This window comes from Pteropus medius, unplaced genomic scaffold (genome assembly GCF_902729225.1).
Source record: "Pteropus medius unplaced genomic scaffold, Ma_sr-lr_union100, whole genome shotgun sequence".
Lineage (NCBI taxonomy): Eukaryota > Metazoa > Chordata > Mammalia > Chiroptera > Pteropodidae > Pteropus > Pteropus medius.
Window position 1 is genome coordinate 1,411,685 of NW_024351730.1, and position 72,089 is coordinate 1,483,773.

Consider the following 72,089-nt stretch of genomic DNA (forward strand, 5'->3'; position numbering starts at 1 on the left):
ATTAAACTGTCACTATTTGTGGATGACATGAAAACCTTAAAGACTTCACAAGAACACTACTAGAAACAATAAGCAAATACAGTAAAGTCTCTGCATACAAAATCAATGTTCAAAAAGTGTTCCTATACTCTAATAATGGAGCGTCAGAAAAAGAAGTGAAAGAAAAAATTCCTTTTGCAATTGCAACAAAAAGAATACAATGCCTAGGAATAAATTTAATGAAACAAGTGAATGACTTATGTAATGAAAACAATAAGACCCTATTAAAAGAAATCGAAGAAGATACAAAGAAATGGAAAGATATTCCACATTATTGGATTGGAAGAATCAACATGGCTAAAATGACCTTATTACCTAAAGCATTATACAGATTTAATGCAATCCCCATCAAAATCCCATTGGCATTTTTTAAAGAAGTGGAACAAAAAATCATCAGATTTATATGGAAGCACAAAAGACCCCAAATTGCCAAAGCCATTCTGAGAAAAAAGAACGAGGCTGGAGGCATCACTCTGCCCGACCTTAAATTATACTACAAAGCGACAGTAATCAAAACAGCATGGTATTGACTGCAAAACAGACACACGGACTTGTGGAACAGAGTCGAGAGTCCAGAATTAAATCCACATTTATATGAGCAAATAATTTTTGACAAAAAAGCAAAAAACATACAGTGGAGAGAGGAAAGCCTCTTCAATAAATGGTGCTGGGAAAACTGGAAAGCCACTTGCAAAAGAATGAAACTAGACTGTTATGTATCACCACACACCAAAATTAACCTAAAATGGATTGAGGACCTACATATAAGACCTGAAACAATAAAATGCATAGAAGAAAATATAGGAACTAAACTCAAGGACCTTGGACTTAAAGAGGATTTTATGAATTTGACCTCAAAGGCAAGGAAACTAAAAGCTAAAATAAATGAATTGGACTATATCAAACTAAAAATCTTCTGCCCAGCAAAAGAAATCATCAACAAGGTAAAGAGACAACTATCCGAATGGGAAAATATATTTGCAAGCACTGCTTCCGATAAGGGCTTAATATCCAAAATATACAAAGAACTCATATAACAACAGAAAAACAAATGATCTAATCAAAAACTGGGCAGAGGACTTGAACAGACTCTTCTCCCTAGAGGACATACAAATGGCCAAGAAATATATGAAAAGATGCTCAATATTGCTAGCTATTAGAGAAATACAAATCAAAACCACAATGAGATAGCATCTCACACCTGTTAAAATAGCTATAATCAACAGGACAAGTAATAACAAATGTTGGAGAGGATACGGAGTGCTGGTGGGATTGCAAATTGGTACAGCCACTGTGGAAAACAGTATGGAGGTTCCTCAAAAAACTAAGAATTGATCTACCATATGATCCAGCAATCCCGCTACTGGGTATTTACCCAAAAGACTTGAAAACTCATATCCGAAAAGATATTTGCATATCGACGTTCATAGCAGCATTATTCACAGTGACCAGGACATAGAAGCAATTAAAATGTCCTATGATAGATGATTGGCTAAAGAAGCAGTGGTACATATATACAATGGAATATTACTCAGCCATAAGAAGAAATGAAATAGTTCCATTTGTGACAACATGGATGGTCCTCGAGATAATTATGCTAAGTGAAATAAGCCAGACAGAAAAAGTTGAAAATCACATATCACTTATATGTGGGATACAAACCTAAAAGCAAGAAACTAACAGCTCAAACAAACGAGACTCATAGACATGGACTATAAGCTAGCGGTTACCAGAGGACTATAGAGTAGTGGTTAGTAGTGGGGTAGCGGAGGTTGGGGGAGATAGACGGGGTAAAGGGGGTCAAATATAGGAGGATATGAGGAGGACGAAGTAGGTAAAGGGTATCAAATATATGGTAGCTTAAAGAAACTGGACTTTGAGTGGTAAACACATAGTAGAATATACAGATGTCACATGACAATGTACACCTGAAAATTATATAATTGTATTAACCAATGTTATTCCAATAAACTTAAAATAAGAGTAAATTAAACACATAAAAATAAAATATAAAATGTATATGTAATTATGTTCCCAGTTTACATCCTTAATATTGCCTATTTTTGTCTCTTTTTCCTCCATAAATCCTGAGATGATTGTCCATTTTATTAAACTTTTTTAAAAACCAACTTTTGTTTGTTGATCATCTCTATTGTATTTTACTGTATTATCTATTTCTCCTCATTATTATCTTTCTTCTATTTGCATTTTGTTTTGTTGTCCTTTTTCTAAATTAAGTTGGATACTTAGCTCACTAAATTTCCACATTTCTTCTTTTCCAATATAAGTATTTTCTTTTGTAAATTTTATCAAATATTACTTTAATTGAATCTCATAAATTTTGATATTTAAACTTTTATTATTGTTTAGTTCTAAATATTTTCAAATTTCAATTAGGATTTCTACTTTGACCCATGATTTACTAAAGATTATGCATTTTAATTTCCAAAGTTTATTTTATAAATCTCATTTGTCACTTTATTTTTATTTGAACTAATTGTATTCAATTAGAAAACATGGTCTGCTTAATACTGGTTCTGTAAAATTTGTTGAGTCATGCTTCATTACTAGATACTTAATTAATGTTAATAAATGTTCCATGAATGCTTGAGAAGAATGCACATTTTTAAATTGCTGGGTACAGATTTTTATATATGTCATTAGATTAAAATTGTTAATTGTGGTGTTCAATTTTTTATTTAAATCTACATGTCAGGAGTTCAGCCAGCTGAGCCAGGGGAGAGGGAAATAGATAGAGGGAGAAAGGGAAAGAGGGAGAGAGGGAGAGAGAAATTGAATTGCCAGGTGTCAAGAGTAGTTAATTAAAGCAACAAACCAAAAATGAAAGAGGTAAGCCTTTAATCACTTAATGCTATGGTATAAGCAAGAGGCTAAACAGGAGAAAGTACAGGCTCTCTTCTATTTTCCCCCATGTAATGGTGCACTAGTCAAGTTCAGATAGTAGATGTGAATGTCATCTGACTGTTCAGGAAGCCCAGGAACAAAAGACTCCAATAGTTTTCGGGACGTTGAGATCAGGGTGAAGGCAAGGGGGAAGGTCTAGGAGTGGAAAGGTACTGAGGCAGCCTGAGTAAAAGTGCCTTCAAGGTTTCCCCTTCACTTCCATTAGGCCTCAGCAGAGGCACCTGAAGAAGACCTCTGCCTAAGTCTAAGATAAAGAGACCTAGAAATAAAGGCTCAGGGACTAGGAATGTAAATATTCAAAGGAGCATGAGTGGCCAGAGGGGCCTGAGCCCTTGACTGCAACTCCCCTGAGAGGCTGCAAGGCATTGGTGTGCCCCAACTCTGATGGGATGGGCACCTTTCCATTAGGAGGCCGGCCAGATAAAGCCGTTGTAATTGCTTATGGTCAGACCTGAAAAATCACACAAAGGGTTTAACTGGGAACCTTACTCCTTACTGTATTGTTGGTTTTATTTATAAATGAGACAGGTGGGTTCATGGTGATGGTGGATTTATCTATTTTCCCTTGTGGTCCTATCAATTTTTGTTTTACACATTTGAGGCTACACTTTACTAGGAGCATACAATTTTAGAATTGTTATATCTTCCTGGTGAATTAAATAATCATATTGATGTCCCCTATCTCTAATAATGCTTTGCTTAACAATCTATTATGCTGATATCAATATAATTATACTAGGTTTCTTTAGTTAACATTTTTTCTGGAAAGATTTCACCTTTCCTCTTACTTTCAGAATTGCCATATCCTTATGCTTTGGGCATATCTCTTAAAAATAGCACATATCTAGATTTTAAAAATCTAATTTGATAAAACATCTTAGTCCATTTACAAATACACAGTATGATTTTTTTATTCAGACTTTTGTCTGGTTTTCCCTGTTTTACCTTGTTATTCCTATTTGTCCTAGATTTTCTATGCTTTTTCCCCTCTCTTATCTTGCCGTTTGGGGAGTTTAATAGTGTTTTTTTCCCTTATTCTATTGCTAATTGTTTGGAATTATATACTTTTTCTTTTCTTCATTAATTTCTCTTGAGATGTTACCATGACTAACTTAATAAAGCCTAAAGTTAAATAATTTCTTAACCTCTGCCAGAACAGTAAAGAATCTTGAATACTTTTACTCACATTGATTTTCTCCCATTATACTTATTATTATGCAGAACAGTATTTTGGTACTATTATTCTCTTTATTAATACTATAAACTAGATATTATTATACATAAATATTTATTTGGATTTACATACATGCTTCCACTGAATATTATTTTAATCCTTTTTCTCAGACCATCTACTAAATCATTTTCTTCTCTGCATCCTTTAGTTTATTTTGTACAGGTCTCTAGGCAGTTTACTCAGCTTCTATTTATATATAAATTTGTTTCATCTTTGTTTTTGAAAGATAGTTTTGCTGAATATGAAATTCAAGGATGACTGTTATTTTCTCTCAAGACGTGGAGGTATTCCACTATCATTTATTTTCCTTTGTTGCCATTGAGGAGACTGATGTAATTTTCATTTATTTTTTAATGGCTGATTCTAAAATCTTTCCTGGTTCTCTGTGTTCTACAGTTCCACTGCTTATATCTAAACATGAATTTTTTTTTTCCTTTAAGAGATACAATGTGTTTAATTTGTCTTTTTCGAGATACAATGCAATTTCTTTTTATTTTTGCTTCTTGAGATACAATGTGCTTCTCACTCTCCTTAAGGGATCAGAGTTCCCTTACTGAGGTAGCAATGAGGCTCAGTTCTGGTTAGTTTTCACAAGGGCAGTTTTTAAGGAGTAGGGGCTGCCAGTGAAACTGGTAGCTGATAAAAAGAAACAACAAGATATTTGCTTCTGGCATTATGGCTTACCCAGTGCTCGGAAGGTCTACTAATACACTACACAGGACACACTATTTGAAACACTGCTGGTCTCACAAGAGGCAAAGGTGATCTCCAGGGACAACCTGCCTTTCTCCTCCTCCTCCCTTCATCCCCCAAAAGAAAATAGATTTGATCTGGGGTCTGAAAAAGTGGTATGGAGTTGGAGATAGAATAGTGGGCAGCCAGATTAGGAAGGAGGAAAAGAATAAATTTTAATTTGGAACCCAAAAGAGTTTGCTACAGAAATGATGAAGTATTGGATTGAATTTGTGGAGAAATTAAACTGTAAATTTCTTAGGGTCGTGGATTTATGGGTTATGAGTTTGGGTTTTTTTTTTTTTCAATTTAACTTGTTCAGATGTTCCTTTTCTTTTCTTTTCTTTTCTTTTCTTTTCTTTTCTTTTCTTTTCTTTTCTTTTTAAATTGCTTCATATTCTTAGCTAAGTGTCCAGGTAAGACCAAGGCACTAGACATCTATATATTGATTTATTCACTCTAAAGATTCTGGGTAAAAAAAATGCTTGGTTAGAACTCAACAGTGTTCTCAAAAAATGTTTCTTCCTGTATATCTATAGATTTAAATTTTTTCTGCTTGTCATATTCTTCATTTGCTCATCTCCTGGTAAAAATAAATATGTAACAAATAGCTCTGAAGCACACCAATTTTAACTGATAAATCTTGTTTGTTATGTCTTAATTAAATTTAAAGGGCCTATTGGTAAAAGTAAGGAATTAGAGATAAAAGTAGACTTAACCCAAATTTGTATATGATTGAATCTATATATCTTTTAAATTCCACTGCCCAGTGTCCTTAGTATTCTAGAATTGGAAGAAATCTTAGTGTTCATGTAATCTGAGATGCAGATAAATTAATTAACCTGCCTATGTTCATGCCATTAGTGGCTGATCTAGGCCCACCAAAGTCCTCTGATTTCCAATTTTACAACTTCACAAGAATAATAACTGAGGGACACTAGGGCAGGATCTCTCTATCACTTGTACCGAGTGCACCTCTCATTTACCATCAGTTATGTCATCTTTTTCCTATGTCTTCAGCCCTTCTCTACTTTTGGAACATAAGACATTTATCTTTCATTGTGGACAGTGTGTGCTGCTAGCTGTCCTGAACACTGTGAAGAGCTTGATGAAAAAGGACAGTGTTTCCTTGTTTCTAAGATGCACATGTTGTTCATGTTTAAACATTTTGTAAACAAATGCCTTCCAATTCATAAATACAGCTCTTAAATTGATGATATATCTGAAAACTGATAACATTTAAAAAGCTAGGAACCATAATCTATGCCTTACGTTTGTCATCTGCTAACCCCACCCCCAAACCAGGACAACCTATCGTGGTGTCTGGCACACAGTAGGTACTCAAAAATATTTGTTGAGTGAATACATGAATATATGAAGTAAGGTATAATTCAATGAAAACATGTATTCTGCTTCAGAGTACTTGGAATTTTTATCTTTTTTCCTTCAGGTGTACTTGTGACTACCCAGTTAAGGAACCGCTTTTAGGAAACAGGAGAAAAATTGACTTTATCATAGGAACTAAGTGTGGTAATTCCTATGCATTATATATCATTTTTATTGTGTTATTTTTAACTTCAAAAATATCTGATGTCAGAACTTCACTTCTGGGGATACATTATTGACAGAGACATTGCCAAGGAAGTTTAAAAATGTTGAGGAAGTATGCTGTCAATAATTAATGTCATGCTAATTATAAATTCAAACTAGACCCTTAGATCTCAAAGTGATCCATGCTTATCAGAGAGCTAGGTGAACTGCTCTGGCCCTGGACATTGCAGAAATCATTTAAGTTCTTTCTTCGCAGTGGCTAAGCTTAACACTTATTTCTAGTGGTAATGACTAAGGCTGTAGAGCTGGGCTTTATTTAGCTGGTAGTAGGCAGGAGAGTTGAACAGGCACAAGTTTTGAAATCAGATGAGGTTGGGTTGAAACCTGGACTTGTACACTTAATAGCCATGTGAACTTTAGCAAATTAAATAGCCTCTCTGAGGCCTCAGTTTACTCACCTGCAAAATTAAGGTAGAAATATGGATCTTAGAGGATTAGTATGAGAATTCAATGGGGATAAAAGATACAATGTCCTTTGTATAACAAAAAGAAGCTAGCCTTCTTTCTTTCCTCATCTCCCTCTTTGGGTAACTTCTGACTTCAGGCAGAAATCTCACTCCTCAAAATATTTGGGGAGCATTGTTTCAGTCCTTGAGTATCATGCCTTCATAAATACACTGTATATTCTGCCTCTTTAACTCGTAAGAGTCTTTTGTCACTGGAACAGTATTTTCCTATCTTTGAGATTTGTGAATGACTTCTAGGATTTTTGCAATTTCCTTATAGACCAATAAGACTATTTGCTTAGTATATGTTAGACTTGCCTAGATCTAACATCTGTAAAATCACAAACTTGATGTCCTAATTATATACATATACAAGAACATATAGCTTTTATGATATACATTAAAATAAATAACTCTTACATGTTTGTGATTCACCTAAAATCATCTCATGCACCATTATTGGTATGCATGCAGTATACCAATACAGGAGTCCAAAACTACTCTCGATATTTTAAATAGAAAGGGATTTAATACAAAATTAGTGCTTATAAAACCACTGGGCACAAACCTTCAGGATCGACTCTCACAATACTGTAGAACTGACCAGCCAAGAATAGTCTAATCTCTGTCTTATTAGTTGTCAGAATCCTAAAAAGGTAGTTTCTAAAGGGTCTATCCTAAATTTTCATTATTACTAGAAAAATAATACTTATGATTAAAAATCCTACTGCTGGTGATCAGAAATAACATCTGCATTTATGAAAGACAACTTATTCATTGATTTTGTTTCTCCATCTATAACAGGTCTGCACGTGTTTACCCTAAATGTTTGATTTTTAAAAATGTTTTTCCTTCTGATCTTTGTGTATTCATTTTAAATGGTTATAATCAAAATGTTATGACTTGTTTTTCACTTGATATATTTCATATTCATACTATATAATCCATTTTACATTATTATAATCTATCATATATAAAGTAATATAAACTATCTTTCATAACCATAGAATCAAGAAAAAAGTGAATATAAAGATCAACTTTACCATGATAATTTATGTGCTGAGCTTCACATAGATCCCTATTGAATTTTTAACAGCTTTATTGAGATACATTCACCCATTTAAAGTTTTTTGGTATATTCATAGGAGTGTACAACTATCACTAAAATCTCTATTAAATTTCATTGTTTGATTTTTAATTCATTTTTCTAAATAGCATAATTCTGCCATTTAATTGCTTATGCTCACTTGCAATGCATGCACGCTCTATCTCTCTGCTCTAATAAAACTGCTCAAGACAGGGTTAAAACCATGACCAGGTAGCTGCAGGTTGAGATTATTCTGTTCAGCAGTGCTTTTTTTTTTTAAGGTAGAATAATTTAAATAAGCTTTAAAATCACTTCAACTTCACTATCAGTTAACACCAACCGAGGAAGCATGAAGAATACAATGAGAAGCGTAACCCCAAAAGAAAAGGAGATAAGCACTGGCTGACATAACTGTCCTAAATACAAACATTCTATTTTTTCCAAGAGTTCACAAATTCTGAGTCCTAGAATTTGGTTAATGACTGATATCAAATTTCCTGGCCTGTAGTTTCAGCAGTACATTCCCCCCACACATCTTTTTTTTTTTTCTTTTTTTTCTTTTTTAAGATCAGGATAATGTTTGTTCATGGCCAATCTCTGGCATCTCTTCACAAGCAGGGAGTTGCTCTGATATTTCCTGGCTCATAGTAGGCACTTAATTTATATACATATTTGTTGAGTGAATGAATTAATGCCTTTAACAAAGAGTTCTCATAGTGTTTTCATAACCACTTTTACTATTTATTTTGGTAATAACTGTCACTTGCTAACTTCTACCTATTCATCAGCCCTTATCTTAAATGTCATTTCCGGAAGTCTTCCTGATTCTCTGCGATAGGTCAGGTGCTCCACAGCTCTGCACCCTTTCACACCACTCTTCTTACTGATAAAAGCTCTATGAGGGAAATTTCCATGTTTATTTACTGTGTTTACCTTTGTATCCCCAATTCTAAGCTCAGTGCCCAGCACGCAGTCGGTGCTTAGTCAGTATTTGTTGAATAATTGAAGTAGATTGGGATGTAATTTGTCTCTAAAGGCAAGAACTCATTCAACATAGGTAGATATTCTTCTACTACCCATTTAACTTTCTTGATTTTTAAATCATTGTCTTTAAAAAAAACACCTTTTTTTTAGGTATAATTTACATATCATAAAACTCTTTCATTAAATTCTTATTAATGGTTTTTATCTCTCATTTTCTCTGTGAAGGTCATTTTTCTGATGAGTAAAATGGGAAGAAAATAGAAGTGGAATTTAGTGAAACCTTGGATACAGAATACACTCCTACAGTCCAATTTACTAGGGTTTACATCCGTTTTACTTTTCTATTGTGACTATAAGCAAATTAACCTCTCTAAGCCTTGGATTCTGATCTGTAAAATCGCACTTATGAGAGTTTCTTCATTGGATAAGCTGAGGATTAAATGTGATGACATGCAGAAGACCTGATGCATTGATCCAATGCAGAGGTAATAACTTCAAAAGTGTAGGTTCCCTCCCTTTTCTCTGTCATCTGTTAACTTGGACTCCTAAATAGTACATCTTCTCCTTCGCCATCATTATTTTGTTCTGAGCATGTTTTAAAAAATACTCAACCTTCCTGTTTCCTTAGTATTTGTGTAAGCCCCACTGCATTCAGAGGTTTAGCTTTCCTGTCAACACTATTCTTACATATTTCTGTCCCTCTTTTTATTCATCCTTCCTCATATACTTTCTCTCTCAATCTTTTAAATATACTGGTATAGAAAACAAACCGCACCTGAGATCATTAGAGAGCAGAGTGGTTTCTTGAATTGCCATTCTTTCTTTTTCACAGTATTTTTTTTTTAACTCAATTTTCTTTCTCAAGGCTTCTATTCTTTTACAAATGCTTTTCCTTTTACATCCTTTAGTCTCGAAATCATACCTGTCTTTTCCCTGGATCTGTTTCCTAAAGCCTCCTACCGCCTGCCTTTCTCTGTCTTTTATGCTCACATCCTCCAGCTTCTACAGCTTCTCCATGACCAACCAAGTCTTCCCCTGGGAGTCATATTACATCAGCATTGGTAATGCAATATCTGTTATATTTCAGACTATGTTTTATTCTAGGCAGTCAATTAAAAACGAACCTCGCTACCGGTGTAATTTAACATGGAGGATGCATTCACTAAGGTCCAATGCAAACTGCGGCGAGATTTGGGAGACGTCTATTTATATTTATATTAAATATATACCTGTTGAATTTGGGATTTTCTTAACGCTTCAGAAACCTTGAACTTCGGGTAATTGGGATAGTAGAAAGAAAGGGTTTCCAAAAACTTCGCAAAAAAAATTAGACTCCACCAAAAGGACTGCTCCACACAATCAAGGAACACCCACCAACAAAACCCATCTCCACAACCACCAGATTATCTCACCAGCAAGTGAGACTGCAAGGTTTGGGGGTCCGGCCGTACCACTCTGCGCTGCGCATAGGGGGGATTCGTGCCCATTTGGCTGCGACTGACCATTTCCCCCCTCGTTGGTTTTGCCCCGATCCCCCTGCGCAGGCACCCACAGTGCGTCAGGCCGGCGCTTTATAGCGGCAGCCTGGGCGGCTCCACTTGCTGTTTTCGCTCTTTTCTGTGCTTAGGTTTCTTCTTCGGTTCGCGAAGATGCAGCTCAAACCGATGGAGATTAACCCCGAGGTGAGCGTCAGGTGCACCGTGGCTTGGGGAACACAGGACTGAGGGTCAGCCCTCGCCAGGCAGCCATATCGCTGACTGGTTTTATTTTTCTATTTTTTGCATTTGCCTTTCAGATGCTGAACAAAGTGAGTGGCGACTCGTGCGGCCTCTGTCCCCCTCCCCGGAAGCGCCAAGGCGGAGGCGCCCACCGGCTCCGGCCGTTTCGCAGGGACGTAGCGACGCCCTGTGCGGTCCAGCAGCGGCGGGCGGGGGCGCGGTCGGGACAACCCCCCTCTGCCCCTACATCGGGGGCGGAGGTGAAGCTGCGAAACTGGTGGGGGATGGATGGATGGAGGAGGAGGAGGAGGAGGAGGAGACTGCGCCCAGATTCGAGCGCCCGGCCGAGCTCCTGAGGGCGTGGAGAGGGCCGAGCCGACTCGTGCGCCAGGGCTTCGCGAGAGCCACGTGTGGGCCGCGCTTTGTGCTGTGTCATCGCTCCGGCGGGGTGTGGGTCGGGGACTCCTCCCAGGCTCGCGTGGGGGCGCACATTGTGCCGAGCCGGCCCCGCCCCCACCACTTGACTGTCTCCGCGGGCCTGGCCGTCTTGTCTCCTCTCCGCAGGTGCTGGCCCGGCTGGGGGTCGCCGGCCAGTGGCGCTTTGTGGACGTGCTGGGGCTGGAGGATGAGGCTCTGAGCTCGGTGCCTGCGCCTGCCTGCGCGCTGTTGTTGCTGTTTCCCCTCACGGCCCAGGTAGGGCGCGGGGCCCGGGCCTCGCAGCCCATGAGCGCCTTTCTCTATCCTGAGTGAGGCGTTGAGAACATTGTTGACTCCCGACTCCCCTCCGCACCTGGCCTTGGCGTCCAGACTTGGCAAACTGCCCCCTCCCCGTGGAGAATAGAGGGAGGAGCCCGCACTTTGGAAGTACCTACTCATTGGGGCTCTTGTTATAATAGAGCTTACTGCCTCCTTGCTCATGCATCCAGCATTGTCTTAAATTTAGAAGAGAAAGAGCATCTGTTTTATCATCCCGGTTATCCAGGGAAATAATTTATCCTACTCATGAGTTCACTTGAACCTAGGCATTTCTGAGCCTTCCATGCCAAGACATGGGCTGGCTGGTCGTTTCCCTTTAAGGGCTGTCACCTGTCAGATTATTATTTGGTTCTCAGACTCCCGCCTTGCTATTGAATGGAGGGGCACAGGCTTGCCTAAATTTCCGCAAAAAAACCAAGTTCTTTAATTTTTCCACCTTAACTGCCCGGGTCTCCGGTGGACTCGGGAGTCTTCCTACTCCTCCATTTCCTACAACATGCACACTTGGATTTTAGTCTCTCCAGTGTGCTTTAAAAAAATCTTAATCATTTGTGTATTGCTCCTGTGTGAGAACCTTCTTCCACCTCTTTTATCCTCTTTCCTCTCCGACCTTGTAGCTAAATGAAATAGGTTGGCAGTAAAGTAGTCTTGGAAAGACCTTTTCATTTCCTTTTAGATGGTCTTCCTATAAGTGTACGTGGATATTTGTACCTCAGAGACTGAGCATCAGATATAAAAAGGTCGCTGGAATAATTGTGATGTGTAGAATTCCACTAATTAGCATGATATTGTCTGTCTCCTATTGCTGTCACTTGACCCCTGATTTGGGAGTGGTTGAAACTTCCTTTAGAAAGCTTGAGGCATGAGACATTAGCATTTTGGGCATCATTACAAACACAGCTTAACTGAAGGACCATCTTATGGCTGGGTGTTCTAGAAGCATCCTCAACATAAATTAAGCCCTATGGGGAGTTCCAAGTGTTCCCCCTGTAAATGGGCTAAGTATTGTGGGTTAAAAAAAACCTTATTAAAGCTAATTAGGATAATCTCACGGACATATTTTTTATTGCCAAAGTCTTAGATAAAAACGGAGCTGCCAAATAATTGCAGGTCAAATTTGCTTCTCTATTGACCAAATCAAACGCCATCTCCTCTGTCTCATTTGAGCCCCTCTCAGAGCGTTCTTCTTAGAGGAACCATGATGACTCAGAGGTTTTGAGCAGCTTTCAGAGGCACAGCCTCTGGGAGACAGTGGTGCAGCGAGTTTGTCTTTCAAAAGCCCACTGGTCTCCTTTTGCTGGATTAAGCGGTTCTTGTTAGAGAACATTCTGGTTTGAATATTTTATATGTCTGAAAGAGTTTGATACTTAATCCTTTAAGTCCAGTTCAGTCTATCAGATTTATTGAGCACCTATTCTGTGATACAAAACACCTACTGGGCTAAGCATGGAAGCAAATTTAAAGAAATTGAAGTTTTTTGCTTGACATCCAAACTGATGTCAGTTTAGAAAGCATCCACTTTTGTCTAAGAATATTATGAAATCCTAAATGGACCACTTCTAAAACATTAATTTTAAGTAATAATGAAATATTTATAGAAGTATGTCCATGCAAGTGTTCAAACAACCCTAAAGGATGGTGCTATCCCGATTATTATTTTTTTTTAATTAACGTAGAAAAGTGAAAAGCTTTAATAGTCAATAAGTAACTCAGTTCAAGGGTCTGGTAGATACAGAATGCTAGAACTGCCTATTAGTTGGAGTTTAAGTTAATCTTGTAGGACAAGAGATCACATTCCTCTCATGGTGCCACAGACAAGGCTTTAACTTTAGTCTCATATAATAGAAACCTACTAGAATTGGAAATCTGCTTCTCGTGTTCTGTCCAAATTATACTCGTTATGGGAAATTAATATTTCTATTACATTAGCACCCTGCTTTTTCTGAGAAGTCATACCTGTATGGTCTTTAAAACTCATTAGTGAAAAGTTCAGACAAGCCTACTAAGTTACTGTACAAAGGACTGATGGATGCTTTGAGGAAAACTACCTCTAGTCTCATTCATTTACTGGGGTCTTTCCTCCCCTCCATCGCTAATCTGTCCTCAAATTATAGTTGGCAAGGACAAACAATGTCACATCATCCTCTTGTAGGATGAGGAAGAGTTTTTGTGAGATCACAGCCAGCACCTTAGACCAGTTGTCTTTCCTTCCTAAAAAAGGGAATAATTTTTAAGAATTGCTCTTTTTAACAGTTAAGGCTTGCTTTGTTTTGAAAAGTATACTTGGATAGAATAGATAAAACTTTAAAGAATAGTGGGACATAATCTGGCTGGTGTTCTTTTTGGGTGTTAAATTGACCAAAGCTTGATTGGGATGCCCATGTGACGTACAGCCATAGTTGACCTTAAAAGAAGAAAATTATGTGGCTCTTTATATTTCTGTTTGAGATTCCTATGTTATATAATGAACTTGTCTGTTTTTCTGACTTTGTGATACCATCCATTTCTAGCTAAAATGTTGCAGTGGTGTCTAGACAAAGCCTTGGGCAATATCCAAGGCTGTTACTGCACTGCAGCATCTGGGTGGAGCCTCAGAACCTCTCAGAACCCCATGGGCTGGTATGGGTGTGGGAGGCAGACAGGCCATTCTCTGGGCATTGGCCTGCATCTAGAGTCAAGGCTCCTGGTCATACATCCTACTTGTGTTTCCATTTAAGTGGTAGAACTTGCTGTGCTGCCATCTGTTCTCTACATTTTCATTTTGAGATATTAACATGTTTTTTACGTCCACAGCATGAGAACTTCAGGAAAAAACAGATTGAAGAACTGAAGGGACAAGAAGTCAGTCCCAAAGTATACTTCATGAAGCAGACCATTGGGAACTCCTGTGGTACCATCGGACTTATACACGCAGTGGCCAATAATCAAGACAAACTAGAATTTGGTAAGTGTGAGTTTTGAGGCCAGTCATCCTCTAGTTGACTTCTAGTTAAATGTAACTCTTCATTCCAAACAAATCCCATAAGGGTCTATTCAGCAATATCATTGCCTTCAAAATTTTTGAAACTTACTTATCCAGAGATAATCAGTGGGTGAATTCTTGTTTCTCTCTTTTAAAGGAAGGAAACTCATTTTCTAAGCATGGTTTGGCTTCTTAGAGGAAGAATGAGTGTGATCCTTAGTTTTATACTGCCTTTCTGCATGTGCTCTTCCATCTGCAGACAGCTTAGTTGTGTCTGAGGTGAAGAATAAAGAACATTCTTTTGGACCGATTACTGTCATCATTCTCATGTGTTCCTGTTCAATTCGCAACAGTTCTGAAAAGTTAGAGATGGTGTTAAGCCATAAAACATCAACAGTTAGGACCTGTCTTTAATGGTGCTGTGTCTCATAAGCAACAGGAGAACCAAAACAGTTTAGAGCAGCCAGACGCATACAGTGTGCAAGTTCTTGCAGGGAGGCATAGCAACAGGTTGAAACCTTGAAAGATCTAACTGTGAACAAAGTCAGGTTAGGGACTTTAACCCACTTTCAGTGGATGTTGTGGATGATGTAAAAGAAATGAATGAGTCTTAATTTTATCATACGCACAATTAATAGCTCTAAAATATGTTAAAATACATGGTCCTTTTGTCTGACTTAGGTCAGGGGTCAGCAAACTTTCTTAAAAGGCCAGAGTAAATCTTGCAAACTTGAGGGCCATATGGTCTCTGCCCTTGTAGTGCAAAAGCAGCCATAGACATTATGTAAACCAATGAACATGGCTGTGTTCCAATAAAAATTTATTTACTGAAATAGGTGGCAGTAATCTGATTTAAACAATGGGTGAGGTGGCTAAGGATTAAATAATTTCAACTAATAGTCCACACTCTTCCTTATAGCAGGTCAGATACATTTTGCTTTTTTTTTTTTTGCTCTGGAAAATGTGGCTTAGGAATTGTATCTACTACTATGTTGTTGGCTACTTTTTGAAATTAAAAAAAAAAAAAGTTTTCTTGGCCATAAATATCCAGATCTTCTAAAAGTTACTTTTTCAAATATTAACTTGACTTGGCCATGTTAAAAAGTTGTAGCTTGATTCCTTCTATTTTTCTGCAGTAATTCTCACTTAAGAGTACTATGTTCTTGAGGTCAGCAGAGATACAGTAATTCTTTTGTAACCAGGGACATGATAGTGCCAAAGGCTTAATCTGAATCACAGCCGTCATAAAGTTAAATGGATTCCTGTCACTTCTAAATTTTGAATGGTCCCAGTTTAACAAATTTACTTTAAGTTGAGAGCTGAAAGTCCAAATCGAGGTCTTCTGAAATACAAGTCACTCTTGCTCTAGCTGTGTAGTCGGTGTCTCCTAGACTTATCCACACTGAGCAACAGCAAAACGCTTATACTAATTGTCAGCCAGTCAGTTGTCTCTAGGCCACACTATTTGGCTCTTAACATTTCTGTTAAAATCCTTAGGCTAATGTCTGTCTGGATACCTGTATTGATAAGCTTGCATTTTCTACCTTGAAATAAAAATCTTGGTTTGAGACCATTATTAGATTAGAATGTTATTGTGTATGTCTGCAATACACATTAACTGTTCATTGCTAGGTGCTGTAGGTATAGTAATAGGTACGACAGTTCCTGTCTTTATGACACTAAAAATCTCACAAATATGTGTTACAAAAGGATAAGTTCTATACCAAAGTGATGATAAGAGATTTGAGAGATAAGTGTGAGGTGGGAATGGTTAGGAGCAGAGGCAAGAAAGCTTTGCACATGGGAGGAATGGTGAGATCTCTAGCTTGAATGCACTGAGTAGGGAGTGGTGGGAAAAAGAAGCTGGGGAAGATGGGACAATTTATCCACATCCTTGGGGGTCATTGTAAAGATTCAGGTCGCTAAACATGACCAGCTTATACAACAACTTAAATCAGTAGTAACATGCATCGTTTGCATTATTTTATGTATACTAATATGTGCATTTTTTTTTTAAAGATGATGGGTCAGTCCTGAGACAGTTTCTTTCTGAAACGGAGAAGTTGTCTCCTGAAGACAGAGCAAAATGCTTTGAAAAGAATGAGGTAGGAAAAGAACTTTAGGAGCATCACTTTTCAATAACTCTGGGAGGTTTTTGCATTAAGGATTTTCTCTTCTGCAGGCCATTCAGGCAGCCCATGATGCTGTGGCTCAGGAAGGCCAGTGTCGGGTAAGCGCAAATGCAAATCAGCCAGACCACCCAGGAGTCACCTGTGTTTTCCCAGAAGTATATGCAGGAACCTCTTACTGGAACCCATTAAATGTTTTCCACCCAAGGCCAATTAACATCAGAAAACTACTGAAATAACACATTGACCAGACTGGTTCATAAAAAAGGCTCTCATATCTAATTGAGATTTGACATAGTCTTGAGTAAATTCAAACTGATAGTATTTTGTTTAGATCCAGATGAGTCTAGTAGAGTGAGTAACACCCTTCTTAGTAGTTGAGCATTTCGGATATTTTCTCAGACTGTTGGGGATAGTAAGGTATACCAACAAGGACTGACAGTTTTTAGGCTTATATGTACCATTAATCTGAACAGAACCTTCTAGTCAACTGTTCCATTAGATGTAAATCAGTTGCAGTACCTCTATGACGGTTGGCTCTGCCACTTTCTAGTCTTGAATTTGGATGAGATACTTATCCTCCCTAAGCCTTAGTTCCCTCCTCGGTAAAAAACAAGTTACAGAGTTCTGACAGTTACAGTCTATCTACTTTAATGAGATTAGATTAGGGCCTAGTATATAGATAATACATAACTATTAGCTATAATAACTTAAAAAATATACAGGCAAGTCAGTTCATATACTTATTACATTTCTAACAAATTAAGTTCTTATAAAACAATCATTTTCAAAGAAATTTCTTCTTTCAGGTCGATGACAAAGTGAATTTTCATTTTATTCTCTTTAATAACGTGGATGGCCACCTCTATGAACTTGGTATGTTTTACTCCATTTTTGGAATCTAACATAGTTTAATGAATGCTTTCACACTTAGTTCCTCTTACAGTATTGGCATGTAACTTATGGCACTTAATATATTATTTTTGAAGCCAAAACAACTGGGTATTTTTCTGGGGGCACTTAACCCTTTATCCTACCATGAGCATCCCCCTTCAGGCAGCTGACCTGCTAAATGAATGGCTTACTGGCTTTAGTCACAGGAGAATAAAGCTTCTAGGTCAGCACCAGTCGGATGCATGTGTATTCAGTTTTTCTGTTCCCACCTTCCACTACAGCACTATCAGTACAGGATTATCTTCTAGCATCATTCTTTTCAGATAAGGAATACTTTGGAAAAGATAAATGCCGAAATATGACCTTGTTTATGTAAAAATGGTTTGGACATGTTGGAGTCATTTTTGGTATTCATCTTGTAAGAGAGTCATCTATTAATGGAGAAAGACTTGCATCTGTTGTCTCAAGTCAGGACACTGCCTATGGGCATAGAAGGGTAAAGGAGACTTAGGGCTAACTGGCAGTCATTGAGGGGCAGATGCAATCTCAAGGGTCCCTTCTTGCCTCCACCTTCCCTGCACCTCAGACTATATTTGACTTTTGTTCTGTGGTCCTTCCCAGGAGATGGGGCACAAGCCCTTCACAAGCTGAGTTGAGCTTGTGTGATCTTGTTACTTACAGATGAGGATTGCCTGGAATAGAAATCTAGGGACACTGGAACCTCCTTTCTATCCTGTTGCTTCATAACCGGGCTTCCCTTTGTGGGAGTGGCAGTGGTATTCGGGAGAATTTAAAACTTCCCTTTAGGCTGGACAGGCACAGGAGCCAGAAATCATGCAGAGAAAATTGACATGCCTAGCGTCTTTGTTACAGATGGACGGATGCCATTTCCGGTGAATCATGGCAGCAGTTCAGAGGACTTGCTGCTGCAGGTAAGCTTTGGAATCCATCTTCAGTAGGGCCCATGTTTCTTTAGCCAAGTTGTTTATTCTAAGGACAGCCAGCACCAAGCATCTGGATTAATCACATTCTTTGGGGCTTACAGGTCATCTTAGTAATTTTATCTTATTTTACAGCAAACGGTTTTAAATAGGATCTTTCAGAGCAGCCCTGACTGATCTGTATTGTACGCTGTCTTCAGCCCATAGTTAGAATTAGCCTGAAAGCCATTGCTTTGTTTCTTTGTGGAAGTAAGGTGACCATCACCCCCTTGTCTGGTTACGTCATAGCTGATGACTAATGGAGCAGCAGCCTGAACCTTCCCTTATCCCTCCCAGGCTACTGAATTTGGGTCAGTTTTGTAGGTGGTGTATTAAGGATTCTGATTAGGCAGGTAACTTCAGGAACACTTTCTTTCCACATGGTCCACTCTTACAGGATGAGAGAAGTAGATTCAAAACATGCCTGACAAGAACTTGAAGATCACTATAACCATCTTGGTACAAGTGACTACAGAAACTTCTTAATTCTGGACTGGGGCTCTTAGGCTACCCTAGGCTTCTTCACACTCAAACAAGTCTCTACAGTTGAATCAGTTTGCTGTTATAAAGGAAAATTGCATAATCGTGATAAAATAAAAAAATGCTGTTAAGGTATAACTACTTCATTTATAGCACTAACAGCTGATCTTTCTTCAGCACATGTTGTGTGCAGACTGGCAGACAACAAACTTTTTCTGTAAAGAACCAGATAGAAGAAGATGGTTTAGGCTGTGTGTGGCATATGGCCTCACTGCAAGTATTCAGTTCTGCTTTTTCAGCTCCAAAGCAGCCCATAGAGAAGGGTTAAATGAATGTGTGTGGCGGTTCCACTGAAACTCTAGTCACAAACACAGGCAGCAGGCCGGATTTGGCCCACAGGCTGCAATTTGCTGTCCCTGTGCTAGATGCTCTTCTAAGTGACCTATAGCTTATATAGAATCCTTCTAAGGATACTGTTAGGTGTTATTTACATTTTACAGATGAGGAAACCAGAGTGCAGAAGTTAAGTGATGCCTAAGGTCAGTGACTTAAATGGAAGAATCATGGCTCACATCTAGACAGCTGTCTCTGGAGTCTGTGCTCCTAGTCACTATATAACATTGACTTTCTATATAATAGGCTTGTCTTTGGAATGTCATGGACCTGACGACTCAAGGTGCTAGTGGGCCAAATATGCCACTCTAGGAAGGAGGGTCACTTTCTCCAGTTTGCTGTCATACACACCTGTGATCACTTAGAGCTAAATCTGGATGTTCAAAGGATATATGAGAATAGTAATATAGAATGAGAACTAGACCTAGAGAAAGAGAATGGGGGCAATTTGCAAGAAAGAGTCAGAATTTACTTATGGGGGAGAGTAAGAACAGAAGCAAAATTTCTGGTTGTGACCCATTTGGGAGAAGATTCTGGTTCTTCTAATAAAGCTCTAATGTAACTCATATCTAACACTAATAACACAAAATGCGCCCCACATAGGATACCTAAAACTTAATGTGAGTAGAATTTATGAGGTGTGAGGAAGGTAAATCTTTTTTTTTTTTTAAACTAATTAGAATTTCATTTAAAATTAAATGAATATAAACCAGCATCTTAATTCATGAAAATTATTAAATCAGCTTGGTTCTGTATGGTTAAAGATGTTTTAGGTTGCCTAAACTATAAACGAAATTGTTAAGCCAATGAGAAAATACATAAATTTAACCCAAATATCCTCACCGTGAATGAATTTAGGTTACCACTCATTGTGCAGGAAATGGCTTTCTCTCTTCACAAGCACACACTGAATACTAGCACCAGTGGGGGTCCTATTGGAAAGTAAAGTGGGGGAAGGAAGGCCTGGAATATCAATATATTAAAAATTCTGATAGAGAATAAAATGTAAGTGTCAGTCTAGATCCCCGTTAGTTTTTATATGTGGTTCCAAAGCAGGAATGAAACTGTGGTATGGTTGATGCTTTAAGGGCCACACTCATTATCGAGTTGGTGATTTGTAGACTTTGGGAGCATGACAGTTGTGTCATAGAGTACTACCTGTCCTCTTAAAGGCCTTATAATTATTGTGGTTTGTGGAGCTATCTTTCCACTGGACTTTTTGCAAATTGAACAGAGTGATTTTTATGATACCAAGGCTTTTAAACCTAGAATTTGGTAAATAACTAATGCAGATATACCTTGGAGATATTGCAGGTTTGGTTCCAGACCTTTTCAATAAAGAGTATTGCAGTAAAGCAAGTTGCAATCTTTTTGCTGGTGGAGAATCTTGCCTTTAATTTATAAAAAATGCAAAATCTGTGCAGTGCAATGAAATGAAATGCAATAAAAAAGAGGTATGCCTGTATTGGAATCAGTTTTCTGTTACCAGTCTTTGTAATCTCGGTCTTAGAATTAGTTAACACATGTCACTTCAAAAATATCTACGAAACCATCACTTGTCTGTACCTGTAATACCAAATATTTAAATTTTTAAGGCTGTTTTGTGAAATGTTTCCTTAAAAGAAATTTGTCTCTTCTCTGAGAATTTGAGTTTAGAGAACTTTTGCCCTGTGGAAGAGAGATCAGTTTTCATTTTGTTTCAATTTGAGGAAAAGAGCATTGATGATATAGTTTTGTCAAAACCAAGCACAAGGCAGGAGAAGCACAGGACATTTGGAGTCAAAGCTTCTGGAGTCAAATCTGTGATGTGGGTCCATGTCTTTCCCATCACATGATTGTTTTCTCTCTCACCTTAAGCCCTGGTTTTCAAGTTTAATGGGAACTTTAAAGTTGATCCGGGGTGGACTTTGAGCATTAATAAGCCTTACTGGTACTTTTCCTTTGAAACTTTCATTTTGAGCTTTTGCCTTTTGGATATTAATGACCTTCCTCCTTTTCAGGATGCCGCCAAGGTCTGCAGAGAATTCACTGAGCGTGAGCAAGGGGAAGTTCGCTTTTCTGCTGTGGCTCTCTGTAAGGCTGCCTAATGTTATGTGGGAAGGGATTAAGCTTTGTTCCCCTCTTCCCTTCACCATGAAAATATATCCCTACCAATGCAGTCTTAAAATGCTTCAGTACTTGTAGAACACAGCTGTTCTTTGGTTCTGCAGATACGCTCTTACCCCCGGCCACACCCAAGCGCAAGCAGATAGCAGAGCTCAGCTGTCAATTGAGCAAAGTTCAGTGTATGCTTCAGATGGCGAAGCATTTCCCCCATTGTATGTCTTGTACTTCAATAGCTAATGGCTACTTTGGTTTGTGTCTGTAACTTAAGGCCTTGGATGTGGTGTCAGTTGTCCTTAGAAGGAATAAAACTTTTCTGCTGATAAAAGTTAAGCCTAAACTGGTTTTTATTTTCAATTTTACCTTCTCTCCAATGTATCTTCAGTTATTTTGATAGTAATATGTCTTCCATATAAGTAACTCATACAGCAAAGATAAAATTACCATAAAAATATTTAGTGTCTCTAGATTTTTTCTATACATTCATGTGTACCTGTAGACTTTTAAAAAAATTTGTGGAACAATTTTAGATTTATAGAAAAATCGAGAAGATACTAGAGTTCCCATATACCCTTCATCCATTTCTCCTATTGTTACATTAGTGTGATGTGTTTGTTATAATTAATGAAAAATATATTACTATTGACAAGTCCATAACTTATTCAAATTCCCTTAATTTGATGTCCTCTTCTACCATATTACATTTATTTGTCATGTCTCAGTTTCCTCTTGACTGAGATAATTTCTCAGGCTTTCCATGTTTTGGATGACCTCAACAGTTTTGAGGGGTACTGATCAAATAATTGCATCAAGTAGAATGCCCCTCTATTGGGATTTGTCTAATGCTTTTCTCATAATTAGTCTAGGGTTATGGGTTTTGGAGGAGGAAGACCACAGAGGTAAAGTGCCATTTTCATCATATATAAAGGGTACATATTAGTGACATGATTGACCTTGATCACATGGCTGAGGGGATGTTTGTTAAATTTCTCTACTATAAAGCTGCTTTTCCCACCACACCTTTGCTCATTGGGAGGTTGTCTATGCACAGCCCACACTCCAGGGAGTTGAATTTTGCTCTATTTCTTTGTGAGTAGAGTATCTCTGAATTATTTGCAATTCTTTTGCAAGGGAGATTTGTCTCATTTGCTGTTTATTCAATCATTTATATTAGCATGAACTCATGGATATTTTATATCCTGGGTTATAATCCAATACAACATTTTGTTGCTCAAATTGTTCCTTTCAGTAGCTCCTGTGTCCATTCGACATACCCCAATCAATGCAGGTTTTGTTTTGTTTTGTTTCCAGCAATTCTTTGCTTTATGGAAATTTAAAAAAAATATATCTTTTCCATTTGTTGTTAAGCCTTTCTATTTTATGGATAAGTACACATATAATGTATAGGCTTGCATTAAAAATTACCATTCGTTCTCAACATTTGATATTTTAACAGGTCCTTTCTAGTTAACAGGAATTAAGAGCAGTGAGAAAGGGACCCCATGTTTCTCCCTGCTCTTACTGTGATTGTCATGGAAGAGCTTTATCATCCTGTTGTCAGCAATCCAGATAACTTTGGTTTCAGCCGTCTTAAAGTTTTGAGCTCAGATTAGGTGATAGTACCTGTGATTCCAGCTTCTAGGTGAAGGATATATTGGATCCTAGGAGGAAAGTAATAACTACTGTTAACATTCTTTTTATTTGGAAAACTAAATACATGGTGATTCAGTTGATTCTAATTGCTTAGAGTTGAAGCTAGAGGAGTGCATTCTCAGTTCTAACTTGGTGTATAACTTCTATACAATTACTTTGAAGATTGACTTTGGGGAAAGGAAATAAAACAAGGCCTCTTTCTTCTAATAGGAGCTGGTAAAACGATTGATTTTGGCATCAGAAATACAGTGACATTTAGGGGTTTAGTTTATAAGACTATACTTTATGTGTAAGAAGCATATTTATTAAAATGCTTCCAAACTCATACTGTAGCTTGCCACACCATGGAAGGTTACACAATAGCCGATGTCTGTGGGTGATCATCAGCGAGAGGTGCGGAGAAATTTCAGTTTTACTGAGGAAATGGGCACAGAGTTTTGGGTAACATGCCCAAGTTCTCACTGTTAATAACTAGGAAACCAGGACATAGATCATGGACTGACTTCCTAAAGGTAGCTAGCCTAGGTTGGGATTAAACCTGTCTTTGACCTCCACTTCTGCCTCTCAGTAACTGAGCAAAGGAATAACCCTCTCCCACATCTTCATTTATGTTAAAATAGACACAACAGGCGAAGATGTCTGGGAAGGGCCTGGCTTCTAGAAGGTTAGATCTAGTACCAATATCTTTCCCACTGTTCTTGTAAGGCCTCAGCCATGTACAGTCCAGCACTCCCTGGACTTGTGCAACTCAGAGGTCCTTGTTTCCCCAACAAGCCCTCTTCACTGACATCTTGGATTTATCAAAGATCTACGTCCAGTTGCTTATTCTTTAAAATGTTACTCGTCTTTTGCAGTGAAGGTGATTTTGCAGTGCTTTGAACAGGCAAAGCCACCTGATGCTAAGGACCCTCCCTTTTTAACCACAGTGTCCAATTGAGAAGTCTAGTTTTACATCTATTTAGTATAATACTTGGTCTGTCCTATAGACTCAAGAACATGGGAAAATGTTCACGCATGAAACTAGTGAGATAGTTTTGTAAAATGTGTATACATATGTGTCTAGAAAAGACAGGGCCATAATAGCTAAATGTTTACTATATTCTAAGCTGAACTTAACATATGAAACTGATATTCCCATTTTTCAGATAGAAAACTAAGGCACAATGAAGCTCAAGCAACTTGCCTATGGTTATGGTTAGTTAAGGATGTTGCTGAGTTTCAAACCCAAATGGACTGGCTGTAAGAGCCCACAATAATGATTATTGCTGGGCAGAGGTGGACCTAACTTATGTTGAACAAAGTTTAAGCTTTAAGGCCCCACACTTTAATGGCCCCTTCCAACATCCTGACTTGTGTGTCCTTTTGAAATTTGCTATTTCTCGAAAAAATGGGTCTGCTCTTGTCTCTGAGCATTGAGATTATAGGTGATTTTAATTTTATATATTCTCATTTTCTAAGCTTTCCAAAATTACTGTATTACTTTTATAATAAAGTATAAGTTTTTCACCTAGGACTGAGAATTCTATAATTAGCTCCTGCTGGTTGATTCTAGCTTACTTTTGAAGTTTCTTCAATTTATAACAGAAGTCAGTGCAACTTCTATCTTTTATGGGTTTCATTCTCTTTCAACAGACTCCATTGTAAGGCTATTTTAGAACTTTAAATAATCATCTTTATGTTCTCTTAAGCCTCAACTTATTTGGAACATGTTCTTTTTCCTGCACACCCTACCATGTTAAATAATGATGTGCTAATTTGGCAGTTACTTCTTTTGTCCCTTGAATGATGTGATCTTATGAATTTATTTGTATAATAGCATTAAGTTGTTCACCTGTTTGATTTTTTGGCTTGAAATTCACTAAGGAACAAGGTGTGGTTTGGCATAGCAGTTGAGAGGGCTGCTCTGAATGGCCTGTGTAGTCAGGCTGTCTGGTACAATCCTGCGGAATGAGAATGATGAGGCCTCTCCTACAGGATTATGAGGATCAAGCTAAGATAAGGCACACAGAGCTTAGGATATAGTGAGCTCACCTTGAGTAATGTAAGTGTAAGTAGAGTTGAGGAATGTATGTGTGTCTGAATCTTAATGAACAATGGAGGAGAAATAGAGAAGTCTCAGCAGAAGAAATAGTTTGGATAAAGTTCCTTCCTAGTACAAAACATCTGGATATGGACAATCAAAGTCACTTGATGTTTTCCTTTTCCCGGTCATGTTTGCAGTCAATATTCTTAACCTTATTCACAAACATGTTAGTGAATGTGTCTCCTAACTTACTTAGGAATCAGATACTTTCCATAGTGTTAATCATTCTCTAAAAGGCAGGATTTTAAAAAATATCTTATCTTAGCATGGTACATTTATCAAATCAATGAACTAACTTTGAATACATTATTATTAACAAAAGTTTATACTTTTTCATATTTCTTTAGTTTTTACCTAATCTCCTTTTTCTGTTCCAGAATCCCATTTAGGATACCACATTACATGTGGTCATCATGTCTTATTAGACTCCTGTTGGCTGTGATTTATTAACTAACACCAATGATGTTAACCCAGCCTGCAGCTTTGGCTCCAGCTCCTGACAGCTCTGCTTGTCTGTGCTTTCCTGGGGCTATGCCTATCAGCTCCACGCCTTACCAGCTGGGTGCCTCAACCAACATAACTCTCTAAAGCCTGATTTCTTCATCTGTAAGTGGATTGAGTATCTGCCTTAAAGAGTTATTGTGAGACCCACATGAGAATATTTGTGAAGTTCTTAGGGATGTGCCTGAAACATAATATATGCTATTGTTTTTGTTTTTATCATCATCTATCTTCTTTGCATTTCAAGGTACTTATGTGTCCTTTCCTGCTCACTGCAAAACCAGGCCTCATTTTCTGAGATAAGGTCCCATTTCCAAAATAACTTTTCCTAAAAGTTACCCTAATCCGTGGCTCCCAGTCCATCAGTGCCTCTTTCTTTGTGAGAGGGGTACATTCTGATTCATATCAAGACATGAACAATATAAGTGTATTTACCTTGTTGGGGCCTGATTTTTAAGAAGCAAATCATGGCTTTAAAGTATAACTTTCTAAGGACAGAGAGGTGATTTGAAAATGGAGAGTCATAGGGCTGTTTGCTTTGGTTGACATTAAGATATTTCTAGTCATTAGAGGCAACAACATTTAAATATCCAATATTTGGATATTTAAGTCCAAATTGAGTGACTAACACCTGAATTCTCTATTTCACATCAAACAATAATAGAAGACGAAAGCTTTATTCAAAACTATACTCATTGTGTCCATTAGGTGGCAGCATAGGAAAGCTTATGGCAATTTTGTAGCTAAGTAGATTTGAACGAAGTTGAACCAGAAAAGAAAAACCAGTAGTTATTGGGCGACTGTGGCCTTTTCTGGGCAAGATGGAAAAGTGTGATAGTACCTGGGCCTTCATTTTGACTCAGTGTTTTGGACTGGACTAACCAGTCCCAACATAGATTGACCAAAGTCAGACTTGTGAATTCTTTGTTAGCCTGTTTATAATTTTGCCCTGGTTCTATTTTATCATAAAAATAGAAATAAACAGTAATAATTTCACATCACAAGTTTGTTAAATGAATGCTTCCTCTGCTGATGCTGAATTAGATATTGTCCCAAATATAATCGATTTAATACAATCAATTCTATATCCAGTAACACCTTGTTTTCAAATCCATTGTAACGTTAGAAAATAGTGGAATTAATTGTATAATATTAAATTAGTATATCAGCTCTTCAGGAAGACATTTTTCTCAACACTTCTGTTAAACAATGTTCATTTTATTTTTATGTAGTTTCATATAGACTTACTTGGTCTTTCCCTTAAAAGAACTGGGTCTGATCCCAACACTGACATTAAAAACCTTTATGACATTGAAAAATTAATGACATTAAAATGATATTAGTTGGGTGATATTAGCCACTTTCACTTTTTTTTTTTTTGTCACAGTTTCCTCATCTTAGTTTTCTAATAAAAATCAAATAGACTCGAAGCTCACTAAAGTCCCTTCCATCCTTACGAGTTTATATACCACGAGGTCCACCAATCCTCTTCTTGGTCTTGGCTCTTGGTTCTTCAGGCCCCTTATTATAACCACGATGTGGCAATGTTCTCTCTACTACCCTGAAAGAGAGTTCATAGCCAATATAACCTACCTACAAATACACTTTTTAAAAATCAACTTAAGGAAAATGTTTCAACATGTAAGTACAGGTGTTACTACAGTAGAAGACATAAAGTAGGGTGAGGCTTGTACTTAAATATAAAATAACTGAGACAGTGACAACTCTACCTGCAGATGGATATGGGCGATGCATTGACAACTCAGATTCCGTGAGCAGCCTTGTTATCGGTCATGTGATATTCCCCAAATGGTGAAAAATCTTGATAAAGTCCCAAACAAAATAATTACATTCTTTCCCTTTGTTGCAGGAAGCTACACACGACAGGGGAAATTGGACGCTCAGACAACTTTATTGGGGGAGAATTTATTAGCCAGCAGAGCGTATAGAGCTTAACAACACCAAAGCACAAGCTCCCCTTGGTTAGATTTCTTACAGCTTATATATACTTGCAGTGTCCATGCAAGGGGTGTGTGATTCCTTTGTCTGAGGTTTCATGTACACCTCATGACTCAGGAAGGAGAGGGGGAGTTTCAGGTGGAGGCTGCAAGGGGGAAGGACCACTGGTCCTATCTATTTACAGATCATTTATCTTGTAGATGTTGCAAGAGTTTCTAGAAGGCCATTTAAAGATCTATAGGGTATGGTTAATCTATAACCAGCTGAGTTGGTCATTTCTGCAAGCCCTTTCCTTTGCATTTTTCAGATGCCTCCTCTCCTCTCTTACCTTGATTTACCCACTTAGTACATTTATGGAAACTTCAGTGCAAAAACTGCAAAAATATATAGAAGTTCAGAAAGGTATACATAGATTTTTCATTGGCATGCTTACAGGGACATCAAAAGCTGTATAACATGCAGCATAATTCCTCATTGTGTGAGGCTATGGTCTCACAACCCAGCTCTGAACACTAAATGCCAGTGAAACCTACACCCCATCATTACAACAACAAAATATTTGCCACGAATTTCCAAAAATCCGTTAGGGATTGGTATCACCATCCTTGGCGATCACTTAGCTAGACTAGAGAAACTTTCCTAAGTAATTTGTCTCAGGCAGAATTCCAAACTGTCCCCAAGACTCTCAGCCCCTGGAATATGAACACTTTCCCCCATGCATTCAGTCCAATTCTAATCTAGATGCTGCTTTGAAGAGATTGTGCAGATGTAATTAAGGTCTCAAATAAAGTAGCGTTAAGATAGAGATTATTCCCAGTCAGCCTGACCTAGTCCTTAAAAAGTACTAGGAATGTAGGCAGCCCCAGGAGCCAAGAGTGGGCTCAGCTGACAGTCAGCAAAGACATGAGGATCTGAGTTCTAGAGCCACAGGGACCAAATTTGGCCAACAACCTGAAGGAACTTGGAAGCAGACTCTTCCTCAAGAGCCTCTAGAAAGAAACATGGCCAACACCTTAATTTCTGCTTTGTAAGACCCCTTGTAATACAACCCAGTCGTGCCATGTTGGACTTCTGACCTACAAAACTACATGCAAAGAAATGGGTGTTGATATAAGCCTTTAAATTTGTGGTAAGTTTGTTATGCGGCAATAGAAAATTTACACATAATTTAATAAGGCAATGCACCATGTTTACTTAGTCACTGAATTTCTCATCATCTTCCATGAACCACCCATTTGCAGTCCCCATCACTGACCTCCGGTGGCTGCACCAGGAAGAAATCACATTGATCCTTCTCAGTTCCTTGCCCTCCCCACCTCCCTGTGTAGGAGGGTGTGAAGACCATACTGAAATTCCAGGAATGGACAACCCTTCCTTATTCTGCATCCTCCCTGGGATGTTTAAGGTCACTCTGGTTCCCTGGCCCAGACCTCAGCCTACATTTCCCTCAAGAACACATTCATAACTTTGCTTATGCTTTTCATCACAAGGCACCATGCTGGTGAAACATAAACAGGAAGGGTGATGTGTAACCTAAATCACTTACTAAAATCTGACCTACACATTTTACTCATTGCTGCAGAAGGTCTCATAAATCTCATTCGTATGAATGTGATTTTAAAAATAATGTTCTTAAAATGCATGGTACTGAAAATTTATGTTTTGTGTGTAGTGAAGAATTCCAGGGCTTCAGGTATGATCTGCTGCCTATTTTTCTCTTCTCTGTTGGGTCTATTTTTTCTGTAGCTCCTTCCTCCCCCAATTCTGCTCAGAAATGTCAGCAACAGAGCCACTTTATTCTGGAAGATTCCCTTTTTTATTCTTTTCAAAAACATGGAAGCCACATTTGAGAGCTTTATAAATATTTTAACATTGAAAACCCATAAAGTCTTCTTTGGAATAAATAGAAAATAACAGTTAGTTCAGAAACCAGGCCTGGTTTTTCCACTTCATGTGCCTTTGCTTCTGTGGGTTGCCACAGGCCCATGTCCCTCCTTTAAAGACACGTGGTGGCAGTATAGAGCCATAGTTCATCATCATTTATGCAAAGTTGACTCATTTTAGGAATTTACCCTTGGGGTCTCTTCTGATAGTCTTGAGCCATCACAAAAAGGGCCCTCAAATATACATAACCCTCCATTCTTCCCTCCCTCCATCATTCCTGGTTCCCTCCCTCTTTTTTTCTTTCCTTATGCTATATTCTTCCTTTCTAAAACTTTAAAATTGCAGCATGCATATTATATTAATTTTCTTCCTAATCTTTCCCTCTGATTACATTTCTTCCCCATTTTCTTAATAGCTTTACCAAGTAAGATATAATCTACACACCACAAAATTCATCTATTGTAAGTATACAATTCAACTATTTTAATATATATAGCTGTAAAACCATCCCCACAAATCTAGTTTTAAAACATGTCTTTCATTCCCAAATTTTCTTTTGTCTGTTAACAATTAATTAGTGCTTCCATCCCCAGTCCTAGGTAACTACCGATTAGCTTTCTGTCTCTACCAATTTGCCTTTTCTGGATATTTTATATAAATGAAATGATATAAATGTGTTCTTTTGCATCTGGCTTCTTTCACTTAGCACGAGTTCATTCATATTGTAGCATGCACTATAATTCTGTCCTTTTTATTGCTGAATAGTATTCCACTGTATGAAAATACCTCAGCTTATTTATTCATTCATCGTTGGGCACCTGGGTTATTTTCCATTTGGAACTATTATGAAGAATGCTGCTTTATATACATGTGCTTGTGTAGATGTGTTTTCATTTCTTTTGGGTAGACTCCTAGGAGGGCAATTGCTGGGGCGCATAATACATTTGAGTTTATAAACTGCTCCAACACAGGGTAACATACCCTTCTCAACAAGTACATACTACTCAAAAAGTATGACAAGAAATCAACTTCGGAATATGTATCCAAAGTCTCAAATATGTATCATCTGAACAAGTAACACTTCTTTTTTTTCTTTTTAAGTTTACTGGGATACCACAGCCTCTTTTTTTTAAGTTTATTGGGGCAATATTGGTTGATACAATTATATAAGTTTTAGGTGCACATTATCATTTGACATCTGTATATTCTATTGTGTGATTACCTCCCAAAGTCCAGTTGCCTTCAGCTACCATATATTAAATCCCCTTTACCCACTTCACTCTACCCCTAGACCCCTATATTTGACCACCTTTAACCATCTACCTGACCCCTCCGCCCCCACCGCCTACCCTCTGGAAACCGCTAGTCTATAGTTCAAGTCCATGAGTCTCCATTTGTTTGTCCTGTTCATTTGTTGCTTTTAAGTTTATATCCCACATGTAAGTGATATCATGTGGATTTCAACTTTTTCTGTCTGGCTTATTTCGCTTAGCATGATTATCGAGAGATCCATCCACGTTGTCGCAAATAGCAGTATTTCATCTCTTCTTATGGCCGAGTAATATTCCATTGTATATCTGTACCACAGCTTCTTTAGCCAGTCATCTATCATAAGACCTTTTGGTTGCTTCCATGTCCTGGCCACAGTGAATAATGCTGCTATGAACATTGGTGTGCAAATATCATTTCGGATATGGATTTTCAAATCTTTGGGGTAAATACCCAGTAGAGGAATTGCTGGATCATATGGTAGATCAAGTCTTAGTTTTTTGAGGAACCTCCATACTGTTTTCCATAGTGGCTGTACAAATTTGCAGTCCCACCAGCAGTATATGAGGGTTCCTTTATCTCCACATCCTCTCCAACATTTGTTATTACTTGTCCTGTTGATTATAGCTATTTTAACAGGTGTGAGATGCTATCTCATTGTGGTTTTGATTTGCATTTCCCTAATAGCTAGCGATGTTGAGCATCTTTTCATATATTTCTTGGCCATTTGTATGTCCTCTAGGGAGAAGAGTCTATTCAAATCCTCTGCCCATTTTTTAAATGGATCATTTGTTTTTTTGTTGTTATTGAGTCATATGAGTTCTTTGTATATTTTGGATATTAGGCCCTTATCAGAGGCATTGCTTGCAAATATATTTTCCCATTCAGATGGTTGTCTCTTTACCTCATTGATGATTTCTTTTGCCGAGCTGAAGCTTTTTAGTTTGATGTAGTCCCATTCATTTATTTCAGCTTTTATTTCCCTAGCTTTTGAGGTCAAATTCATAAAATCTTCTTTAAGTCCAAGGTCCTTGAGTTTAGTTCCTATGTTTTCTTCTATGCATTTTATTGTTTCAGGTCTTATATTTGGGTTCTTACTCTACTTTGAGTTAATTTTGGTGTGTTGCGATAGGCAATAGTCTAGTTTCATTCTTTTGCAGGTGGCTTTACAGTTTTCCCAGCACCATTTATTGAAGAGGCTTTTCTTTCTCCACTGTGTGTTTTTGGCTTCTTTGTCAAAAATTATTTGCACATATGAATGTGAGTTTACTTCTGGACTCTCGATTCTGTTCCACTGGTCTGTGTATCTGTTTTGCTGCCAATATCATGCTGTTTTGGTTACTGTCACTTTGTAGTATAATTTGAAGTCAGGCAGAGTGATGCCTCCAGCCTTATTCTTTTTTCTCAGGATGGCTTTGGCAATTCAGGGTCTTTTGTGCTCCATACAAATCTGATGATTTTTTTTGTTCTATTTCTTTAAAAAATGCCAATGGGATTTTGATGGGGATTGCATCAAATCTGTATAATGCTTTAGGTAATAAGGTCATTTTAACTATGTTGATTCTTCCAATCTAAGAACATGGAATAACTTTCCATTTTTTTGTATCTTCTTCAATTTCTTTGAACAAGGTCTTGTAGTTTTCATTATGTAGGTCCTTCACGTGTTTTGTTAGATTTATTCCTAGGTACTTTATTCTTTTTGTTGCAATTGTAAAAGGAATTATTTTTTCCCCTTCTTTTTATGACACTTCATTATTAGAGTATAGGAAAGCTATGGATTTTCTAACGTTGATTTTGTATCCAGAGACTTTACTGTATTTGCTTATTGTTTCTAGTAGTGTTCTTGTGGAGTCTTTAGGGTTTTCTATGTCGAGAATCATGTCATCCGCAAATAGTGACAGTTTGACTTCTTTGTTTCCTATTTGGATGCCTTTTAAATCTTTCTCTTGTCTGATTGCACTTGCTAGGACCTCCAGTGTTATATAGAATAAGAGTGGCGATAGTGAACATCCTTGCCTTGTTCCTGATCTTAGAGGGAAGGTTCTTAGTTTTTCAACATGAAGTATAATGTTGGCCTATGTTTCTCATAGATGGCCTTTATTATTTAAGGTACTTTCCTTCTATACCGATTTTGTTAAGTGTTTTGATCATAAATGGATGCTGTATCTTGTCAAAGGCTTTTTCAGCATCTATTGATATGATCATATGATTCTTATTTTTTAATTTGTTTATGTGGTGTATCGCATTAATCAATTTGTGTATGTTGAAGCACCCCTGTGCCCCTGAGATGAAGCCCACTTGATTGTGGTGTATAATTCTTTTAATATGTTGCTGTATTTGGTTCACTAATATCTTATTTAGGATTTTGCATCTGGGTTCATGAGAGATATTGGTGCATAGTTTTCTTTTTTTGTGTTATCTTTACCAGGTTTTGGTATCAGAGTAATATTGGCCTCATAAAATGAGTTGGGAAATATTGTCTCCTTTTCGATTTTTTGGAAGAGCTTGAGGAGAATAGGTATTAAATCTTCTTTGAATGTTTGGTAGAATTCACTGGCGAAGCCATCTGGTCCTGGACTTTTACTTTTTGGTAGGTTTTTGATGATTGTTTCAATTTCCATACTGCTGATCAGTTTATTTAGATTTTCCAGTTCTTCTTGATTCTGTCTAGGAAGGTTGTATTTTTCTAAGTACTGGTCCATTTTTTCTAGGTTATTAAATTTGGTGCTATATCCTTTTTCATAGTATTCTTGTATGATCCTTTGTATTTCTGCAATGTCAGTCATAATTTCCTCTCTTTCATCCCTGATTTTGTTTATTTGTGTTCTTTCTCTTTTTTCTTTAGTGAATCTAGCCATTATTAACCTTCTCAAAGAAACAGCTCTTTGTTGCATTTATTTTTTCTATTTTTTTTTTGTCTTCACTTTCATTTATTTCTCCTCTAATTTTGATTATTTCTTTCCTTCTGCTAACTTTAGGCTTCATTTGTTCTTCCTTTTCTAGGTTTTTAAGATGAAGCGTTAGGTTGTTTTTTTGGGCTTATTCATGATTTTGGAGATAGGCCCGAATGATATGGACTTTCCTCTTATGCCCGCTTTTGCCGTGTCCCAAAGTTTTGAAATGTTGTCCTATCATTATCATTTGTTTCTATGTATCTCTTGATCTCTCTTTTTATTTCTTCCCTGACCCAGTTATTCTTCAGTAGCATGCAGTTTAGTCTGCATGTATTTGTGATTCTTCCTGATTTCTTTTTGCAGTTGATCTTTAGTTTCAAAGCATTATGATCAGAGAATATGGTTGGTATGATTTCAAACCTCTCAGATTTGTTGAGGTTATATCTGTGTCCCAGTATGTGGTTGATTCTTGAGAATTTTCCATGTGCACTAGAGAAGAATGTGTATGCAGCTGTTTTGGGATGGAAGGCTCTGTATATGTCAATTATGTCCTGTTGGTCTATTGTGTCATTTAAAGATATTATTTCCTTATTGATTTTCTGTTTGGATGATCTGTCCATATCTGACAGTGGGTATTTAGGTCACCCACTACGATAGTGTTTCGGTCTGTTTCTCCCTGTAGTTCTGTTAGTAATTGCTTTACACATTTTGGTACTCCCTGATTGGGAGCATAGATATTAATAAGTGTTATGTCTTCTTGGTGCATGATTCCCTTTATCATTATGAAGTGTCCCTCAGTACCTTTCTTTACCTTTTTTATTTCAAAGTCTATTTCATCTGATATTAGTGCCACTATTCCTGCTTTTCTCTGAATGTCATTTGCTTGAAATATTATTTCCACCCTTTCACTTTGAGTCTGTATTTGTCTTTGGAACTGAGATGTGTCTTCTGGAGGCAGCATATGTTTGAGTTTTGTTTTTTGATCCATTTTGCAACTCTGCCTTTTTATTGGTGAGTTCAGTCCATTTACATTTAGGGTGATTATTGAAATATGAGGTCTTTTTATAGCTATTTTACCTTTTGCTTTCTGGGAGTTCAGTGTTTCCATTGCTTCCTTGTCCTTGTGGTTCTGTGTTCTTTATTTTGGTTTACTTTTGTGGGTTTTCCCTCTGATCCTTCTTGTTTTACGTTATGCTTCGGTTCTGAATCTTTGGCGTGTGGTTACCATTATGAATATGTAAAGGATAGTTATATATATCAGTCATCCATTTTCTTCTACGCATGCCTTTTCTCCATTCCCCTTTGCAAATTTGGTTCTTCGAACCTCCCCTTTTTAGTCATTGTTATCTCAATTTGTCCCTATGTATGCTGAACATTTATTACTATCTTGCTATAGTGATTCTTTTCTTATTTTTTAAGGTTATAATGCCTGTTCTCAGTAAGGGTTGCACTCTTCTGCTTCTATTTGCCTGATAGTCACTTTACTCGTATTTATGTATTTTTTTTTCTTCATTTTGTTATAGGTGAGCTGACACCTCTCAGTATTTCCTGTAGTATTTCCTGTATGTCTGGAAAGTTCTAAATTTCTCCTTCATATCTAAAGGAGAGCTTAGCAGGATACATTATTCTAGGCTGGTAGTTCCTTTAACTTAATAGTTGAAATATTTGATGTCATTCCTTTCTGGCTTGTAAGGTTTGCGCTGAGAAGTCTGAGAATAATTTAATGGGTTTTCTTTTATAAGTTACCATTTTTTTCTTCCTGACTGCTCTGAGAATCCTGTCTTTGTCATTGATTTTTGTTAATTTTAATACAATGTTTGTGGTGAAGCCCTTATTGTGTTGAGATAATTGAGTGTTCTGTTGACTTCTTGAATTCCAAGCTCCAGCTCATTCCTTAGATTTGGGAAATTCTCGTCCACTATTTCTCTGAAAATACTTTCTAGTCCCTGCTTCTTTTCTTTGCCTTTGATAATGCCCATTGTTCTTATGTTTCCTCTCCTGATGGTATTAGCTAGTTCTTGAATTTCTCTTTCATTATTTTTCATTCTTCAGTTTCTCTCTTCTTTTTTCTGATTTATTTCTAGATTTCTGTCTTCGATATCGCTGATTCTTTCCTCCATTCGGTCAACTCTATTTCCCAAGCATGCTATTTCATTTTCGACTCTTGCACTGTGTTCTTTATGTCCAGAAGTACTATTTTATTTTATTTTATTTTGCTCTGCACATCTAGTTGTTTTTTCAGTTCCTGAAATTGTTGATATGACTCATTTTGGAATTCACTGAGTTTTTTAAGAAGGAGCATCCTGAATTCTCTGTCATTTAAATTGCATATTTCTATGTCTGTAAGGTTATTTTCTGGAGATTTTCTCTTGAAAATCTGGAGATTGTCACCTTGGTTGTTCATGGTTTTTAATGGACTATTTCTCTGCTTGCACATTAGTGATAGTGTATTCTACTGTTTTTCCAGGAAGAAGGTTGATTATATAAAGGTCTCTCTTTATCCTGTTGCAAAGAAGGTGCTTTTCTTTTGGTTTGCAGTAGGTGGTGTCTAAGCCTCTTGGATCCTTGCTTTATATAAAGCCTTAAAAATGCCTTTTTATTTTATGATAGATATTTAATCACTCCCGCTCCCCTCAGTTTCCGTCCCTGTCAGTGTTAGCAACAGTTACGGTAGCGTTTCCCAGATTCTCCTAGGGCTCTGCGGTGTTTGGTCTCGGAGGGTATGAGGGGCAGGGGCCCTCTGGGTTGGGGGTTGGGGGATGCGGCTCAGCCTCGGTTTTGCAACTGCAGCCCATTAAAATCAACTGTTACTTCTCTGCAGTCTGTCCCACTTCTCTGTTTTCTGCCCTGATAACTGAGCCCTGCTACTGGCTGCATTGAACTGACGGCACTTCCAGGCAAGGCTGTTCAGGGAAGTTGCCACATCTTCCCCCTCTTCCCCTCCTCCTGCAGGGAGCTCTGGAGGCTTGAGAGGCAGCTTCTTTATTTCTAACAGTCCACCGCCCAACACCCGGGGTTCTGACCTGTGGTAGCTCTTATGCACAGATCCCATGTTCAGATGTGCTGGTGTGCAGTTTGGGTATTTTTTGTTCAGTTTTAGATGTTCATCTTATTGTCGTTTCAAGGGGAGAGATCTGGGGATGTCTCTCCCACTCCGCCATTTTCCAAAGATCTCAAGTAACTCCAATTCTTGGAAATAATCAAAGGTCAGGAGCGTATGCAATCTTGCTCCCCAGCATATATCATCAGGTTAGCTCAAATAAACTCATAAAAATTCGAAAAGAAAAGAAGGAATCAAAGGTCTATGTAAAGATTTACTGCATACTAAGGTATAGTTCTTAATATTATAATAGTGAAAAAAGGAAACAGTGTAACTGACTAACAGCAGGGGCATGGCTACACACTTATGAAGTGGTAACTTCATCTGAAAAAAGGGCAAGGCCAACAGTCTTTTGCCTTTTGTCTGCTAGACTCCCTGCTGGAGAGCAGGAATACAGTGTCATGTATTTATATTGGTATTCCCAGCACCAAGGATTGTGCCTGCAGGTTAGTGGACATTCAAGAAATGGTTTTAGAAAAAAAAATTTAAGGGGTGGAAGGGCCAAATTCATGTTAATCGGAGAAATGTCCTTTGCTCTATATGACAGCATGTCGTGTTGTTCTGTGCTTACTTCTTAGGTGCCCATGAGAAATCATGTATAACATTCTCTGGTGGGAAGATTGAACAATATCTATATCCACCCTTGTTCATGGGATGGGGTATCCCAAGCCCCAACCCCAGCCCCAATGCTGACACTGAGAATAAGACCCTCAGCACCCTCAGCACCTAGCCTGTAGGATGTTCTCAATGAATATTTATGTGCTGATTGAGCAGAGGAGAGTATTAACAAGTATCTGGTTAAATTCAAAGCATTGCTCATGTTTACGAAATGCAGGAGGAGACCGATAACCTGAAACTCTGTTTCCTGAGTTTTATGATGGGGGCTGAGGGATTCGAGATGTGGCTCAAAAAGGATAAAGCACCTTGAACAGTTCTTCATTAGATATAATGCATTACGGATCCAGACAGAGAAATCTAGCCAAAGCAGTGACCTGTAAGTGTGCTCCTTACCTGGCTTTCCCTGTTCTGGCATCTATAGATGGATAGGGTTCAACAATCTAGAGCTAATTCCAGATGTGGAAATAATTAAATTATAAGTATTAGTAATCTCCTTTTAAATTACTTATTTACATGTCTGTCTCCTGGCTAGATGCAGAACTTCTAGGGGACAGGAGCCTGACTTTATCGTTATATCTCCAGTAATTGTCTCAGGGTCTGGCACAGAATGGAGAGTTTTAATTGTTGGTAAAATTAATGAATGAGATAGAGATGCTGTTTTTTTGGAAATAACAACATAATGGTAAGTCTAAATATATAAGAGAGTATAAGCTGCTGCACAGATAATAATCCATTCACTTTGATGTACTCTGCAAATGAAGCCCCAGTGGTCCAGCATTCTTCAAATAAGTCCTTTCTACTTCTGATTCTGTTCTTACTTAGTAGCATCTGGTTTGTATGGCTCAATTAGCCTTTTATTTTTTGTGCCACTTTCAATTGTATGATTTGACGAAAATGTTCACACTTTTGTAATGTCCTTTATTTTTTCGGTTGTCTTTTTTCCTAATTTTTCAAATTTTATTTATCCTTAGTTTGATTTCTCATCAAATGCAACAAATTTTGAACTCTACCTGCTGGATTGACTACCTTCCACAATAATAGAGCATGAAAGTGGAGGATATAGAAAAGTAAACATTAATTCTCAGTCTAAAACCATATTAAAAACCCCAGTAAATTTTGCCCTAATGCCACACACAAAGGAAAACCACCACAACAATTGCCAGCTGAAAATGTTAATGTCCATTAGAATCAGCATTGGTGACCTACTTTGGCAGAGGCCAACCATTGTGTTACCGCATCCCCCCAACATAGCACTGGAGTCAGCACTTTGAGCTAAAAAAATACTCATTTTCACAGTAAACTTGAACTTGGGCAACTTGTATTTCGTGAGCTTGCTTAATGGTAGCACGATAGCGTTTGCTACAACTTAATTTTTTTTTCCGAAGAATCCCTGTCCCTAAACTACAGCTGACATTATAGTATTTAAAATGCGAAACATTCAGAACTGAAAGAGTAAAAGGAATGGGATGATTTTCAAATATGTCTAAAGGATAATGGATACCATTGATTATCATTTTATTCGGAATTTTGCCTCACATGCTAGGATTTTTCTACATGAAAACTCAGGTTTAAGTTTGTTCCTGACTTTGGTTCAATGTGGAGGTGGAACAGAAAAACCTTCTCTGGCAAAGATTTAGGAAAGCCATGATGACATCCTTGAAAACACCATTTGCTAGTGAATAAGATCTAATGTCGATTCAGAGAAATTCTGTCTTGCATTTCATAACCCCCCTTATTTGATGGTATGGTTTATAGAAGCACCAAGCTGTAATATGGTAGCACGATAGCGTTTGCTACAACTTAATTTTTTGATGGTATGGTTTATAGAAGCACCAAGCTGTAATATGGTAGCACGATAGCTGCTTGGAGTAGTTCTCAAGGACATCTCAATTTCCATGCTGGTCTTCCCTCTGGGTTGGAGGCAGCACCTGTTCTCCAGTGACCCGTTGGTATTTGCATTTCACTGTTGTTACATCGGTCTTGTACAGAAGTTGTAGAAGAATGTTTACTAAAAGAGATTTAGTGTTCATTGACACTTATATAGGTTTTCATTGGCCAAAACATCAGTGGCTGATGTCTCTAATACCCACTCCCATGGGACCTGTGCCTTCCTCATGCTCATGGGCACTGTAGGAGATGCCATTTTCTTATTTGACCCCACCCTCTAATCTAAGTTGAGCTGGGTCTCTTCTTTGAATTATTGTAATATGCAGAAAGCTAGTCTACAGTGACAGATGATAGAGCCAGATGGAGAGAGAGGCTGAGAAGAGTGACTGAAAGGGAAGCACTGACTGGTTTTATGACCTGGTTCCAGTTATTCCTTGAGTTCAGCAACATCCCTACTCGATTTGGTTGTTCTAACTCTCCTTGGGTTCTGCAAACCAGTAAATTCTGCTTTCTAAGTTGCTCAGAGAAGTGTTTCTATCACTTGAAACCAAATAAATACAACTTCAAGTATAATTTATGGTCACCTCCAGGCAAAGTTCTTTTCCTGGAACTTACTTGAATGATTTGTATCGCTAGACTCTCTTTGGTTGCTAGAAACAGTATTATCTGAGTTGCTCTCTTCATTAGAATTTACTGGAGGAGATTAAATGGAAGAACTAAGCTTCATAAAGATTTTTTTTTTCTTTAATACAAAATGATACTATCATTGACACATGATAGATGTTTTTTGAATGACTTTTCTAACAATGATAATTAACTTTAATGTTATTCAAATTTTAAAATGCATGCATTGAACACCTGTATGCTCAGCAATGAGCATACAGAGATAAAAGGCCAGTTCCTTCTCCACAAGAAGTTTGTGGTCCAGGGCAGTGGTGTTCAAAGTGTGGTCTTTGAGCTGGCTGCTTCGGCATCCCCTGGAAACTTGTTAGGAAAGCAAATAATACAAACTCTGGAGGCTAGCCCAGCAATCTATTTTAACAAGCCCTCTAGATGATTTTGATGTATCTAAAGCTCGAGAACTACTAGTCTAGGGACTTATTTATACATACCTGTCTACCTAGTCGTCCTTCTCACTAGTGGCACAATTTGTGATTCACCTGAACTATAATGCAAACCCATGCCTCACCCCCAAATTGAAATGGTTGAAAATGGAAAAATAAAACCAAGTGTGAAAAGCCTGGGAAAATCTCTCACCACCTTGCCCCAGGGCCAACAAGAAAGGAAGGTGTGCGCTCCAGGCCTGTCTGAAGTGGCTCCAGTTTATCAGGGCAGATAAGACAATATGTGGAAATAACTGGGAAGGGTTAGTCGCTGCAGGCCTGGACTCCATCCTGGCACTGCCTCTCTCAGACACAATCTATGAGCAGGGAGTCTATGCCAGAGACTCTGTGGGGAGGTGTCTGAGAAAAGTCAGTGATATCGGCCCTCAGACCACATCAGAGGGCCCTTCTTCCTTTATTAAAACTTACCACTTGATGCGAAAAGAGATCATGGGATAAATTGAGAACCAAAATCAAATGTTTAGAGAACTTCTACCCTGAGTTCTAATTGGCATTGTCTTTCTGAAGACTACCTCCTACCTCCTCGCTGCCTTCTCTCATAGAACTTTCTAACTTGTTCTGTTCTACCCTTTTGCTTTCTCACTTCTTAACTTTTCTATTTACCTTCATTTAATTTAGTTAAATATTGGGTGAGTCCCTAGCACATTCCAAGCTCTGAACCAAGTGCATCAAGGTGAATAAGATTAATGCCTGCTCTCAAGGAGCACATAGTCAGCAATGCCACACAATCAGTCAGTCACCATTTGATATCTGAACTGCATGCCAGGCATTGAGTTAGGTTCTGGGCATTCACAAATGAATGTGGCATGGTCCTGCACTAAAGGGTTTGCTGTCTGTAGGAGGAGACAGGCTCAAGCCAAACACGAGAGGGGCTGTAATGGAGGTAAGAAGGTGCACAGAGACAAGAGTGGTTGACTCTACCTGAAGGAGGAAGGCTGGAAGGAAAATCTGCCCTTGGAGTCAGGTTGGCCATGTGAAGGGTGGTGTACAGGGACAGAATGTGACAATATGGTATGTCCAGAAAAGGAGAAGCTCATGGTGGCTAGAGTACAGTTTTCACGGTTGAAGACTAGATTGGAAAAGTAAGCTAAGGTTAGGTTGTGAAGAACTGCTTATGGCATATGCCAGGCTAAGGAGCTGAGACCTGAATCTGTAAAGAGTAGAGGTTTACCAGGGTTTTCTGAAGCCGAGAAGAGATATGGTCAGACCCAGGCTTTAGACATAATTGAGAATTGCATAGAAAATGCATCAAGGAAGATAAAAGCAAGAAGTGAGTGTTTTAGTTATCAATCACTGTGCAACAAATAACCTCAAACTTAGTGACCTACAGCAATGATGATCTATTATTTCTCAAAATTTTGTGAATTAGTTGGGTGGCTCTTCTGCCGGTCTCACCTTACATGACAGCATTCAGTTGGTGGGTCGTCTGAGGGCTAGACCCAGCTGGGACACTGGAATAGCTGGGCTTCTTTATCCATGTGGTCTCAAGGCTTTCCTCTCTGCTCATCACTCAATGTCTAGGCCACATTTTCTTAAATAGTGTGACAGCACTCCGAGAAGGTGAAAGTTAAACCTTTAAGTTTTGTCAAGGCCCACCGTGGAAGTCACAAAATGCTATTTCTGCAGCAGCTTATTGGTCAAAGCATTGTGGGAGGAGGAGGCTACACGAAGATGTAAGTACAGGGAAGCACGGTTTATTGGGGGCCTGACACAACTAGTGGCTTATTTTCAGAGAATAAGCAATAGACAATGAGGGAGTGAACTAAGTTAGCAGTTGTTTGAATGGAAAGAAACAGATATTTAGGAGATGTAAGAGGTAACCATACAATAGGACATTGCATTAAAGCTCAGATGAGAGTTATGGGCAAAGTGCTAGTGAAGAACAGATTGTAGGAGTAGTAGATGCTATTCGTACTCCTTCCCTCATCCCTTTCATCTGCCAATCCCCTGTCCCCTAGCTGTTGTGAGTGCTGGCTGATAACAAGTTACAGCTGTCCTTTTCTTTGGGAAATTGCATTTGGCTGAACAGCAGCTATTTGCCAGGGAGGTTATGTACACTATCCCCATGACTGATTGGCATAAGATACAAAAGCCTGGTCCCGTGCCTTCTGGTGGGATTGACTCAATGATACAATTTATGTTCCAGAGCTTTCCTGTGGGATTGGCCTCCAGGTGAGCTGACATCTTTGCTTAGTGCTTCCCCTGCCCTATGCTGCTTCCTTTGCTTCCTTCTCCAGCTCTGCTTCTAGGGAACCCAACCTAAGAAGTGAGGAGAAGAAACATTCAGATAGGTGCTGGAATTTCTGACGGGCTCTGCACCTCTATGCTTTCTTAGTTATGCCCTTCTCTTCATCTATTTTCAGTTCATGTTTCTCTATTTTCTGTCTTCTCTATAACTTAGTTTCTGTTCTTGCATAATTTTCTACATGACTGAGCAGTTATTTAAGGATGCTTAAATGATTCTTTCTGTGAGCCTGCATAGATCTAACTGCAAAAGATATAGCCTTTATAGAAGTGAAGCCAGCAAGATCAGTTTAGCCCCCTGCAAAAATGACCTGAGCCTTATAAAGTAATAGTGGTCTTATGGGCAAAGAACATGGACTATGAGTTTTAAGACCAAGCACAGTAGACATTTGTTGTTTTTGTTCTTCAGCACCATTCACCCTCTGGCAAATACCTGATTCCTCCCTCGGGACCAATCTTCTCCCCCTCACTTAGCCCATGTTCTTCAGGTGGGGCTGCATTTCTGATTCAGAAGAGAGCATGTAACCTAGATGTAAATTAATCTGAACATGATATTACCCTGGCATCAAATATATATATATATGATATATACTTTGAATAAGGTGAATCAGAGACAATCAGACTCAATTTATGGCTTTTTTTGCTTGTGTTCTCAGCAGGGTTTCCTGCCTTTTCCCTGTGGGTGTGAAGCAGGAAGCAGGTAATGAGCCTCTGGAGACCATTGTTTGTCAGTGGGGAGACTAAGGAAGTCAACACTGAGGAAACAGAGCTAAGAAATAGACAAGCTGGTCCCAATTCAATCACATGAGCTCCCGTGACTGTCATTCTTGGACTCTGCAGTTACATGAGCCACTAAGTACTTTAAAAAACAACAACAACAACAACTCAAGCTGGTTTCAGTTGGGTCCTGCCACTTGCAACCAAAAGAGACACAACTAAAACACAAGAAACTTTTTTCCTTAATGAAGCACTTGGTTTATTATATTCAGACATTCGATTTCTTTTTGTGGAATATATGTAGTAGATATGAAGGATTTATATGAACATTTAAGCAAGTCTGCAGCTTCTTCATTAAAAAAATCTATTTTTTAAAAAAAGGAGACAAGACAAGTGTTGGCTGAAATGAAGGAAGAGTGACTGGTAGGGGAGTAAGCACATGGACTCTTATTCTGACCTTGCCATAAAATCACCCTAAGATGCCTGGTCCAGCTTCTGCTTCATATTGTCCCATGGCCAATCAATTCCAAAGCACCTCTATGCTTCTGCTTTACTTGCTCTCTTGTTACCACTGAGTCTTCGAATATTTTTCTTTCCCTTCTGTCCTTTTTATCTCTATTCAGAAGACGGAGCTACAGATTTGCGGCATCCCTTGCAAACAGTTAAAGCCCTTTGCAAATAGAAAACCCCTGGCTTCCATGTTGCTAGCGTTCTTTCAGCTATTTAACCTTTAAGTGCTTCCCCAAATTTATCAAGATACAGCCATGCATACAGAACGCTTCATCAGTAATTTTCCAAATGCTTACATAAGTGACCATCGCATATATCAATGCCTCCAATTCTCAGAGGAATCTTGCAAGGTAAGTATTCCTATATCCATCTCATAAATGAGAATATTTAAGGTCAGAGTAAGTAATTTGCCAAGAAAAAAAATCTCAAAAAGAGTTTTGACTCCATATACCTTGTTCTTTCCATTCCTTTCTAGGAGAATACAAAGCTTCCAACAACTACGCTGAGGAAGACAGGTACTTTTGCACATCCCTTCCCTTACCATGAAACCTCTTTAAAGATTACTCATGGGATTAAAACTGCACATTCATTCATCAGTAATTTTAGAAAAAATTTCTGAGTGCCTACCATGTGTTAAGCATAGTTCTAAATGCTGAGAACACAACAGTAAACAAGATAAAGTGTTCCTGATCCTCAGAGTGCTTACATCTCAATTGGGAGAACAGACAATAAACATGATATGTATCTTGTCATGCGGCACTAAGTCCTATGAAGAAAAAGCAAAGCAGGATAAGTGTGTTAAAGAGTGATGAAAAGTTATTTTAGATGGAGTCAAAGACGACATCTTTGAGGAAGGACATTTGAACAGAGACCCAAATAGAGTGACAAAGTGAAGTATGCAGTTTTTTGGCAGAGGAGTTTTCTGTGCAGAAACCCTTTCCCCACCATGGTGTATCATCAGCTGTAACTTCTCATCTGTCCACTAGATAGACTCCCTGAATGTGGGAAGTTCTAAAGAAGACAGGTAGATTCTCCAGTGATAATGGGAGTGACTGGGAATGAAGCGAGACAAGAACCTGACCACAGACAGAAATTTGCTCTATTAAAAATGCGAATCACCTGAAAGCTATGTAATAACCTGAATTGGATTCCGAATTAGAGAAAGAATATTAATGGGATACTTGGTGGAATCTGAATAAAGTCTGTAGTTTAAACTAGTTAATAATATTCACCAATATTAATTTTCTTAGTTTTAATAAATGAACCACGGTTATGAGATATATTTACATTGGGCAAAGCTGAGTGGTAGGCATGTGGGAACTCTGTGCTATCTTTGTAACTCTTGAAAATCTAAAATTATTTCAAAGTAAAAGGTAAAAAAATAACAAAAAATGTTACCCATTATATACTGATAACTATAAAATATTACCAAAATAAACAAGACTGAAATAAATAAATATGCCATGTTCATGAATTGATGGACTTTCCATTTTACAAATGTCAACTTTCCTCAAAATGATCTATGGATTTGATTTAATCCCTCCAAATTACAGCAGGTGTTGTGTATGTGTGCAAATGGACGGTTCTAATTTATATGGCAGGGCAAAGAACCAAGATAGCCAAGGCAATCTTGAAGGAGAACACCCTAGATATCAAGACTTACCATGATTAAGAAAGTGATGATGCAAGTGTAGACAAAGAGACCGGAACAGTCCAGCAACAGACCATATATAGTCACTAGATTTATGACAAAGAGACAATAAAATACAAGGAAAAGAATGGGCTTTAATTAATGGCACTGAATCAACTGGATATTCACAGAGGAAAAATATGACCTCATTCTACATGATACACAGAAATCAATTCCATATGTATTATAGAGAAACAAAATAAAGCTTCTAAGAGACAAGGAGAATATTTTCATAACCATAGTATAAGCAATTATTTCTCAAACAAGACACAAAGAGCACAAATCACAAAGAAAATTAGTGATAAATTGGACTACTTAAAACTAAGAACATCTTTCATTAAAAGATCCCAGTAAGAAAATGAAAAACACCATTTAACATGAGAAAAGATATTTATATTTCATATATCTGACAAAGGATTAGTATTCAGGATATATAACTAGTTCCTACAAATCAATAAGACAATTCAACATATACACTCAATACACAAAGCAATATGAATCTCACCAATATGATGAGTTCAAGTAGCCGGAAACGAAAGAATATATACCGTGTGAGTCCATTTATATAAAATTCAAAAGGAGGAAAAATTATTCAATGTCATACTGGTTACCTTTAAGGAAAGGTGACTATATAACTGGTAAAGGACTTAAAGATGCTTCTGGGGTTGTGGTAATATTATATTTTCTTCTCTGAGTGCTATATAAGGGGATGTATTCTTTTAGGATTTGTATAGTTTTATATATATATGTTATACTACAATAAAAGTTTATATGACTTAGTTGGAGAGAAAAGTCTAGGTTTGGATTATATGAATAATTTTCTGATGAGCTGTTGAACTCACTATTGTATTATCTATTGCTGTATAACAATTAACCCAAAACTTAGTAGCTTAAAACAGCAAACATATCTCACAAGGTTTCTGAGGGTTAAGAATCTGGGAGTGGATTAGTTGGGTAGTTCTGGCTCAGAGTCTCCCATGAGGTTGCAGTTAAACTGTTGAATGGGATTATAGTCATGTGAAAACTTGACTGGAGCCGGACTATGTGCATCCCAGCTCATTCAGCTTGTTGCAGGCCTGTTCCTTGTCAACTGTTGGTCAAGTCCTCTGTTCCTCAGTATGTGGCCCTCTCCATAGGCTGCCTAACAACATGGCAGCTAGCTTCCCCTAGAGAGAGAGCCAAGGGAGAAAGAATGTCCAAGATGATAGCTGCAATGTTTCTTTTATTTAAAACCTAATTGTGGAAGTGACATACTATTACTGTTGTTGTATGCTATTAGCCATACAGATCAATCCTATTACAATGAAAGGAGACTACCCAAGGGCATGATACCAGGGCATAAGGCTCATTGGGAGCCATTTTGGTGACTGGCTGCCATACCCATCTTCCTCACCACCCCATACTAGAATATTTGTAGAAATTATAAGATACCCAAACTTCCTATATCTCCTGCTACAATTTTATTCATGTGCACGAAAGTCTTCAGCCACTTCCAAATTGGTGATCCCAGTGGAAGAACTTGCTGAGAGGGGGTGAGGAGAAATCTGGGAAGAGGGAAAAATTCTCAATTGCTGTCTCATGGACATTTGTGTTATGAAAATGGCCTTTCAACCCTGTGATTACAGAAATTAGAATAGGCCTCCTGTTCCTATTACTTCAACATAACTTCTTTCTTTGATCGCTGATGCCAGAAATACCACCAGTAGAAATCCACGCCATTAGCAAAAAATGATGTTTTCTGATCAAATGCAGACATGTTATCAGAACACTACAGCAGCGGTTCCCAAACTTGGCTGCTTGTTATAATCTCTTGGGAATTTGTTATAAGAACTAATTCCTGATTCCACTGAGATCCGCTGATCTGTATTTTGAGAAAACTTATCAGGAGATTCTGAGAGAGTTAGCCAAACACTTCGCAACTGATCCTGCAGTGGCACTTAGAAAACACCTATCTGTCCTGTTCACGTATGTGGATTTCAGAACCCTTCCGGTGGGTGAGTTTCAATGAGTGGAAGCCATTTGTTCACAAAGAGTCAATTTTCCTTTCCACTTCCATCTGCTCAGTGTGCTGAGTGAGATAATGCTTCTCATCCCCTTTGAATGCTTTCTTGTCCCTCTGCCACATTTTGGTTCCCATCACATCAGCCTTGAAGGTGGAGTGGCCTGTCAGCACCATGGGCTTCTAAAACTGGAGCCGCCAAATCAACTTTATCTACTCAGCTTCGAACTGCTGTGTGCGTACAGGCTAGGAGGGGTCCAGGGACTGTGGTTAAGAGGACACACAGCCATCTCTCGACACAGCCAGGATATGTTTCCTCTTTGGCAGTAAAATGACACAATGCCTTCTAGACTTGCCACTTAATAAACATGAAATTATAGTTTGTGTACTGGATAAATCTAGAGACTCTTTTCTCACCTATGAGAAAATATGCAAGGCACAGGAAAATTCTTTTAAGCAAATTTTAAAAACAAGTATTTGTTTGTTTTTTAATTCATTCCTCGAACAAATATTAATTGAGCATCTCTGACTTTCTACTCTCTTGCTAACTCCACTCTAGCTACACTGACACTGTTGCTGTTCTTAGAGCAAACCAGGCACCTTCCTGCTTAAAGAATATGCTGTAACTGATCTCTGGGCCCAGAACACACTTACCCAGGTATCTGCTTGGCTGGTTCCCTTACCTCCTCCAAGTCTTTGCTCGAATCCCATCTTCTCAATGAGGCTTAAACTGACCCCTCTAATTAACACCGTAAGCAGCTTTTTTTCCTGGCCTTGCTCCACCTCTTTTTCTCCCAACTTTCAACATACCATATACGTACTTTATTATGTGGATCATTTATTATTTGAGTTCTTGCTCTTGAATGTAAGTTTCACCAGGGCAGGAATCTTTGTTTTGTTCATTTATGCATCCCAAGCACCTGGCAGACAATAAATATTTGTTGAATTAATAAATTAGGTGTTGGAATACTAGCAAACAATACAAATACGATCATTGCTGTCACAGAGATTATGATTTATTGGAGGAGACCATTAATAAACAAATAATTACAGAAATGTTTATTTAGTGATAACCACAATATCTAGGATGGAAATATATGGAGTTCTATAAGAGTGCACAAAAGGCCCAATCTGTTAGGTGTCAAGGATGGTTTGCTGTGAGAACATTTAGCTTCAGACTGAAGTTAATTAACACTGCTAAAGGAAGGAGAAAAGGCAGAAGAAACAACCTTGAATCTACTTGAATCCCAGATTTTTAGTAGTTTACAGTAGTCTAGCTTTTTAAAACAGCTGAGTGTGCCTACAACCTCTCTTTTCTTTCAAAGTAGCTATTCAAATTAAGTTTCTAAAAATCTGTAAACCATTTACTCCATCTCTAGTTTCAACATCTGAACATCAACCTTAGAAAATTTCTCCTGCTATAGATGGATAGTCTTTGGTGAATAAAACTCCTTATCTTCTGAACTTTTCTTTAATCAGATGAAAATATATAAATAAATAAAATTTCAATCTTTGTGGATCAGTCCATTGAATAAGTAAAGTCTAAATATGCTTGGCAATGAATCAAGAGATGTCTCAGAAACAAAACCAAATGAAGGCTGAGGTAAAAGAGTTTCATGCTGAGATGAAAGCCTCAGTTGATGAAATGAGTAATTCTCCAGGTATTCTTCCAAGCATTTGAATTAAAGAACTTTGCACAAGGCAGCTAAATAAAATGTCTGTAGTATTCAAAGGTCAACATTATAACAGTTAATCACCTGCTAGAGATCACCTGACTACATTAGTCAGTTTCCTCCTTTTTATTTCTCAGAAGAACAAACATATTTATAAGAAAACACAAAGGCATGTAATAATGAGTAAGTGGTAAATACTATGAAAAGATTAGGAAAGCTCATGAACTTATAGATATAGAGAACAGACTAGTGGTTGCCAGAGGTGGCGGGTGGGAAAATAGGTGAAGGTGGTCAAAAGGTACAACTTCGTCTATGGCCATGCCACCTTGAACACTCCTGATCTCATCTGACCTTGAAAGCTAAGCAAGATTGGGCCTGATTAGTACTTGGATGAGAGACCGCCTAGGAAGACCAGGTGCTGTAGGCATAAAAAAAAAAGTACAACTTCTAGTTATAAAATAAGTAAGTCCCGAGGATGTAACATATAGCATGGTGACTATAGTTAACAATACTGTATTGTATATTTGAAAGTTGCTGAGAGAGTAGATCTTAAATGTTCTCATCACAAGAGAAAACGATTGTTACAGTGTGTGGTGATAGATGTTAACTAGACTTATTATGGGGATCATTTTATAATATATAGATATATTGAATCATTATGTCGTATACCTAGAACTAATATAATGTTATATGTGAATTATATCTCAATTTTAAAAAAAAGAATAAGAAAAAGCCACTTGTTAACTCACCTCTGGGAACTCTACCTTGGAACTGGCAGCAGGAGGAAAAACAACATCCTGTCTTGAGCTGCGTTCCCAGCTTCAGAGATGTCCCTGAGATTAAGCCACAGATGACAGTACCTGAGAACCAAATGTAACGCTTGCAAGGAGGAACATGTGGTCTACTCCATCAGATGACTGTAGAGCCATTAGTAAAAGCTTTGGGGACTCAGTATTCTTTCTGCTTTTTTTTTCCTGTGGGATTTTGTTTGTTTGTTTGTTTATTTGTTGTTTTGCTCAGTTAACCAGGTTATATAGAGGAATGGTGTACCTTCATTTGAGGGTTGTGGTGGTTATGACCACTTCAAAAAGAAGCTATAACTTTATCTTAGGATTTCCTTTGGTGTCAGTCAGGAAAGGCTAGGTTATGCTGCTTAACAAACAAGCACACAATCTCAATGGCTTAAAACAAGAGGTTTATTTTTCACGTAACACTACATGTCCATTTTCGGTTGGGCAGGAGACATTGGCTTGTGATACCTAGGAACTCCTGTTGAGGGAGCAGCCACCATAGCTAACACAGTGAATCACCAGACCAGAGGAGAAAGAGATTTGGGGGTTTTGCACTGGCAATTAAGTGATCATAACTCATTGCCCAGAACTAGTTACACCCAACCCCAAGTGGAATAGGAAGTATAATCCTACCATATTTCTGGAAAGGAGAAAAACAAGAAATATTTGGCAAACAACTTTAATAAATATCATGCCAATCCTTGACTTGGCCATTTATCCAGTGGGTGTAAAACTCTTCTGAAAGAGATGGGAATGCTTCTTTACACAGGTCATAAAGAGCCTGGAAAAGTTCTGTCCTTTCGGTTTTAAATGAGAAAGACACAGTAAGTCTCTGCTGAGTCACTGAGGGAGTAAACTGAAGGAAATCATGAATCTACATCCTGTTAAACCCGTTACTTTTTTTCTTTCTTTTTTTGATTAAATTTAGCTATAGGCTATGTTTATTTATACTTTTAAATAATTTTTATTTTCAATTACAGTTGACATATAATACTGTATTAGTTTCAGGTGTACAAAATAGTGATTAGACATTTATATAACTTACAAAGTGATCACCCCAATAAATCTAGTATCCATCTGACACGATACATAGTTATTATGATATTATTGACTACATTCTCTATGCTGTACTTTATATCCCCATGACTATTTTGTAACTACCAATTTGTACTTCTTAATCCCTCCCCGCTTTTCATCCATTCCTCAACCCCACTCCCATCTGGCAACCATCAGAATGTTCTCTGTATCTACGAGTTTGTTTCTGTTTTGTTGGTTCATTCGTTTTTTAGATTCCATATATAAGTAAAATCATATGGTATTTGTCTTTCTCTTTCTGACTTATTTAATTCAGCATAATATCCTCTAGGTCCATCCAGGTTGTTGCAGATGGCGAGATTTCATTATTATTATTATTTTTTTTATATCTGAGTGATGTTCCATTGTATAAATGTACCATCTCTTCTTTACTTTTTCATCCATTGAGAAACACTCAGCTGGCCTCCATATCTTGGTTAATGTAAAGAATGCTGCCATGAATACATGGATTCACATGTCTCTTTGAAGTAGTGTTTTGGGTTTCTTCAGATAAATATCCAGAAGTAAAATTGCTGGGTCCTTCCTTATCTCTTGTTATAGCCTTTGTTTTAAACTCATTTTGTCAGCTGTAAGTATTGTTAGTCCAGTTTTTTTTTTTTTTTTTTTCATTTCCATTTTCATGAAATATCTTTTTCCATTTCTTTGCTTTCAGGCCGTGTGTGTCTTTCAATCTTTATGCTGTTATTTTTATTTCTGATAAAGATTGTGTTGTCACCGATCCTTTTCTTTAATATGTATACCACACTGATTTTAGCCAGTTGTGTTTGTTGCAGTATACTTAGTTTTTCTGTACTTTTAACTAATCTCCAAATCTCAGGTGCTTACTATAACTCAAGTTTCTCTTTCATTCATGCTGCAAGTCCACTGTAGATAGGCTCTGCTTACCTTAGTCACTCAGAGACCCTGTATCACCACATACGTTTCCATATCACCCTGTAGTTGGAAAGAGATATGGCAATTCCCAAAACCGCTCTTCAAGTTTCTTCTTGGAAGTGACACACAACACTTACACTCAGAAATCATTAGACTGTCACATGCCTAAATAATTTCAAGAAGGCAGGAAAGTACAGTTTTACTGTGTGCCTAGCCAGGGGGAAAAAACAGGAAAAGTTAGGGAATAACTCCAAAGACTACCCTATCAACCAAACATGGAACAAAGGAAAGAAACACTCTTGGATAGAACTGCTACATTAATCTCTAGGTGGCTCAGGATTGGTGACTGATATATGGAGTTGAGCAGCTGAGGAAGAACTTGACTTTCCAAAAACATTTTAAAGTTCAAAATCATTTTCGCATTCCATCTTTCTTTTTGTCTTTATAAGAATGCCGTGAGCCAAATCATGCATAAGTTATTACTCCTATTTTAAAGAAGAGAAAGATGCAGAGAAATGTATGTTTTTTCCAGATTCCACACTGTCCTAAGTGACAAAGTAAGGACCATCACCAGAGCTCTGATGCAGAATCATCTCCCATCTTTATGTGCCAGCCACCTACTGGATTCTTTTTTGGGCATTGCTAGTGACTCTGACTCCTGAACCCTAGTCTGCGTGCTAAAATAAGGAGTGAGGTAGGAGATTGAAGTGAGTAGTGATAAAGCACTAAAACTAGCAATTAGTTTGATGATTTAAGTGAAAAAATGCCTAGTTCGTCAAAAACAAATTAAAATTCAATATTACCTTTAATATAGATTTTTAGACCATATAAACAACACATGGTCATTATAAAAAATTTGGAAAATATGAAAAATATGCAGAAGAAAATAAAAACCACCCACTCAGATATAAATACTGATTTAAAAAAAAATTCTTGTTCAAATGAAAATTTTAAGCATGTAATAAAAATATATGAAAGAAACCCAAGCATATGTGTCATGCAGCATAAAAACAAGTCATCATTAAAATTGCAGTTGAAGCCCCTCTGGAGGTTCCTTATTCTCTCCCTCTCCCTCCAGAGGTAACTAGTATCCCAAATTTGGTGTTTATAAAATTCTCCTGTATGCGCTAGTATTTAACACATATAAATATACTCAAAAATATACAGCATTATTGTTCATGCTATATATATAGCTATATAGAATTTTAACAGCATCATACTATATATAATTAACAGCATCATGCTATATAGAATTTTAACAGCATCATACTATACTAATCTTTGGCACTCGCATATTTTTTCTGTAAATATTATGCTTTTAAGAGTTATTCAGGTTGACAAAAATAGGCCTAGTTCATTCATTTAACTTCATAGAACAGCACTTCTCAAACTTTAAGTGGCACAGGAATCACCAGGGAATCTTGTTAAAACACAGATTCTGGTTGAGTAGGTCTGGAGTTCTCAGGTGGACCCAAAGAGGCTGGTCAGGAATCACATTTTGAGGAACAAAGCTATATAGTATTCCTTTGAATGCATATGACACAATTAATTCATCTATTCCCCTGTTGATGTAGAGGTTCAGAATAATTCTCTACAGGATGCGCTTCTGTGATATGTGGATTATTTTGAGCTAGAGCCAATAAAGACCCTGCAGGCTCATGAGAAACTTTTTACCTTTTCTTCAAAGAATTTAAGTTAGGGCTTTGCTTATAATAAGAATTATCACCAGAAATAACTTAAAACACCAAACTAAGTGCTAGTTTTAGTGCTTTATAGCTACTCACTTCAATCTCCCATGTCACTCCTTACTTTAGCACACAGACTTGCCATATATAGAGTAGGGCAAACTTCTAATTACTGAACATCTGCTCTCCTTATCGCCCCTCTGTGCACCAAGATGATCCTCAGCTCAGAATGTCAGATATACTTCATTTTCCTTTTCTGTCTCTGAACCTCTCTTGTATGTGGGATCTCTGACTCACTCAGGTATGTAGGGTTCCCATGCATATGTAGGTATCGAATTTGTTTATTTTCTCTTGTTAATCTCTCTCATGCAGATTTAATTATTAGACCAGCCAAAAAAAACCTTGATGGTAGAGGAAAGTTACTTCCACCCTCACAATGGACTTTAGTTCGTTTGTAATTTTCTTTTTTAATTTGGCCATTATAAGCTACGTAACAGAGAGCATTCTTTTGCATATTTCTTAGCACAACTGTGCAAGACTTCTCTAGTTTACATACCTAGGAATGCAATTGCTGGGTCAAAGGGTCTGCAATTTGTTCAATTTTGTTAAGTACTTCTAAGTGGCTCTCTAAAGTGGTAGTTACCATTTATCACTCTACCAGCAGTTCAAAATTCTTTTTGTTCGACATCCTTGCTGCTCATGGTATTGTCAGTAGTGGGTTGTCTTTTCCCATATTTATTGGACATTTGACTTCTTTAGTGTTTTTTTCTTTTTTTTCTATTTATTTTTAAATTTTAATTAGTTTCAAGTATACAGTACGTTGGTTAGATATCTATATAGTTAGTAAAATGATCCCCCCAATTGCTCCCTCCCTCCCCTGACCAATGAATTAATGCTAGTTGCATTCCTTATGCCGTGCTTCCCATCCCCGTGACCATCTGTCAGCTACTAATTTGTACTTCTTTAACCATTCACCCCATTCTCCCCAGCCCCCAAGCCCCCGTCCCTCCCTCCGTCACCAAGTTGTCCACTATTTTTGTGAGTTTGTGTTTGTTTAGTTTGTTCTTTTTATTGCTTAATTCCGCATATAAGTGAAATCATATAGTGTTTATCTTTCTCTGTCTGACTTAAATACCTTCTAGGTTCATCACAGCAATATCTTTTTCCATTTCCTCCCTTTTCATAGGTAGAGGTCTTATTTTCTTATCCTTTTAGCCACTCTATACCTTGGTTGGAACACTTAATACTTTTCCATTTAAAGTACTTATTGATAGGAATGTAGTTGTTACATTCCTATCAATAGGAATAAAGTTGTTCTTTATTTCTGTTTTTTTTTAATTTTTAAAATTTTTAAATTTTTAATTAAGTTTATTGGGGATAAAATTGGTTAATACAATTATATAATTTTCAGATGCACATTATCATTTGACATCTGTATATTCTATTGTATATTTACCACCCAAAGACTAGTTTCCTTCAGCTACCCTATAATTTATCCCCTTTAACTATCTACTTCCCTCTCCTCCCCTACTCGGCTAGTAACCACTAGTCTATAGTCCTCTGGTAACCAATTCCTCTTTAGGTAATAAGGCCATTTTATATAGTCCTCTGGTAACCAATAGTCCATGAGTCTCTGTGTGTCCTGCTCATTTGTTGCTTTTAGGTTTATATCCCATATATAACCGATATCATGTGATTTTCAACTTTTTCTGTCTGGCTTATTTAGCTTAGCATGATTATCTAGAAGTCCACCCACATTGTTGCAAATGGCAGTATTTCATCTCTTCTTATGGCTGAGTAATATTCCACTGTATATACGTACCACTGCTTCTTTATCCAGTCATCTATCGTAGGACACTTCAGATGTTTCCATGTCCTTGCTACAGTGAATAATGTTGCTATGAACATCGATGTTCAAATACCTTTTCAGATATGAGTTTTCAAGACTTTGGCGCAAATACCCAGTAGAGGGATTGCTGGATCATATGGTAGATCAAGTCTTAGATTTTTGAGGAAACTCCATATCGTTTTCCACAGTGGCTGTACCAATTTGCAGTCCCACCAGCGCTCCGCATCTTCTCCAACATTCGTTATTACTTGTCTTGTTGATTATAGCTATTCAAATAGGTGTGAGATAGTATCTCATTGTGGTTTTGATTTGCATTTCCCTAATAGCTAGCGATGTTGAGCATCTTTTCATATATTTGTTGGCCATTTGTATGTCCTCTAGGGAGAAGTGTCTGTTCAGGTCCTCTGCCCATTTTTTGATTGGATCATTTGTTTTTTTGTTGTTATTGAGTCATATGAGTTCTTTGTATATTTTGGATGTTAGGCCCTTATCAGAGGCATTGCTCGCAAATATATTTTCCCATTCGGATGGTTGTCTCTTTACCTTGTTGATGGTTTCTTTTGCTGAGCAGAAGCTTTTTAGTTTGATATAATCCCATTTGTTTATTTTAGCTTTTACTTTCCTTGCTTTTGAAGTCAAATCATAAAATCCTCTTTAAGTCCAAGGTCCTTGACTTTAGTTCCTATGTTTTCTTCTATGCATTTTATTGTTTCAGGTCTTATATTTGGGTTCTTATTCCACTTTGAGTTAATTCTGGTGTGTGGTGATAGGTAACAGTCTAGTTTCATTCTTTTGTAGGTAGCTTTCCAGTTTTCCCAGCACCATTTATTGAAAAGGCTTTCCTTTCTCCATTGTATGTTTTTGGCTTCTTTGTCGAAAATTATTTGCCCATATGAATGTGAGTTTACTTCTGGACTCTTGATTCTCTTCTATTGGTCCGTGTGTCTGTTTTGCTGCCACATGGTTTTGATCACTGTCGCTTTGTAGTATAATTCGAAGTTCGGCAGAGTGATGCCTCCAGCCTCGTTCTTTTTCTCAGGATGGCTTTGGCCATTCGGGGTCTTTTGTGCTTCCATACAAATCTGATGATTTTTTTGTTCTACTTCTTTAAAAAATGCCAATGGGATTTTTATGGGGATTGCATCAAATCTGTATAATGCTTTAGGTAATAAGGCTATTTTAACTATGTTGATTCTTCCAATCCAAGAACATGGAATATCTTTCAATTTTTTTATATCTTCTTCGATTTTTTTTAACAGGGTCTTGTAGTTTTCATTATGTAAGTCCTTCATGTGTTCCGTTAAATTTATTCCTAGGTGTTTTATTCTTTTTGTTGCAATTGCAAAAGGAATTATTTTTTCCACTTCTTTTTCTGATGCTTCATTATTAGAGTATAGAAACACTATGGATTTTTGAATGTTGATTTTGTATCCAGAGACTTTACTATATTTGCTTATTGTTTCTAGTAGTGTTCTTGTGGAATCTTTAGGGTTTTCTATATAGAGAATCATGTCATCTGCAAATAGTGACAGTTTGACTTCTTCGTTTCCTATTTGGATGCCTTTTATATCTTTCTCTTGCTTGATTATACTTGCTAGGACCTCCAATGTTATATTGAATAGCATTGGCAATAGTGGACAGCCTTGCCTTATTCCTGATCTTAGAGAGAAGGCTTTTAGTTTTTCATCATTAAGTCTAATGTTGGCTGACAGTTTGTCATAGATGGCCTTTATAATGTTAAGGTACTTTCCTTCTATACCGATTTTGTTAAGTGTTTTGATCATAAATAGATGCCGTATCTTGTCAAAGGCTTTTTCAGCATCTATTGATATGATCATATGATTCTTATTTCTTAATTTATTTATGTAGTGTATTACATTAATAGATTTGCGTATGTTGAACCATCCCTGTACCCCTGGGATGAAGCTTACTCGATCGTGGTGTATAATCTTTTTAATACAGGGATGAAGCCCACTCGATTGTGGTGTATAATCCTTTTAATATGTTGCTGTATTTGGTTCGCTAGTATCTTATATAGGATTTTTGCATCTGGGTTCATGACAGATATTGGTGCGTAGTTTTCTTTTTTTGTGTTATCTTTACCAGGTTTTGGTATCAGAGTAATATTGGCCTCATAAAATGAGTTGGAAAATGTTGTCTCCTCTTCGATTTTTTGGAAGAGTTTGAGGAGAATAGGTATTAAATCTTTGAATGTTTGGTAGAATTCACTGGCGAAGCCATCTGGTCCTGGACTTTTACTTTTTGGTAGGTTTTTGATGATTGTTTCAATTTCCATACTGCTGATCGGTCTATTTAAATTTACCAGTTCTTTTTCAGTCTAGGAAAACTGTTTTTTTCTAAGTACTGGTTATTAAATTTGGTGTTATATCCTTTTTCATAGTATTCTTGTGTGATCCTTTGTATTTCTGCGATGTCAGTCATAATTTCTCCTCTTTCATCCCTGATTTTGTTCATTTGTGTTCTTTCTCTTTTTTCTATAGTGAGTCTAGCCAGGAGGTTGTCAATTTTATTAACCTCAAAGAAACTCTCATAGCATTTATTTTTTCTATATATTTTGTTTGTTTGTTTGTTTGTTTTCACTTTCATTTATTTCTGCTCTAATTTTGATGATTTCTTTTCTAGTTTTTTAAGATGAAGTGTTTGTTTGTTTATTTGGGCTCATTCTTGTTTTTGGAGATAGGCCTGAATGATATGAACTTTCCTCTTATGATTGCTTTTGCCGTGTCCCAAAGTTTTGAAATGTTGTTCTATCATTATCATTTGTTTCTGTGTTTCTCTTGATCTCTCTTTTTATTTCTTCTCTGACCCAGTTATTCCTCAGTAGCATGCAGTTTAATATGCATGTATTTGTGGTTCTTTCTGATTTCTTTTTGCAGTTTATATTTAGTTTTAAGGTATTATGATCAGAGAATAAGGTTGGTATGATTTCAACTCTCTTATATTTGTTGAGGCTATCTCTGTGTCCCAGTATGTGGTTGATTCTTGAGAATGTCTCATGTGCACTAGAGAAGAATATATACTCAGCTGCTTCAGGAGGGAAGGCTCTGTAAATGTCAATTATGTCCTGCTGGTCTATGGTGTCATTTAAAGATATTATTTCCTTATTGATTTTCTGTTTGGATGATCTGTCCATATCCGACAGTGGGGTATTTAGGTCTCCTACTACGATAGTGTTTAAGTCTATTTCTCCCTTTAGTTCTGTTAGTAATTGCTTTACATATTTCGGTGCTCCCTAATTGGGAGCATAGATATTAATAAGTGTTATGTCTTTATGTCTTCTTGGTGCATGATTCTCTTTATCATTATGAAGTGTCCTTCAGTACCTTTCTTTACCTTTTTTATTGTGAAGTCTATTTCATCTGATATTAGTACCGTTACTCCCACTTTTCTTCGAATGCCATTTGCTTGAAATATCATTTTCCACCCTTTCACGTTGAGTCTATATATGTCTTTGGATCTGAGATGTGTCTCCTGGAGGCAGCTATGGTTGGGTTTTGTTTTTGATCCATTCTGCAACTCTGTGCCTTTTTATTGGTGAGTTCAGTCCATTTACATTTAGGATGATTATTGAAATAGGAGGTCTTCTTATAGCCATTTTATCTTTTGCTTTTTGGTAGCTCAGTGCTTCCATTGCTTCCATGTCCTTGTGTTTCTGTGTTCTTTATTTTGGTTTGCTTTTGTGGGTTTTGCCTCTGGTTCTTCTTGTTTTATGTTATATACTTCAGTTTTGAATCTTTGGTGTATGGTTACCATTACGATATCCTGAGAGTTCAGCTGCAGGCCACATTTAGCCCAAGCCTCCACCCCTCCAAGGCCACCTGTCAAGAATCAGCAAGCAACCCACAGTTGCTGTGCTTATAGTTGCCTCAAAAGGCCACACCAGAAACTGAGGCCAGCTGCCTTCAGCGTGAGTCTAGGCACTGCTCAGCAAGGTGCAGCTAACTCACTGAGGATACACCTGGATGTGGCTTGGGTGGGGCCCAGGTTGGGGGAGGCGGGGTTTGAGGGAATACTCTGGGTGGAGCAATCTTTATTATCCAGTTTGATGATGTCACAGCTATGGCAGCACTGTGTCTGTGCACTGGGATGGAGGAGGGCTCAACAGAGAACAATGGATACCACTGGCACTTCTGTACAGGCAAGTCTTGCCTCGACCCTCACTCTGACCATATCTCCTAGTAAGTCCCTCGTGTCCCCTGCTCGCAGCCAAAAGGTGCTCAGAGCGAGCAGGTCCATCTCCGCGAAAATCCGCTCGCACGTGGCCCCTTTAAGAGGCGTCTGCCACTGCCGCAGCCTCCGTCTCACTCAGCTGCTCAGGACTGGGCAGCCCTGCATCCCCACCCCATCCTACCTCTGCCATTGCAGAGTGCTTTCTCGGATTTCTCCCTAGTTCTATGGCTTGTTCATCTAGATCTCAGGCGATTTTTCTTTGTGGCTGTTTCTTGTTTCCGTTATAATTTTGATTTGGTCGCCAGAGGGATGAACAGAGCTTCTGCGTCATTTTTCTTCTACTTCTTCAGTATTTTTTAAAATCTTGTGGGTAGTAATCTTAGCGCAAAACTCAAAAACATAATTTCCTCCACTTTGCCACAGCACAACTAAATTTTTATTTTGAACTTATATTTTGCTAGACTGGTTGAAAATTAAGCTTGAATAGTTTGGGTTTCTCTCACCATTTCTTACCCCTAAGACTAAATCTAAGTTTCAGGAAATTTATGTGGTTTCAAGGTGTTAGGGGGTAGGCCCTGGGTCCTTCATGTCTGTGTCGACACTGAGATGTCCCTCATTCATGCCAATGTGGCCCTTCTGTGTGAGCCCTGAGTGCTGTGGAACCATCTGCTTTTCTTGCCACCCTAGGTGAGGAAATGTCTGCAAGACTCTCTGAAGGACTTTTCAGGAAAAGTATGCTGCCCATCCAACAACCACCTTCTGGGACCTAGTAACTGCAGTCAAATGTCTTCTCTCTGGTCTCCTGTTTTCAGCCCTGGAGGAAACTTTTGTTTTTGTATGATTGAGGATGGGGTGATGTAGACTGAGGGAAGTCCTTCCTCTAATCAATTTGGTCTATCATTGAGTTTTTTCTGGTCCTTTAAGGGCTTTTGGAAATAAAAGTCAGGAACATTCTTTTATTTCTTCTTTTAGTTAGCCTCATTCTTTTCCTGAGGCAATGGGAAAGTAAAGGCCTAGCTGCTTGGCTAAAGGGGAGGGAGAGAAGAGGGGTGATAGTGGCAATGTAAGAGGGTGCTGCCAGTTTGAAAAACAGTTTGTCAGTTTCTCAAAAGTTTAAATATAGAGTTACCATATGACCTAGCAATTCTACTCCTGTGTATATACCCAAGAGAAATGAAAATATATATCCACAGAAACAAATGTTCGTAGCAGCATTTGTCATAATAGCTAAAAGTGAAAATAACCCAAATGCCCATCAGCTGGTGAGTGAATAAATAAAATACTTTACATCCATACAATGGAATACTATTTGGCAATAAAAATGAATGGTGTGCTAATACATGCTACAATGTGGATGAACCTTGAAAGCAAAATATGAAGTGAAGGAAGCTCGACACATAAGGCCACATATGTATGATTCTATTTATATGAATGTCCAGAATAGGCAAATCTATTGAGACATAAAATAGATTAGAGGTTGCCTAGGTCTGGGGAAAAGGGATTAGGGAGGAATTGGCAGTGACTGCTAATGGGCACAGGGTTTCCTTTTAGGGTGATGAATGTTCTAAAACTGATTGTGGTATTGGTTGCATAACTCTGAATATACTAAAAACCATTGAACTGTATACTTTAAAAGGGTGGATTGTATGATTTATATCCCAATAAAGGCACTAAAAAAGTGAGCAATTGAAAAAATACTGGTTACTCCCCACCAAACTATTTTCTAACTACATGCACATCATATATATATTATAGGTATTTTAAAAATTGGAAGCAGATCCTATATACAAGTTATCTTACTTTCTCTCCTAAATATGTATTAGGCACCTACTTTGATCAAAGTACCATGGTGGAGAGTGTGGAAATACAAAGATGGATAAGGCATGTCCCTTCCTTTGAGAAGTTTAGAATATGATTGTTTCCATCTGCTTGACTTCTAGCTATTGTGGTCTGCAGGTGGTATCAATTATTCTTTTCACCTGCCTAAATTAACATCGCAAACTTTAACAAGTTGAGAGCAGCAGTTAAAATAATCAAAAGGATAAAGGATTCTGTAAGAAGTCAGACTAAAAAGATTTAAACTTCTCAGTCAGTAAAGACAGATGTGGAGAAGGGCTAGGTTGACTTGAACTGAAATGTATGCTTGAAATCTAGAAATTCTAAACTTTGGAAGCTTTAAAGAATACTAGTTGTACCTATATTTATTAAGTTAGAATCTGGGAGTAAGATATGGGTATAGGTAGGTCTTTAAAATGTCTCACTTGATTCCAGTGTGCTGGAAATTGCTGGCTTATATACTTGAACCAAGTGGTTTGTTGTGAATAAGGAAAAATATTACATTATAAAGGGGAGGAGCAGTTAACTTAGAGAATGAGTTACCATTGAAGAGTATGTCTGGAAGGTTAGGCCAAACTCAGTGTGACTTGCCTGGGTGAGGTGGCAATGCAAATGTAGAAGGTGTTTCCCAATATCCTGTTGTCGATAAAGAACTGTCAGAGTGACAGAGGAGTTTACAAACTAAGAATGGAACCTTGGGTTAGAAGCCAGTAGAGGCAGTCATCAATGCATTAAAATGAAGAAGCTAAGCCAAAAACATATTGAAGGATGTCCAAGGGGAATTGAAAATGAGGAGGTAAGAAAAGCAGGAAATTTAGGAGTTAACCCCTTGAATATTGTGGACAAAATAAGAGGTTCTATGGAAAGTAACCTCACAGTGTGATCTGATCACGGGTTCCTAATGGTGCAGGTCATGGTAGTCACTCCCCAGGCATATAACTTCTTTACTAAAAGGTTTATCTTTCCCTTAAGCAAGCCCTGTTCATTGTTTCTGTGCATCTAGGTTAACACACCTTTGAAATGCCTCTTTTTAGACCTCTCAGGCAAAACCATCCATAAGAGAGTGCATAATTCTGTTAACTACCCTCTAATCCAATCCTTGCCTTGCTTTCCCTCACCTTCATGGAGTTATTGTTATATTCTCTCTTTAATTCCAAATGCATAAAAGAAGCTGCAAACTGCCATTTCTCTGGAGAATTTGAGATCTTGCTTTTCATCAACGGTTGTCAGTTTGGGCTGAAATAAACTCAAAGTTTTCTACAGGTTTGGCTGTTTCTTACACCATTAATGCTGATAACTCTTTATGCATGACTCTCAGTCTATTTGGCTGCGTTCAAGGTGGAAGTGTTATATGACTGAGTTAGATTTATGAGGATTTATAGGCTATAAAGGGGAATTAGAGATATTTGGGGTCCATCAATAGATTTTAGGCCTTATATCATGAAGGGCAATTACACTATTCCTTAAAACATTCATGAGTTTCCACTCTCAAAAACAAAATATTGAGTGAATGGATTATCTTCTAGGCTGGCTCAGTGGTTCCAATGTTCTAATATCTTACATTTATTTTTTCCGATTTCTTAAAGGACTGTTTTATCTAGAATGAGGAGAATCATGACAGGAACTCTTTGTCTGCCACAGGATACAAGGAGGGACAAAGGTCTCTGTGTTTGCCCAAGGCTTGATGCCAAACAGGGTGCACTTTAGACATCACTGTTTTTGTTTTTTGTTTGTTTGTTTTGTTGTTGTTTCATTTTTGTTTTGTTTTGTTTTTTTGTGTGTGTGTTTTTTTTTTTTTGCAAAGCATTATTTCTTAGTCGGAGTGGAATTAACACAGAAAGTCAAACTCCATATGACTGTGATCTTGGCTTTGGAGTTATAGTCTTGGCACTAGGAGCTATTTCCTGGTACAGGAACCTAGAGGAACTGCCTTCCTGTTATGTTTCAACTGTCCAATTTGACTATCTTCTCTTCCAGAAAGATAGAAGCAGGCTAACTCAGTTGTGGGGAAACCCCGCCCAGGCTTTTTGGGCTGATAGGCAGAATTTCTCATGGCAGGAAGGCTATCTGCAAAGCAGGAGCAGAGCATACACTGGGAGAGTCCCAGAGAGGGTCAAAGCAGAGTGCTGTGGAGGAACTTGGCATTCAGTTGGGCAGCCCCACTGGGCATTTGGTTTAGAATCAAGCCAGAATTTACTCAGCATCTCTGAAATAATCCTAAACTGGATATTTGAAGATGTCCTACAGGGGAGCCATTTGATAATTCATTTCCTTCTTTAATTATATTTTTACCCAAGTTTCAATTGCTTATAGGATTTAGCCCTGGTACTTTGAAAAGGTCAGGGTATTTGAGATTTTAAAACCCATATACTAAGAAAAATAAGGATTTCCAGAATTTTACTTTTGCTAGCACTGTCACAAGAGTAGATCGTAGTTTTTGCAAAACAAAATGAATTTTTGATCGATTTTATCTTGATTTTGATAGACCAGTTGGTTACTGATGTTACAGTTGGAGAAATGAGTGAGATTTTGAATTAAGAGACCCTAGATTTGTGTTATTTGTCCTAATATATATATTTTTTATTTGGCTACCAGTCAAATCTTTGAGTTAGAAAAACAAAGTTGTTGTAAAGGATTGGAACTGTCTCAATTTTGTTTTTACTTTATATGTTTGACATTGATTAAAGCAGTTGCATATCCAGTTTATTTTTCTTAAAGCTTATTGTAGAAGCAACCAAAGTTCTGCAAATTTGTAAATAAATTATATCTAACTGTACATAACCTGGGTTACTTCGTTGAATCATATCAACATTGGCAGAATATTTAAATAAACATTCTAGAGAAGGTTAAATAGAGGTTAAACAGTTTATTCTCCCCTTAATACCAAGTTTCTTGGGCATTTGAATTCACCTTTAAGGTTTCTATTTTCCTCAACAAAAATATCAAGAACAAAAAATGTCAAGATTTATCTTAGTAAAAACTGCTAATATTTCTTGATATGAAAGCATGTTAATCTTTCACTAATCATTCATTTAATCTAAACAGAGTCTTACAAAAATTGTATCCCTCCCTTGCAATGTCACAATATAAAAAACATTTGTTAAAGAAATTTTCTCACTATAATTCCAATAGGAGTTTCAACTTTTAACATGCTTTATGGGTAGAGTGGGCATTGGAGTAAGGATGATATAAATAAATGAGTTAGAACAATTCCTTTGTGTTTCTTGTGAGGCCCAGCACCCCTAACTTCTTTGTATAGTGGATATTAATCTTTTGAATGCAGGTGTTGACACGTGACCCAAGTTGGACCTTGTTCTCTTTGCCCAATGATTGATCCAGGATAGATGTGTGATCCAAGCTGGAACATTTTTCATTCATCAGAAGTTTTCAGCCTGGAGTTGGAAGTAAATAATTTTTTTCCCTCTCTGATGAGGGAGCTATTGGGATGTGAGTCCATCACCATAGGTCATCATATTCCTCTTTGCATGGAGAATGGACTTTGGGAGTATCAAGAATGAGAGCAACGGGTAAATAAAAAGGCAAAGAGAAACAGTTTGGACATAGTCATAGGAGAATTGTAAAAAATGGAAGACACTACAGTTACTGAAGTCCAAATTGTTTCTTGGTAGTAGTGTTAGGAATGGTAAGACACTGTTGTGTTTATTATTTGGATGCTATTGAAGAAGCTTACCCATTAAATCACTCAGTGTGGCCTTCGTAAGGGAACATACTCCCTACTCTTCCTGTTTCCTTGTAAAGAGAGATCCCTACTGTGACACTCTTGGCCTCTCTTCCACTTCTGCCCATGGAAAGAGGAGTGCCTGGTTTAACTGGTAGTGTGAAAGAAGACACTACCATTCTCTTTCTTGCCTCTCTCTGAGGACTTGCTTGCCACTAAAGAGCCTGTGTTCTGGTCTGGTTTAATAACATGCATGCTGAAGTACTTGAGGGGAGAAAAAAATAAAGTGGATTTATAGATAGGAAGGATAGATGGATATACAATTATAGAATAAAATAAGACTAGTAAAATGTTAACGTAGTTTAGGTAGTGAGTATACAGATGTTATTGTAAAATTCTTTCAATTCTAATGTATGTTTGAAATATTTTACTTCAAACAGTATGTATTCTTGATGGTCAAACTTGACAGGCATTAGTTATAAGTTGAGAAACAGACAGATCATATTCCTTAAAAAGAGTCTGGTATCAGATATCAAGTTTAGTGAATAGCATTAGAATTACAAGCAAGTGTAAATCTAGCTGTACAGATTCAAAAAGCGACCAAACAAGTCATACTAGTGATTGTCTAGGAGCAGCAGTTCTTCCTCACTTGTGAAAGCTATTGCTCTATTCACTGGCAGGAATTTTGAAATGCTACTCTCATCACCAGAAGGCAAAGAAGTGAAAACTGGATATTTTGGTAGTTAATGGGAGGTGGAAGGATCCCCAACCCTAATACCAGTCTGTGGCCTGTTAGGAACTGAGCCACACAGCAAGAGGTGAGCAGTGGGCTGGCAAGTGAAGCTTCATCTGTATTTGCAGCCACTCCCCAGCACTAGCAACATCACCTCAGCTCCACCTCAGATCATCAGGCATTAGATTCTCATGAGTGTGAACCCTGTTGTGAACTGTGCATGCAAGGGATCTTGGTTGCGGGGTCCTTATGAGACTCTAATGCCTGATGATCTTAGGTGGAGCTGAGGCAGTGATGCTAGTGCTGGGGAGCAGCTGCAAATAAACATTAGCAAGGAGGTTTGACTGCACAGAGACCATAATAAATCATTTGCTTGCAGACTCATCAAAATCCTATCAGTGAGTGGCAAGTGACAATTAAGCTGCATCTGATGGCTGGCTTTATAGTGGCAAGTGAGTTGATTATTTCAATTTTATAGCTGCATCTGGTGGCAGGCTTTAAATCAGAATCTGACACTTATTTCAGTCTGCGCGTGGCCTGCCCATTATTTTGTTTACTTCCATCCTTCCCGTACTGCCCACTTGTCTCAGTCACAGTTTTGGTAAGCCCACAAGCTAACCCTAGCCAAAATGAGTAAAAATCAAACATCACTGGAGAGCTTCTTTGAAAAGGGGAAAAAACCCAATAATGATGAGATAGCAGAAGACTCTAAGTCTGCCAACAAAAAGAAAGCTGCATTTGAAAGAAAATACCAAGAATACTACTTAAATTATGGATTCATTGCAATAGGTGACTAACATTCTCCAAACTCACTTTGTGTAATCTGTGGCGACCGGCTATCTAGGAAAGCCATGAAACCTTCAAAACTGCTTCGCCAAATGGAGACCAAGCACCCTGCATTAAAAGAGAAGCCTCTGGAGTTTTTCAAAAGAAAAAAAAATGTGAACACGAAGAACAAGTAATTATTGAAGGCCACCACTTCGTCAAATGTGTCTGCACTGAGAGCATCATTCTTAGTGGCTAACTATACTGCTAAAGCTAAGAAGCCCCTTACTATTGGCGAAGAGTTGATCCTGCCTGCCGCTAAGGCCATTTGTTGTGATCTTTTAGGCAAGGCTGCAGTTCAAAAGGTGGCACGTGTTCCCCTTTTGGCTAGCAACATAACTATGTTGGACCTATATGATGAATTCTATAAGACTCGATTAATGTGTCACCATGGTATGCAATCCAGGTTGACAAGTCTACCGATGAATAATAAAATAGCAGAGGATAATGAAGTACAATTGTTAGAGAGGGTTAATGTGTCACCATGGTATGCAATCCAGGTTGACAAGTCTACCGATGTTGACAACAAAGCAACAATGCTTGTTTTTGTGTTGTATGTTTTTCAGGAGCATGTGCAAGAGGATATGTTGCGTGCACTTTTGTTGCCAACCAACACCACAACTGCAGAACTATTCAAGTCTTTCAATGATTACATCAGGAAAACTGAGTTGGTCATTCTGTGTTGGTATATGCATGGATGGAGAGGCTGCCATGACTGGATGGCTTTCTGGTTTCACTACTCAGGTCAAAGAGGTCACTTCTGAATTTGAGTCTACCCAATGTGTCATCCATAGAGAAATGCTAGCTAGCTGAACAATGTCACCTGAATGTAACAACGTTTTGCAGGATGTGATTAAAATGATCGACCACATTAAAATATATGCCGTTAACTTATGTCTGTTCACGCGGCTCTGTGAGGAGATGGATGCAGAGCACACCGTCTTCTCTTATACACAGAAGTGAGATAGCTTTCTAAAGGTAGGTCACTGGCCAGAGTCTTTGAGTTACAAGAGTCGCTCCAGAGATTTCTTTTAGAAACAATCACCACTGGTGGCACATTTCAGTGACACAGAATGGGTCGCAAAACTTGCTTACTTGTGTGGCATATTCAACCTGCTTAAGCAACTCAATCTGTCACTTCAGGGGAGAATGACAACTGTGTTTAAGTTGGCAGATAAAGTGGCTGCATTCAAAGTCAAGCTGGAATTACGAGGGCGACAAGTGAACTTTGGGGTTTTTGACATATTTCAACTATTAGCAGAGAATAAATTTAACGAAAACTGTGAAGGACCTATATGATGAATTCTATAAGACTCGATTAAAAGAAATTAAAGAAGATACAAAGAAATGGAAGCTATTCCATGTTCTTGGATCGGAAGAATCAACATAGTTAAAATGACCATATTACCTAAAGCATTATATAGATTTAATGCAATCTCTATCAAAATCCCACTGGCATTTTTTAAAGAAATAGAACAAAAAATCATCAGATTTGTATGGAAGCACAAAAGACCCTGCATGGCCAAAGCCATCCTGAGAAAAAAGAACGAGACTGGAGGCATGGCTCTGCCCAACTTCAAATTATACTGCAAAGAGACAGTAATCCAAACAGCATGGTACTGGCAGCAAAACAGACACACGGACCAGTGGAACAGAATTGAAAGTCCAGAAGTAAACCCATATTTATCTGGGAAAATAATTGTCACGACAAAAGAACCAAAAATATATGGTGGAGAAAGGAAGCCTCTTCAATAAATGGTCCTGGGAAAACTGGAAAACCACCTACAAAAGAATGAAACTAGACTGTTGTCTATCACCACACACACCCAAATTAGCTCAAAATGGATAAAGAACCTAAATATAAGACTTGAAACAATAAATTATATAGAAGAAAACATAGGAACTAAACTCATGGGCCTTGGACTTTCACAAAACTGATTCCTGGTGCCAAAAAAAGTTAGGGACTACTGGGGTAGGGGAAAGACATTTTGTAACTTAAGTGAGATAGCAATTGTAAAATACTTAACCTGATGCCTGAGTAAGTTCTCAATAAGTGTTAGCTACGATTATAATTAGCTCCTTATCTAAAAAGAAAATCAGATATAGGTGTAACATTGTAGTGGGTTGAATTCCCGCCCCCCCCAACAAAGCTATATCTAAATCCTAACTCATTTATTTATATCATTCTCACTACAGTGCCTACTCTACCTATTAATTGTGCCCATAGAAGGGCACAGAGAGGAATATTTGAGACATGGAGATGCAGGGGTCATGTGAAGATGGAGGCAGTGATTGGAGTTATGCTGCTATAAGCAAGGTATACCAGGAGTCCCTAAAAAGGAAGACACAAAGAAAGATCCTCTCTCAGACCATCAGAGGGAGTGTGGCCCTCCTGGCACCTTGATTTTGGACTTCTGGCTTCCAGAAGTGTGAAAGAATAATTTCTGTTTTTTAAGGTATCACATTTGCTACAGCAGCCCTAGGAAACTAATACAAATGTTAATACAAGAAAAAGGATGTGACAAGGTATTATGTGGTTTGTTACAACTGAATAGTAAATTTTGGACTGTGAGTGTCTGGAGGAGACGTATTAGAATCTCCTGGCAGAGATGTCAAGTCTCAAGTGCCAAACCTTTTCCAGGGAGGAGGCTACTAGATGGGGAGCAGGTTCAAAACAACTATCTTGTTTTGGGGAGTCCATGGGGTCTTCAATGGGCTGGCTCTGAATAAATGTAGGAGAATCAATAGTATAGATAATAATTGTGTTATAGTAGATGGAGAGCAGATATCACTTTAAGGGCATGCCACTTTACATTTTGTTGCCTAGGACAGTGATCCCCAACCTTTTTGGCACCAGGAGCCGGTTTTGTGAAAGACAATTTACCATGGATGAGGGTGAGGGAGGCAATGATTTCAGGATGATTCAAGAGCATACATTTATTATGCACTTTATTTCTATTTTTATTACATTGTAATATATAATGAAATAATTATATGATTCACCATAATGCAGAATTGGTGGGAGCCCTGAGCTTGTTTTCCAGCAACTAGACGTTCCCATCTTGGGGTGATGAGAGACAGTGAGACCTGAAATGTGTTGCTTGTGCCCAGCCTACCTCATATCTTGTTTTGGTTGCTGTCACTACAGAAAACCCTGCTTCACAAATATAGGATGTTAAAAATAGAAGCAGGCTTCAGTGTCTTTATAGCATCTCAGGATATTCCACCTAGATTGTAATCCAGAATGTAAAGAGATTTGAAGTTGTCTCACACATACTTTTAAGGCTACCACCATTTGTGATCTCAAGCAGTTGATCCTCTTCTAGCACGGACAAAGTCAATTCACCTGGCTTATTTACAAATGGGTCGCAGATCCATTCATTCTCAGTACGGGAGTCTTTTGTGGTTGGGAAGCAATGCACAATCTCTTATGAAAGCTGAGATAGGTGATCATGCACCAGCTGGGAGAAAGAAGGCCCTGGCTCAGTCTCTTTCAAAATCTCTGCTAATGTTTTGGTTTTATTTTATTTTAAAAAATTTTTAATATGATGACATTGGTTGACGAAATCCAGTGTTTCAGGTATACGATTTAAAAGTAAGGCACATATATATTACATTATATGTTCACTGTCCATAATTAGATTTCTTTCTGTCACCACGTATTTGACCCCTTTTACCCCATATACACCCTCCCCTCTCCCCTCTATCCTACGCTAACACTAGTTTATTGTCCATGTCCATGAGTCTGTTTGTCCTGTCTGTTTGTTGCTTTTAGATTTACATCTCACATATAAGTGATATCATGTGGTTTTCAACTTTTTCTGTCTGGCTTATTTAGCTTAGCATGATTATCTAGAAGTCCACCCACATTGTCACAAATGGCAGTATTTCATCTCTTCTTATGGCTGAGTAATATTCCACCGTATATACGTACCACTGCTTCTTTATCCAGTCATCTATCGTAGGACACTTCAGATGTTTCCATGTCCTTGCTACAGTGAATAATGTTGCTATGAACATCGATGTTCAAATACCTTTTCAGATATGAGTTTTCAAGACTTTGGCGCAAATACCCAATAGAGGGATTGCTGGATCATATGGTAGATCAAGTCTTAGATTTTTGAGGAAACTCCATACTGTTTTCCACAGTGGCTGTACCAATTTGCAGTCCCACCAGCGCTCCGCATCTTCTCCAACATTCGTTATTACTTGTCTTGTTGATTATAGCTATTCTAATAGGTGTGAGATGGTATCTCATTGTGGTTTTGATTTGCATTTCCCTAATAGCTAGCGATGTTGAGCATCTTTTCATATATTTGTTGGCTATTTGTATGTCCTCTAGGGAGAAGTGTCTGTTCAGGTCCTCTGCCCATTTTTTGACTGGATCATTTGTTTTTTTGTTGTTATTGAGTCATATGAGTTCTTTGTATATTTTGGATGTTAGGCCCTTATCAGAAGCATTGCTTGCAAATATATTTTCCCATTCAGATGGTTGTCTCTTTACCTTGTTGATGGTTTCTTTTGCTGAGCAGAAGCTTTTTAGTTTGATATAATCCCATTTGTTTATTTTAGCTTTTACTTTCCTTGCTTTTGAAGTCAAATCATAAAATCCTCTTTAAGTCCAAGGTCCTTGACTTTAGTTCCTATGTTTTCTTCTATGCATTTTATTGTTTCAGGTCTTATATTTGGGTTCTTACTCCACTTTGAGTTAATTCTGGTGTGTGGTGATAGGCAACAGTCTAGCTTCATTCTTTTGTAGGTGGTTTTCCAGTTTTCCCAGCACCATTTATTGAAGAAACTTTCCTTTCTCCACTGTAGGTTTTTTGGCTTATTATTCCTAGTAGTGTTCTTGTGGAGTCCAGGGTTTTCTATGTAGAGAATCATATCATTCGCATATAATGACAGTTTGACTTCTCTGTTTCCTATTGGATGCCTTTTATATCTTTCTCTTGCTTGATTATACTTTCTGGGACCTCCAATGTTATGTTGAATAGCAGTGGCAATAATGGACAGCCTTACCTTGTTTCTGATCTTAGAGGGAAAGTTTTAGATTTTTACCATTAAGTATAATGTTGGCTGAGAGTTTGTCATAGATGGCCTTTATTATGTTATGATACTTTCCTTCTATACTGATTTTGTTAAGTGCTTTGATTATAAATGGATGCTGTATCTTGTCGAAGGCTTTTTCTGCATCTATTGATATGATCATATAATTCTTATTTTTTAATTTGTTTATGCGGTGTATCACATTAAT

The 72,089-nt window shown here is 37.8% G+C and overlaps 1 protein-coding gene and 1 pseudogene across 2 annotated transcripts; both read left to right on the forward strand.

The window, feature by feature from the left end:
* Positions 1 to 10,601: 10,601 nt before the first annotated feature.
* On the forward strand, positions 10,602 to 21,806 carry UCHL1 (ubiquitin C-terminal hydrolase L1). 2 transcript variants are annotated; one of them, XM_039845068.1, is made up of 9 exons: positions 10,602 to 10,740; positions 10,854 to 10,865; positions 11,341 to 11,469; positions 14,326 to 14,476; positions 16,514 to 16,599; positions 16,677 to 16,724; positions 17,433 to 17,499; positions 18,391 to 18,449; positions 21,371 to 21,806. In XM_039845068.1, exons 1-9 carry the CDS (start codon positions 10,708 to 10,710, stop codon positions 21,455 to 21,457), a joined length of 672 nt encoding a protein of 223 aa, XP_039701002.1. In that variant the 5' UTR covers positions 10,602 to 10,707; the 3' UTR covers positions 21,458 to 21,806. The 2 variants fall into 2 exon arrangements, with proteins under 2 accessions (XP_039701002.1, XP_039701003.1); XM_039845069.1 differs by lacking the exon at positions 11,341 to 11,469 and having other exon boundaries at positions 10,643 to 10,740.
* Positions 21,807 to 49,586: 27,780 nt separating this feature from the next.
* Positions 49,587 to 49,705, forward strand: LOC120588431 (uncharacterized; annotated as a pseudogene).
* The last annotated feature ends 22,384 nt before the right edge of the window (positions 49,706 to 72,089 follow it).

Bases quoted from the DNA above. Each gene is read 5' to 3' on its own strand.
- UCHL1 (XM_039845068.1), top strand. From the start codon at position 10,708: ATGCAGCTCAAACCGATGGAGATTAACCCCGAG. The intron at 16,725-17,432 runs GTAAGCGCAAAT...TTCTTCTTTCAG, and splicing joins CTCAGGAAGGCCAGTGTCGG to GTCGATGACAAAGTGAATTT. The intron at 18,450-21,370 runs GTAAGCTTTGGA...CCTCCTTTTCAG, and splicing joins CAGAGGACTTGCTGCTGCAG to GATGCCGCCAAGGTCTGCAG.